This window comes from Vigna umbellata, chromosome 4, assembly GCF_029865625.1.
Source record: "Vigna umbellata cultivar VRB3 chromosome 4, Vumbellata_1.0, whole genome shotgun sequence".
In the NCBI taxonomy this organism is placed as follows: domain Eukaryota; kingdom Viridiplantae; phylum Streptophyta; class Magnoliopsida; order Fabales; family Fabaceae; genus Vigna; species Vigna umbellata.
The window spans coordinates 37,497,993-37,569,739 of NC_142168.1; the positions used below are offsets into that span (position 1 = coordinate 37,497,993).

The 71,747-nt window shown below is 32.0% G+C and overlaps 5 protein-coding genes across 8 annotated transcripts; 4 read left to right on the forward strand and 1 right to left on the reverse strand.

Moving 5' to 3' along the window:
- Positions 1-16,321: 16,321 nt before the first annotated feature.
- LOC124832576 (polypyrimidine tract-binding protein homolog 1-like) lies at positions 16,322-23,340 on the forward strand. Its single transcript, XM_047306817.2, has 10 exons — positions 16,322-16,498; positions 17,006-17,206; positions 20,591-20,653; positions 20,984-21,057; positions 21,179-21,274; positions 22,095-22,152; positions 22,233-22,319; positions 22,435-22,516; positions 22,796-22,908; positions 23,074-23,340. Exons 1-10 carry the CDS (start codon positions 16,322-16,324, stop codon positions 23,338-23,340), a joined length of 1,218 nt encoding a protein of 405 aa, XP_047162773.1.
- A 6,134-nt stretch (positions 23,341-29,474) lies between these two features.
- LOC124839397 (uncharacterized) lies at positions 29,475-32,545 on the reverse strand. Of its 4 annotated transcripts, none has more exons than XM_088112050.1 (8): positions 32,221-32,545; positions 32,083-32,146; positions 31,681-31,941; positions 30,371-30,445; positions 30,161-30,226; positions 29,928-30,025; positions 29,721-29,848; positions 29,475-29,606 (listed from the first exon to the last, which is right to left on the reverse strand). In XM_088112050.1, exons 1-5 carry the CDS (start codon positions 32,343-32,345, stop codon positions 30,167-30,169), a joined length of 585 nt encoding a protein of 194 aa, XP_087968176.1. In that variant the 5' UTR covers positions 32,346-32,545; the 3' UTR covers positions 29,475-29,606; positions 29,721-29,848; positions 29,928-30,025; positions 30,161-30,166. The 4 variants fall into 4 exon arrangements, with proteins under 4 accessions (XP_087968176.1, XP_087968175.1, XP_087968174.1 ...); XM_088112049.1 differs by having other exon boundaries at positions 30,161-30,269; positions 32,221-32,544; XM_088112048.1 differs by having other exon boundaries at positions 29,958-30,025; positions 30,161-30,269; positions 32,221-32,543.
- Positions 32,546-33,001: 456 nt separating this feature from the next.
- LOC148200080 (uncharacterized) lies at positions 33,002-43,560 on the forward strand. The gene is made up of 9 exons (XM_088112838.1): positions 33,002-33,124; positions 33,206-33,341; positions 33,518-33,717; positions 33,786-35,042; positions 40,247-40,351; positions 40,679-41,210; positions 42,374-42,441; positions 42,839-42,908; positions 42,992-43,560. The coding sequence occupies exons 1-9, from the start codon at positions 33,002-33,004 to the stop codon at positions 43,558-43,560; spliced, it is 3,060 nt and encodes a 1,019-aa protein (XP_087968964.1).
- A 1,098-nt stretch (positions 43,561-44,658) lies between these two features.
- On the forward strand, positions 44,659-50,915 carry LOC148200081 (uncharacterized). Its single transcript, XM_088112839.1, has 5 exons — positions 44,659-44,781; positions 44,863-44,998; positions 45,164-45,363; positions 45,434-46,721; positions 50,827-50,915. The coding sequence occupies exons 1-5, from the start codon at positions 44,659-44,661 to the stop codon at positions 50,913-50,915; spliced, it is 1,836 nt and encodes a 611-aa protein (XP_087968965.1).
- Positions 50,916-51,353: 438 nt separating this feature from the next.
- LOC148200082 (uncharacterized) lies at positions 51,354-58,433 on the forward strand. Its single transcript, XM_088112841.1, has 9 exons — positions 51,354-51,490; positions 51,584-52,533; positions 52,843-53,222; positions 53,397-53,437; positions 53,531-54,128; positions 54,246-54,595; positions 54,920-55,016; positions 55,584-55,887; positions 58,345-58,433. Exons 1-9 carry the CDS (start codon positions 51,354-51,356, stop codon positions 58,431-58,433), a joined length of 2,946 nt encoding a protein of 981 aa, XP_087968967.1.
- Positions 58,434-71,747: the final 13,314 nt, after the last annotated feature.

The window sequence follows — 71,747 nt, forward strand, 5'->3', positions numbered from 1 at the left end:
CTCGAAAACTGAATTTTAATTTTCTTCTTTAATAATTTTTGCAAAAGTATATTTAATAATTTTCGAAAACCCTTTAATACTCGATTTTAAAAAATTGATGAGAGGTTAATAGACTTTTGAAATCTACTTAAATGATTTTCAAAAATCAAGATATATTCACCTTTAACATATTTTTAAAATTTTGCTTTTAATTTAAAATTAATAAATAATTAATTTATTTTAATATTATTTCATATATTATACTATATCAACTCAAATTTTACATTATTATTATTATTATATTTATATTTATTTTTAGTTTTATTATTACTATTATAATTTTCAAAATAATTATTAAAATAGTAACATATATTAAATTATATTCAAATAAATTAAATATTTTCTATATTTTATAATAAAATTAATTTAAGAAATTTGTTAAATTGAAAGATGTTATATTAATATATTAAAATAAGTTAATTATTATTAAAATTTAAATAAAAATTTAAAATATGTTAAAATTCAAAAACCGTCTAACATTTTTTTAATTTTTTTTAAATTAAAATTGATAAATAACTAATTTATTTTATTATTTTAATATGATTTAATATTTTATAATATATTAAATAACATTTCATATTATTAATATTCATATATTATTATTACTTTTAGTTTTATTATTTTTATTATTAATTTAATAATAATTATAAAAATAATAATATAATAAAATTTTAAAAATTAATAAATAAAATTTGAAAAGTATATTAAATAAATCTTTTTAAATTTAAAATAAATAAATCATCAATTTATCTTATCATTTAATAAAGTTTAATATAATAAAATATATTAAAACAAAGTTTATATTTTATTATTATTTTAATATACATTATTTTGTTATTAATATATTATTTTATTATGTTAAAATAATTAATTAATTTATTTTGATATTGTAGTCTATTTTTTAAAAAAATTAACTGTTCAACATATTTTTTTAAGTTCTGTTTTTTTATCTTAAAATGTAATAAATAATTAATTTATTATAATATTTTAATATAATTTTTTAGTTTAACAAACTTTTGAAATTAGTTTTATTATAAAATTTAAAAAATTTTTAGTTTATTTTGATAAAATTTAATATATTTTATAATTTTTATAATTATTATTAAATTAATAATAAAAATAATAAAACTAAAAGTAATAATAGTAAATTAATAATAACAATATGAAATGTTATTTAATCTATTATAAAATATTAAATCATAATAAAATAATAAAATAAATTAGTTATTTATTAATTTTAACTTAAAAAAAATTAAAAAAATGTTAGACGGTTTTTTAAGTTTAACATATTTTTAATTTTTTATTTAAATTTTAATTAATAATTAACTTATTTTAATATATTAAAATAAAAAATTTTCAATTTAACAAATTTCTTAAATTAATTTTATTATAAAATTTAGAAAATATTTAATTTATTTGAATATAATTTAATATATGTTACTATTTTAATAATTATTTTGAAAATTATAATAGTAATAATAAAACTAAATATAAATATAATAATAATAATGTAAAATTTGATTTAATATAGTATAACATATTAAATAATATTAAAATAAATTAATTATTTATTAATTAAAAGCAAAATTTTAAAAATATATTAAAAGTGAATATATCCTTCAATGGTTTTTGAAAACCATTCACTAGTGCAGAAAGGGCTTTAGACGTATGTTATTTTGGCATTTTAACATTAGATCCAGATCCGACGTGTTTGTGGGTGATGTTAATCAGACGTCGAACGGGATATATCAGACGTCTATATAGACGTCTGATCTATATAGACGTCGGATGTGGGTATACCAGACGTCTATATAGACGTCAGATGTATAGATATCCAAAACGTCTACATAGACGTCGGATGTATAGATATATGACGTCTATATCACTGGAACGTTTTGTCCACTATAATTCATTGGACGTCTGTTTGTGCACTGATAGACGTCTATAGACGTCAGACATGGCATTAATAGACGTCTACTGGTGTTTTTTTTTTAAAATTAATTTATTTTTACAATAAAACCACACCTAAAAAAGAGAAAATTGTCCCAGAACAGTATATTATAATATATATTATATGTGTTTCAACTAAAGAAAGTTCTACTTAATCTAAAAAACAATCCAATACCAAAATTATCAAAATATAAACTTAAACTAAACCTAATAATGTTCAACAACAAATATAAGTGTTCCGAACTCCATCTTTGCAGAAGATAAGTTGTCCACTCTTGCCTCAGAGAGAAAACGCGAGGAAGACGATGAACAGTGAGAGTTACTCTTCGCGGGTTCCTGTAGACGTCGGGTGCAAGGGGGTCCGACGTCTCGAATAGTATAGACGTCGGGGCCCTCACTAATATGACATCTTTCTGATTTGAAAATTAATATTCGCGGGGAATCTAGACGTCGATTAGGAAGGTGTCTGACGTCTTGGTTAACTTTTCACCTATCTTGTCAGTCATATAGACGTTCGTTACAGGGGGCCGACGTCTATAATAGTATAAACGTCGGTGGTGGCGGGATCAGACGTCTAAATGGCAAAGAAAATTAACTTCTCGCCTATCTGTCACGCATGTAGACGTCTGTTTGTAAGAGACGTCTAGATGCCCACTTATTTACGAAAATGCCACTGGTCAATAATTTACGTTGACTATTTGGTGAACCGACGTCTACGGGGTGACGTTAAAGGCCAATTATGCACTAGTGATTTAAGTAGATTTCGAAAACCTTTTAACCTCTCACTAATTTTTGAAAATCGAGTCTTAAACGGTTTTCGAAAACCGTTGAATATATTTTCACAAAAATCAGAATTCGGTTTCCAACGTAAAAATCAGAATTTGGTTTCCAAGAAACCGAATTCTCCAAGAAACCGAATTCTAACATATTTTTTAGTAAATTTTTTTGAAATAAGAAGTCAGAATTCAGCTTCCTAGAAACCGAATTCTGAACTTTTACAAAATAGTGCTATCTATGTAAACATAAGCTAGAGTATAAATTAAAACTAAAAATATGTTATAAAAGAAAAAAAATCTAGCGTTGGGTTAATGGTCATTTAACACAAATGATGTGTCAATTTATTTTTCATTAATGTTTTAAAAAGGTCATAATTTTACTAATGTATTTTTGTTATTCATCTTTTTTAGATGTCCTCATACTTTTATTATTCACAAATTTTTTTAACACTGAATGTAAAAATTTATATTATTTTAATGTAAAAGCAGACAAATTAAACTTTTATATATATATATATATATATATATATATATATATATATTTATTGTGAATATTAGGGACGAGAAAATAGATAAATTTGGTTCATTTTGGTTTGATCCATATTTGCTATTTAAAATGGATTAGGATGGGTCAATTCCTTCTTCTACCTTTGACATGTTAACGAGTTAACAAGTTAATTCATTTGATTTTTTCAACACTTCTAACTCCTAATTTCTCTCCATTTCACAACGTTTCAAGTTGTAAGAAGTGGAGGAAGAAGAATCTCCTCGTGTAAAGAAGATGGAAAAAGGGAAGTGAGACTAGTGACATGACAACCACGACACGACGATTATGTACCAGCAAAGGGTAAAAACATTACTCACGTTTTGTCGCATTTTGCTTTCTCGTATCTGTTGAGGTTGTGTGTGAGTGGTATCGCTGTTGAGACTATTATAACTCTACTAATATCCAACTTACATAGAGAAAAATAACTAAGTGATAACAGTCGAAAAAGGTTTCACTTGGTAGACTATATGATATGAAAGATGATCATACTTAGAGAATGTACTTGATGAATTATATGAGTTACATGTGATACAAGTCCTAAAGAAGAAAAGGGATAGTAAGTATGACAAATGTAGAATCTCACGAGTTTATTCAATACATTAGTTTTTCGAAAGTAACATATAAATGTATTCATTTATTTGAGCCATGTAGGCTAAAATGTGATTGAGGTTTTATAATAGAGTAATAGGTTGATGTTGGATAATTGATTTTATTAAATGTGAACCATTTGAGTATTTAGGTTGGTTTTTATAGAAACTATTTGTTGAATTAGTTATTAAGTGATGCTAATAGGAGAAAAAAAGGAGGAAAACTATTTTAAGGATATATTAAAGATTTGTTTGGATAATTTTCATTATGTTATTATTATTTTTATATTATGTTTTTTCTTTTAAATGCTTATCATTTCGATCGTATATTAATACGGGAAAGGAAAGATGGTATTAATACAAGAGTTGAGACCAGTCAATGAATGTTTAGAGTAGTGGTAAATTAAATAATGAAGTTAATTATTTTTTTAAACTTTATTAATCATAATTCTTATCTTTTAAAGTACTTTTGTTTTTTTAGAATGTATTTTTGAAATACAATATTAAGAATGTAATGATTTATGAAAATATAATATATATATATATATATATATATATATATATATATATATATATATATATATATATATGACTTAATACCTATTTTGGTTCCTCGAATGAGGGCGTTTATTCAAAGTGGTTCTACCTTTTTAAAAAAGTTTACAAAGGTCCCAATTTGTGTAAAAACAATTAAAGCTAGTCCTTTTTTCTTACAATGTTAAAATTTTAACGGTACAACTACCCGCTAGCCAAAACATAAAGAATTGTCTACTTCATCTCATTAGGTGGTACTCTAAGGTAAAATGACGTGTCAATTTTGAATTTAAAAAAAAAGTTGATGAGGTGGAAATGTTTTGACAGAGGGTTAAAAGAAAAGGGATTTAGGTTAGATTCAATTCGCGATTTGGGGTTGAAGAATCTGTTGAAAGTGGTGTTGAAATTGGGATCGTGGTGGTTCGTTGTGCAATTTCAAGAGTGTAATTGAGGTCCATGTTTTTCTTGGTATAATTTTGTGATTCCTATCTTGCCACAACCACTTTCCTCACCTCAGTGGTGGAGCACAAAGCAAACAGCCATGGCTAGGGGTTTTGAGACCCATGCGAGAGAAGAACCAACGAGAAACGAAATGCGAAAAACAAATTGGGGATTTCCCAATTTAGGGTTTTTCCAATTTTAGATAAAGATTTTTGATTGAGGTTCCTCCACGATGACACCAAAAAAGAAGGACACTATAAAATTGGGGATTTTCCTTAGGGTTCCAAAATTGGGGCTTTTCAAAATTAGGGTTTCTTAAAAAATGTAATCAGAATTTCACATATTACAAAAGAAAATACTTTATTGGGTTTTAATTTTCTTTTTTTAATCAAACTATAATCAATGCATAGAAATTGATTACAAATATACAATTTGTAATCAATTAAAGAACCCCGAATATGATTCATGCTATCTCGCTCTTGAAAAAAAGTCATTTCTATATCGCCACAACCATTTTCTTCATCTTAGGGACCAACTTCACAAACCATAACTCCTTTTCTTTTAACCCTCTATCAAAACATTTGCACCTCATCAACTTATTTTTTTTAAAATTCAAATTGACACATCATTTTACTTCAGAGTGTCACGTAATGAGAAAAGTGAACAACTCATTATGTTTTGGTCAAGGAACAGCTGCACCATTAGATTTAAGCAAAAAGAACTAACTTGAACCGTTTTTACACAAATTGTGACCTTTGTAAACTTTTTTATAAAAGTAGAACCACTTTAAACAAATGTCCTCAATTATGGGACCAAAATAGGTATTAAACACACACACACATATATATATATATATAAATATAACATTTGGATGTTATCATTATTGTTATTTTAAAACTTGTAATTTTAAAAGGAATTTATCATTAAATTAATTCTTATGAGCCATGATATATTCTATATGTTTGAATTATATTTAATTCTTTTTAAAATTTCACATTCAATATTAAAGCTACAACAAACAGTCATTTTTATATTTTTAATGTAATTTTAGGAGTCATACGAGTGTCCAAACATATAATTATAAGGATGATTCATTTTTTTCATAGTATATTCTTTCTGATCTATTTTATATGATGACTTATGTACGACCCATGAAAAATATTTACAATTTTATTACTAGTAAAAATATATTTCTTTGTGAATGGAAAATATAATAAGTTTATAATATAAAATGTAGAAAGTTAAATAAGAAATTTTGGTAGCTTAATTGGTAGAAAATTTTGGTGATGGATTCAAACTCTTTTCTACCTTTTTGTAAAAAAAAAAACGAAAAAGTAAAATAAAATTTAAAATATTGATAATGGAGAAAGCATTCAGATTTGAAGGTATTATTGAGGAATCCATTATGTAAGTGGTGATTAAGAAATTAATATAATAAAATAATATTAAAATAATAAATAATATTAAAAAAATTGACGAATAGTAAAAATTTTGGACTATAAATAGCCATGAGGGGGAGGCTATTTTGCACAAAGAGAGGAAGAATAAGTAAGAAACCTTGAGAAATAGAGAAGAAAGAGTTAGGAAGAAATTTTTAGTTGCAAGAAGAGTAGAGCCTCTGGAGGGTTTTCAGGGAAAACAAAGTCGGAGCAAGAGAAGTCTGGAATAGAGGTGGGGAGCTAACATTTCTAAGCTTTTATATTATGATTTAATATTGTTTTATTACTATTCATGTCTTGAAATTCTTTGTGAATACTGTTAGTGCTTACTGTATATCTATCTATAGTGAATTTCGGTGTTAATATTATATGCTATTGTTTTGAATCTGTAAATAAGAAATTTGTTAAAAACTAGTTGAGGAATACTTTGGCTAAGGAAAGACTTGGTTCTTAAGTTGTCCATTGTGATGCATCTCTCTTTCTTGGAAGTCTATTCGACAAGTTTTTAACTTAAATCTTGTTGAACAGATTATGTACTGTTAAACTATTGTGCAGTATATCTTGTTGGAATGAATTCATGTTATTGTGGTAGATACGAAATTATGAATTTTAATTGTGATGGTAGGATAGAGGAATCTTAAAAACCGGAATTGGTATATCTCTGATCATAGAGCAGCCCTGGTCCAATTCAGTAAGTTGTGACTAGTCATATGTACTGACGTTTATGGTGAGTTTGATTCGTCAAACATTTGATTCTTCTCCGGTGACCATTTATGGTGATATTTTAGTATTGTTAATTTATTTTGTGATATATTCAGTTTGTATGATTTCTGTGATGATTGTAATTTATTATATTGGATTTGAATTTATGCATCTGAACATGATATGAGTATTATGCGGAGATTTCGTAATGGTATAATATGAGTTGAGGAATGTGAGCATGGTATGAGTCTCACGGAGAGATTCTGTAATGCCATGGTATGTGTGTATATGTTGATGTTGAGGGTCATGAAGTTGGAGGTTATCCTGATACTCTAATAATCATCTAGTCTCAAGTAGAGAAGGATGAATTATGTGGTGAGAGGGGCAAGAGGTCCTGGTCTATGTGCCGGTTTTGGACATAGTGTTGAGGACTAACCTTGTGGATGGTATGGAGGGCAGAAGGTCCTGGTCTATGTGCGGTTTTGGACATAGTGTTGAGGACTAAGAAGGCATCACAAGTGCGGAACCTCTCGTTGATCGCTCATCAACATATCGTCGGGATAAGTGTTTATTGGGTATTGTGGAATGAGTTTCTATTGGATATTGTGGAAGGAGTGTCTATTGAGTGTATCAAAGTAATGGATGAGTATCTATGATGCGATTGTTGTATGATGGTATGAGTGTGTCTGACAAAATTATTATATGATGTTTGTTGAGTGCATCAAAGTAAATACGCATGTTTTATAAATGATTGATTGCATGTTAGCTCACCTTACTTCCATATTTTCTTAACTGTTTATAACTAAATTAAAACAAACCCAGATAATGAGTTCACCATCCATGTTATTGTTTTTAGAGTATCTTTGTCTCTATATTTTTTTAGTGTGTAGTTTCTGAGGTATATTCTTCACAAACACTTTCTAATCACTATCATACTTTTCTCTGAATCCAAAGCACATTTCTCTCTCCTTTCCTCAAACACTTTACTTATTCACTTAATTCCATGGCTTCTTCCTTCAGAATTCACGAAACAGTGCCTACTTCGAAGGTGGTGCACTTTCGAAACCTTCTTGAACAGTGGTCTCATGAGGATCTCGTAGAGTTCTGTAGTCCTTTTGGTAAAGTGGTTAATCTTTTGTGCAATATTGGCCCCAATAAGAGCCAGAGTTTTTCTAGGTTTGTAAGTTCTTTCACTCTTTCATATTTAAGTATGTTTTTTGTTCTCTTTTCTACTCATGAATGCATGTTCTATTATTATTTGAGTGAGACAAACCTAAGATATACTTTATACTTGTCTTGTGGTATTTAACTTAAATTCACACAAGTATTTGAAGAGGTAGAAAGATCATATAAAAGCTATAGAAAGTGTTGAATGATGTGTAAGAAATGATTGATATTGTGGTATTTGTATATATACTTATATGAATCCAATTAACATCGGTGTGATGACATTAAGTAATGTTGCTTCTTAGGTCTTTATAGAAAAAGATTCAACTAGAGATTAGATTATGAAGATTTATGGAAACAATTTAGAATAGAATGTAATGATCCTTCTAGTTTTTCATTTTGTAGAATATGAATGAACTTAAATGATGATTATATTCATAATAACTCTGACGGCAATGAAATGATATAGTCCCTTCATAACTCTCATTTACTCACATTAATTGCTCTCACTCTCCCTCGTCGCACCAAGCTCCCTTTTTGCCCTAAGATTGATGAGCTTTGAAGAAAAAGAAATTGATAAAGAAAAACGAAGAGAAAATAGAAATGAAGGTTCGAAGGTTGAAGAACATAAATTAAACATGAATTTGATTCCAATCAAATTTGAGACCATGTCTTTACACCAAACACACTGTACACAAAACACTACCACTAGACCAATTCATTTACACTCATTATGTGACCATTTAAATTGTTTCAATTTAGGTTTAATTGCTTCCTTTGTCCCCAGTTTGGTTGAATTGTGTCAAATTCATCCTCATTTTTAAAAAAGTTTCATTGTCGTCCTCACGTGGTATAAAAGTGTCAATTGAATCCAAACATAGAAAAAATTTGTGTCAAAGTAGTCATTTTTCCTATATCTCTGTGTCTTCCTTTCATATGTCACTTCTCTGGAGTTATGAAAAGCCTTAAATTGGATAAGGTAAAATGAATATTTGTACTTGATTGTATGAAAGGAAGACACAGATATATAGGAAAAATGACTACTTTGACACAAATTTTTTCTATGTTTGGATTCAATTGACACTTTTACACCACGTGAGGACGACAATGAAACTTTTACACCACGTGAGGATGACAATGAAACTTTTTTAAAAATGAGGATGAATTTGACACAATTCAACCAAACTGGGGACAAATGAAGCAATTAAACCTTCAATTTATTATATTTCACTTATTTCACATTTTACCCATTTTATTACCTCAAACAATTAATATTTCTTATCAACACTCAATTTTGTAATGAAATTTATTGCCCACATATAAAATAAAAAAAGATAAAAAAAATACTATTCATTTTACTATTTACATTCACTATTTAACTATTTCACATTAACTTTTTCTATTCAATTTTTTTAATTATGTTTTATTTTACCTAATTTCTCCACTCACTTTTTATATTAATTCTTTCACTTATTTTCCACACTAATTTTTTCTATTAACTTTTAATTATATTTTATTTAACCTAATTTCTCCACACACTTTTTATATTAATTCTTTCACTTATCTTTTACACTAACTTTTCCAATTAACTATTTTTAATTATATTTTATTTCTCCTAATTTCTCCACTCACTTTTTATGTTAATTCTTTCACTTATTTTTCACACTAACTTTTTCTAATTTTTCCACTCACTTTTTTAAATTATATTTTATTCAACACTTTCTCTAATCATAACTTTGCAAAAATCCACATTCTCTTCATTCTATTTTGGTTTAATGTCTCAATAGGTCCCTATTTTTGTTCAGAATTTGAAATAGGTCCCTTTATTTTTTGGCGTCTCAATTGGGTCCTTATTTTTGTTAATTTGATGCAAATAAATCCTTTCCGTCAATTTCATCAAACGGCGTTAATGAATGTGTGACGTGGCCTTACACGTGTCAATACTGTCCTCAGGCCACGTCACACATTCATTAACACCGTTTGATGAAATTGACGGAAAGGATTTATTTGCATCAAATTAACAAAAATAAGGACCCAATTGAGACGCCAAAAAATAAAGGGACCTATTTCAAATTCTTAACAAAAATAGGAACCTATTGAGACATTAAACCTTCTATTTTACACACACGTTTATTCTTTCCCACACTATCACTCTTCAAGAATACACATTTCTTTTTCTCCACACCTTCACTATTTTCTATTATCTCCCTAATTTTATCACTTCTACCATATTATCATCATTCTCCAATTTCCTTTTTCATACCAAACCATCATGAAACACCCACATTACTCTACACAATCATATCACCATTTTCATTTCCTAAACGTTCATCTTCAATTATATCTTAGTTGGGCTATCCTTATTTCCTTCATCCAGGTTCATATTGGTTCACTTTCTTTCTTTAGTTTGAATTATGGTTTTAGGGTTGTTTTATTTGAGTTTTGCATTCTCATATTAGTTTTCCTATCTTTGATTCTATATTACTTATAAACTTTTTTCTAGTTTTAAATTAAAAATATAATTGATTATCATGTCATGTCTTGAATTTGTTTGATAATTAAAGTTTTCATAATAATTCAAAATTATAATTGATTGTCATATCAGATTTGGCTGATAATTAAATTTTTTTGTAATATTAAAAACATTGATTGTCATGTTAAGTCTCAACTTTAATTGATAATTGAATTTTTCATAATAATTTTAAAAAATGTTATTGATTATCATGTCAGGTCTCCAATTTGCTTGATACTCAAATAAAAAATGAAAAATAGTTTTATAGTGTAACATCCCAAAATTTTCACACTTATAATATTAATTTATATAGTGTAACATTACATTTACGGTAACATCCCGTAATCTTACACTTAAAAATTCCTAGTTGATATATGTTTATACATGTTTTAAACTCAGATTTTAACTACAAAAATATAACTTGAGTCCTTCTACTTTATTCTTCTATCTCTCCCTTCCTTGGCACTGAGTGAGACGACATTCCTTCATCTGCTCCCGTATAACGAATTATACGGTCATCGCACATACCCAAACACAAACACAAACAAGTAGGGTGAGCTAACATGCAACCAATCATTTATGAAACATGCATATTTACTTTGATCCACTCAACAAACCTCATATAATAATTATGTCAGACACACTCATACCATAATACAACAATCACATCATAGATACTCATCCATTACTTTGATATACTCGATATACACTCATTCCACAGTACCCAATGGACACTTATTCCGCAATACCCAATACACACTTATCTCGACGATTTGTTGATGAGCGATCAACGGGAGGTTCCACACTTGTGATGCCATTCTTAGTCCCCTCACTATGTCCAAAACCGGCACATAGACCAGGACATCCTGCCCTCTATACCATCCACAAGGTTAGTCCCCTCACTATGTCCAAAACCGGCACATAGACCAGGACCTCCTGCCCCTCTCACCACATAATTCATCCTTCTCTACTTGAGACTGGATGATTATTAGAGTATCAGGATAACCTCCAACTTCATGACCCTCAACATCAACATATACACACATACCATGGCATTACAGAATCTCTCCGCGAAACTCATACCATGCTCACATTCCTCAACTCATATTATACCATTACGAAATCTCCCCATAATACTCATATCATGTTCAGATGCATAAATTCAAATCCAATATAATAAATTACAATCATCACAAAAATCATACAAAATGAATATATCACAAAATAAATTAACAATACTAAAATATCACCATAAATGGTCACCGGAGAAGAATCAAATGTTTGACGAATCAAACTCACCATAAACGCCAGTACATATGACTAGTCACAACTTACTGGATTAGAACATGGCTGCTCTATGATAAGGGATGTACCAACTCCGGTTTTTAAGATTCCTCTATCCTACCATCACTACAACATATCCTGAAATTTCCGGCAGATATTTACCGAAGGACATTGTTCCACCGGTACTGTTATTTTACCGAAGGATATTCCGAAGGATTTGGGCCGCCGGTAAAAGCAATCATATGGTCGAAGGATTTACTCAGCCGTTCAGGAAATCAAATTAAACATTTTGGAGGGTGATTCTCCCTCTTCGAGTGACATAAGCCAGAGCACTTAGAAACCTTTAGAAGCGTTTAGAACCCTTCTTCTCCGCAACCCTAGTGTGCACATCTCTTCCTTCACAGAGGGTCGGCTAGTGAGAGTGCTTCTTCGTTCAGTGCGTGTGACCTATCGGAGTCCTGCTACCGTTGTGGATGGTCGTCCATTCCGCCATCATTCTCGGCCAGTGGTAAGTGTTCCCATCCTTCCCCGTCTTTTGGCCCTCGGTAATTACCGAAGGCTTTTGGCCCTCGGTAATTACCGAGGGCCAAAAGCCGTCGGTAATTGTTATCGACAAGGGATTTACCGACGGCTCGTTGGCCGTCGGTAAGCCGTCGGTAAATGTCCTTTTCCGACGGCTTTTGGCTGTTTCCGAGGGATTTCGGCCTTCGGTAATGCCCTTTTTTTTTGTAGTGCATCATAATTATAATTCATAATTCCATATCTACCACAATAACATGAATCCATCAGACATTTTCATTCCAACGAGATATATTGCACAATAATTTAACAGTACTCAATATGTACAACAAGATTTAAGTTAAAAACATATCGAGTAGACTTCCAGGAAAGAGAGGTGTGTCACAATGGACAACTTAAGTACCAAGTCTTTCCTTAGCCAAAGTGTTCCTCAACTAGTTTTTAACAAATTTCTTATTTACAGATTCAAAACAACAACATATAATATTAACACTGAAATTCACTATAAATAGATATACAGTAAGCACTAACAGTATTCACATAGAATTTCAAGACATGAATAGTAATAAAACAATATTAAATCATAATATAAAAACTTAGAAAGGTTAGCTCCCCTACCTCTCTATTCCAGACTTAATCTTTTGCTCCGAATTTGTTTTCTCCGAAAACCCTCCAGAGGCTCTACTCTTCTTGCAACTAAAAATTTCTTCCTAACTCTTTCTTCTCTATTTCTCAAGGTTTCTCACTTGATTCTTCCTCTCTTTGTGCAAAATAGTCTCCCTCTTCATGGCTATTTATAGTCCAAAATGTTTACTATTAATCAATTTTTTAATATTATTTATTATTTTAATATTATTTTATTATATTAATTTCTTAATCACCACTTACATAATGGATTCCTTAATAATGCCTTCAAATTTGAATGCTTTCTCCATTATCAATATTTTAAATTTTATTTTACTTTTTCGTTTTTTTTACAAAAAGGTGGAAAAGAGTTTGAACCCATCATCAAAATTTTCTACCAATTAAGCTACTAAAATTTCTTATTTAACTTTCCACATTTTATATTATAAACTTATTATATTTTCCATTCACAAAGAAATTTATTACTACTAGTAATAAAATTGTTACTATTAAGGTAAATATTTTTCATGGGTCTTACATATAATATTTTTGTAAATAAATATAAGTACTTGTGTGATCGTTCTCTTCATTTTAGTATTTAATACTTTAATTTTCTTTTCTTTTCTCAATCATGCAAAAATTACTAAAGAAATATAAAATTTTCAAAATAAAAAATAGTTTTATCTTTTACTTACTTGTGTCTATTTGGTTGTTCACGTTATGTGACTTTGTTTTTTTAATAATTCAAAAAGTACAAAACAAAATCATAAAATTCTTAAAAAATAAAAAATATTAAAATTCACAAATAAAATTTTCTACCAAAACTAGTAATCTTTGATTCTCCATCATGAGTGGAGATACATAGGAGCAAGGTTAGTCCTTGTAAAGTTCACTTCCCTAAAATCCAAATTATTTTCTAAAACAAAAAAAAAAATCATTTTCAATGAAGTGTTTTAAAAGAACTCGTATCCTCGATTTCGCACATGAGAATATGTAGGAACAATTTTAATCCTTTACGAGCTTCCTAAAAATAAAAAATATTTTTGTTTCTTTAGTGTTGTCTTGCACTGTTATTTTTTTTGAAAGAAATGATATTTTAAAACCCACATCAACTTTATACCTTTATACATTTAATTAAAGGTACTGCTATTTTGGCAGACGTTGTAGGGTGCTAATACTTTACTTACGGATAACCGACTTTCGGACTCAGAATCTTGATTTGAAGACCATGACTTATCATTTTATGGTTTTTCTGTAGTTTTTCATAATAAAATATGGTGACGACTCCCAAACTAGCTTTCAAACTTTCATTTATTTTCATTTACAATGGTCTCACCATCCTTATCACAATCCCGATTATGACATTTATCACCACATAGGACTTGTACACGAGACTTTTACCCCACCACAACAAGCTCTGGCTAAAAAAACACATGGTATTTGCACAAAATATTTTTTATTTTATTAATAGATAACATTCCAATCACACCTTCAATGATCTCTACTCCTATAGTCTTAAACTTGTCGTGCTATATAAGTTCTCCATGCACTTTATTGACCTATCTAAACTTTGCACTGAGTTATTTGAGCTCTCCATGCATTTTTACCTCGCTATCCGGACTTTCTGTCAAGCTATTTCAGTTCTTTAAGCACCTTATCACGCTATCTAAACTTTCTACCTATCGAGTTATTCAGATATCTTGCATACTTGAAGACATAATATACGTGTCTTAAACAAGTTCGAGACTTGAAACATAATTTGCCACACTAAAAAAAACAAACGATATGATATTCGTTGTGAAAAACTAAATCCGTCATTTTTTAAAGAAGAAAGAACGAAATATAATTAAATATAATTAAAGTTGATGAGAAAATGAAAACACATAATAGTAAAAATATGAAGAAAAATATAATTAATCTTATATTAAATGTACATTTATGATAATTATATATTATATTTAATATGATAGAATATGTATTAAATGTAATATTTATGATACTGTAAAATTAATAGAAAAAAGAATATTTTATTATTATGCGCTATAGGTTTAAAATCTCTCATCTTATAAAATCATTTTTTTTAAGAAATTATTTAACAACGAGTATTTTTTATTTTTTCCAAGTCAATTACCAATTCCTTTATGCTTGTGAAAATTGGATAAATTATATAAGACAAAAATTATAAAATGAAAACTCATTATAAAATCATTTTTTGTAAGATTGTTTAACTACCAATGTTTCTGATTTTTTTCAGTTGGGCTACCATAGGATGACAGAGAGAAAATATTGGAGTGAGGTAGATGAAAGAGAAAAGATTGAGAGGAACAAGGGAGGTGACTAAGGATTTGAGGGATTTTTTTTTTTAATTTTAAGAATGAAAATTATTAAAATACCCTTAACCTTAAAAGTTAGAATTCATTATCTATAAGGGTATTTTTGTCTACTAAAATCCGGTACACATTGCTAAAATGTACCAAACTGAAAAACAGACGTGCGCGCGTTAGCAAACCCTATATATATATATATATATATATATATATATATATATATATATATATATATATATATATATATATAATCAAACTTTCATCAATTATAAAATATAATATATAATAAATTTGTCCACTAACCATAAAACCTATATTGGTTTTCAATGGAAAGTTTTAAATCCACAAATACAAATAAATACAAATAAATGTTTTTCAAAAGAAACTTATATATATCATGTATTAAATAAATTCCCTAATATCAAAATTTAATAAAAAAAATTTAATATACATAAATTTTCTCAGTCATATGACTTTATTTAAATAATGCATACAATTTAATCTACCTATGCTATGATTGGATCGAAAGTTTAACGTATAAGAATAATTAAATATCTTTAATTAAATAGTAAAAATTTATATATAATTCACTAATTAATTTCCTGAAACACTAATTAAGTAAAAAGATTAAATTAATAAGCATTTATGATTTTTCTTAACCGTTATGACTAAATTAAAACAAACTCACATGATTAATGAGTTCACTGTCCAGTCATTGTTTGTAGGATATCTTTGTCTCTATCTTTCTTCAGTGTATTGTTTCTAACATATATTCTTCACAAACACTTTCTAGTCACTCTCAAACTTTTCTCTGAATCCAAAACACATTTCTCTCTCCTTTCATCAAACACTTTGCTCATTCACTCTAATTTCATGGCTTCCTCCCTTAGAATTAACGAAACAGTGTCTGCTTCGAAGGTGGTACACTTTCGAAACCTTCCTGAACAGTGCTCTCATGAAGATCTCATAGAGTTGTGTAGTCCTTTTGGTAAAGTTGTTAATCTTCTGTGCAATGTTGGCCCCAATAAGAACCAGGGTTTCGCTGAGTTTGTAAGTTCTTTCACCCTTTCATATTGAAGTATGTTTTATGTTCTCTTTTCTACTCATGAATGCATGTTCTATTATTATTTTCAGTGAGACAAACATAAGATATACTTATTTAACTTAAATTAACACAAGTATTTGAAGAGGCAGATCGATCAGATAAAAGCTATAGAAAGTTGAATGGTGTGTAATGAATGTTTGATATTATGGTATATATATATATATATAGTGATATGAATCCAATTAACATCGGTGTGTGACATTTAGTAATGTTGCTTCCTAGGTCTTTATAGAAGAAGATTCAACTAGATATTAGATTATGAGATTTATGGAAACAATTTAGGATAGAATGTAATGACCCTTTTAGTTTTTCATTTTGTAGAATATGAATGAAGTTAAATGGATGAATATAATCATAATAATTATAATAAATGACAGATACTTTCTAATTTGTCCTGTTGATTTTTGAACTCAGGGTTCTCTTCTCACATGTTAAGTTTAAATGTTTAACAGGCAAATATAAATGAAGCCATTTCAATGGTTTCAAATTATGCTTTGTCTCCAGATCGTGTTCAACTTCATGGCAAAAATATTTATGTCCAGTATTCTGATAGACCAGAAATTATTGTTACCAGATTCGCAAAAGGAAATATCCTTCTGGTAACCATGGAAAATGTGAAAGCTGGAGATGTAAGCATTGATAACATGCGTTTGGTAAGTCATATAGTTGTCCATTGAGTTCGATTTGGGAAAAGTTAAATGTTAAAAGTATTGATTAGAGATAAAATGGTTAAGAAGTAAATTTTAACTTAATTTTATAGAAACTAATTTATAATAAATTTTAAATTTACACTTTTAATCTTAACTAAATCTTATAAAACCATCATGTAAGGTGGAGTTTGTACTACCTATATAATATAAACTTGTCTTAGATATGGAATCTCCAATAAATACATATATAGTTTGTCTTTAAATATATGCAAGAACCATTTCGATGGTAAGCTCTTGCCAGTTAAGGAAGACAAAATATATCCTTTTCATGATTTATATAACAAACATTTGAAGCTTTGGAAAGTCTTGAATCAAGAAAATTTTATTTTTGGTAAAAGATTATATGAATTTGATTTCACCTCTTTGGAGGACATGCATAAAGTGCTATCCATTAGTTCTTCAAACCTTAATCCAATTACATTGCATTTATTTGATTGATTTCATGATTTCAACTAGTTGATGGTTAAGATAACTAGGATCAATGATCATCTGGAAAAGGATGACAAAAAATTGGTTTTAAGGTATGCTTATAAATAAGAAGTGGATACAAGAACCAACAATAGTCAAGAAAGGGAATTCAAATATTCTTTCAAGATACATTCACTAAGAAAAAAAAATATTTTTGGATGGAGTGAAGAATTGAGACAAGAACTAATAAGATTGAAATAACTAATATAGATAACCATATTAAGATTGAACTTCAACTATCTTCTTCAACCAGACTACGTACCACTGATTCAATATAAAATAATGCAGTTATCTAGTGTCATTAAAAGTGAATGGCTAAATCTAAATCAATTCCAAGGAATTTAGAAATATAAGGATTTCAATCATTTCCTCAACTACTAATGAATGAACCCTTGATTTAAGTGCATGACTTAACTCAAGCATTCAATTTCATTCCCAACATTCAAACACATTACATCATTTGAGTGGACCTTAGATTTAAGTAGTTTTCCAAATCAATATAAATTAGTTAAATAAGATGAGTAATCAGTTCATCAATCTTCAAGCATAAATCAAACCATTAACACTAAATAAATGAATAATTATATATATATATATATATATATATATATATATATATATAAATAAATCAGCACTAGTAGAGAGAATTAGAAAAGACTGCATTAAACATGAATACAAGAGATTTTAGCCACTCATGATGATGACTCTAGTTATGAACATATGGAATTATTTTTCACTCTCATAACTCTATCAAAATGTTACCAAGGAAATAGAGAAAATTGAGCAAAAATGGTCTAAGAGAGAGCTCCCTAAAACATAGCAACATTATGTTGTTAGAGAAATAAAAGTTGATGCTCAATTCTAGCCTTCAGTACTCAACTCAACTGTAGAGGTTTCCTTCTATGCAAGATTTTCTTGTGACATCCTTTATTTTAGTGTTCAACTTTTGAGGTATTCTCTTTAGGAATGTTTTCTTTAGGCTCAACTCTTCGTCTTAGTGCTCAAGCTCTGCAAATTGGACCAATTTAGCTATGCAAATTGGACCAATTTAGGTTTTTCCATGGCTCAATGCCTTGCTTTGTTTCTTAATGCCTCTACAAAAATTTACATTTTCATAAAAAAATCATTAAAATCACACTTAACTAATTATCAGTACCACATTATTTATCTTTAAGCTAAGGGGGTCTAATTTACTTAAGAATACATCAAATTTATACATTTTAAGTGTAAAAAAATATATCAAATCAGTTAAGTTCTCCACTTATAATGTATTGAATAAGATAAAAGGATGACAATGGTTAAACAACTTTATGAGGATTGGTGTGTAGTCAAGTAAAATCAACTTATTCAATGAATCAAGATTGAATGTTTAAGGAAGATAATGACTTTTTGGGTACATGTGGGAAATGAAAGCTAATGCAAAAGGCTTGCCATTTCATTCTAAGATTTGAAAGTGTATCTTTCCCATATGCCTCAACAATTTCTTCATTTATAAGTTTGAGTTTGGTTTTGATAGTTTTGTCCCAATAAGATAAGACTCTTGTACTATTGCTTGTGCAAATATTATTAATACACCACACAATATTTCAATATGAACTTCATGTTTGAGTAGGCTTAAACTAGTGCATTTAATTTCTGGTTGTTCACCAATGAATTCAAATTTTTTTACATATCACGATTGAGTTTAAATCTACTTAAATAAGTATTAGATCACTCTATGTTCCTACTGCTTAAAAATGTTACTCCGATTTTGAACTATTGTCTTACATTAACAACTTATTGACAAATAATTTTTTCTTTTGCTTGTTTGGAAAGAGGAAAATTGCTCTTTAGGTTAGATTCAATTAACTTCAAATTTTTTAGTAGCCAAATCAAGAACTTTCTATAGGCTAATCAACAATTTTCTGTTCTTTACAACTTCGTTGATTCATTAAATGGGACAATTTTAAAGTTTACTCATTGACATTCTTCCTCATTTTTACCATTTCAAACTCTATTAAAAGTCAAAACCCTTGGCCTTTTCATCACCTACATATATTTCATGCAGTTCATTTCTTATTTTCTAAGATATTTCCAAATACATAATGTTAGTAGAAATCTCATACAACAAATTAGACATGAAATAACTATCCCCTTCTTCATAGTCACTCTTCATGTTATTTGATTTGAACTATCATTAACTCTAAATAATGAAATTTACTCATCTTGAATTACATACATTTATGTTTGTATATTAGAAAATTCTCTAATTTTGTACTTTAGGAGTATGTGTAAGGGGAGATATTTTGGAGGATTACTAGTTCATAGTTTTCAAATAGAGTATGAAGGAAATTGAGAAATATTTATGATGTAGTAAATAGATATTATTTTTATGTTCGAGTTCTATATAATATATTTATTAATTACCAACTAAATACAAAAAAAGGAAAAAAATCTTATTGAAAAATATATATTTAATTATTTTCTCTATAAATTGAAGAACAAGAAAGAGAACATTTCTCCTAAAATCATTTGATTACTTACAAATGTTGAATCCCTCATTTCAATTCTTTTTAGATCCATAGCCTATAAAAACTCTAGATACCATCCAAGTTTCCTTCCTTGAATTTTCCTCAAATGAAATTCGAAAGTACAACTATTAGAATGTAACATTGCCATAAATCCCGAGGCTCTTAATCATAATTTTTTAACCAGAATAATTCCATATAATTTTGAATTCACTTTAGACAGATAATTGCTAAGGCAATGGCAGATGGTCAACTTTTGCGATTTCTTGTTCTATAACCTCTTATTATTTATTTTAATGTATGTTTGCTAATTGGGGTTAGCATATTCTTTTTTTTTTCACTTTTTCTTCAGGTCTTCTCTGAATATGGTTTCGTACAAAAAATCTCAACATTTGAAAAGAACGCAGGTTTCCAGGTTAGTTGAATTAGTAATATATGAGCTTCTTGTGTCATTGTTAAGATATAATACTAAGAGATTTGTAGAAACTACTTGATATTAGAAAATTCAACCGCAAGTATTAAGTATATAAAAATTTGTTAAGCAATATAGAGTTCATAAAATTTATTATACTAAGATTTTGAATTGGAAATGATATTAAAATTTTATATAGATTTGATAAGAAGCTCATTATTATTAAATATTTCCGATAAATTTTGTATGGAAAATCCTATCTCATTATTCAGATAAATACTGTGTAATTAATATCCCATCATTGTATATATATTCACTGTTATTTTTGGGCAGGCTTTGATTCAGTTTGCTGATATTGAATCTGCTTCTTCTGCTAAGGAAGCACTGGACGGAAAAAAAATACCTAGGCATGCAGAGTTTTTACCTTTCCTCTTTAATTTGATCTTCTCATTCATCGATCCGTAATTAATTTTGGTGATTAATTCTAAATAAATCTTAATTTTGCTTATTTATGCCTCTTGCATCCAGGTCCTTGCTGCCAGACCGTATTAGTGATGGTAACTTTCGCATTGCATACTCAGGCCATCGAGATCTTAATATTAAGTTCCAATCTAATCGTAGCAGGTAATGATGGACATCAAAGATAAATGATCATATCTTAATTTTGTTATCTTTAATTTCTTTGTAAAAAATTATATATATATATATATATATATATATATATATATATATTCACTAAAGATAAAATTAATTTATAAAATATATAAATGAATCTTCATCTAATAAATTTGTTAAATTTGTTATATGAAGATAAATTAGGTTTAAATTGATTTCTTAATATATAGTATAACTTTGTATTTTGAATGGAATCTTGTTTCAAGAAGCACGGAGTAAAATTAGTTATTATTGTAAAATTACTTTTCTCTTGTGGAAACTATAGAAAAGAGTTAATATACGGACTATTTAGATGTCCTTAATAGAATTTATAATCTCCTTTTAATATCTATTTATGGAAGGTATTTGAATTTGAAAAATGCACAACTACATTTTATAATTTTCTTTTTCTTCTAATCTGTGGTTGATTATGCCATAATCCCAAATGGCCATGTTTTGGGTGATACTTTCCTTATTAAGTTTGTTTTACAAAATCAAGCTATTTAAGGAAGAAGAAATAAGAAAAAGGATCTAATTATGCAATTTTAAGTTAATGTGCAAATGGTTTTCTGGAATATCCTTTCTATGGGAAATTGTAATTAATTAACTGTTGCTTTATAGAATATGTAATTGCATGAATGAGCTTCTTTTGCACAGTAAGAAGAATATAGATATATATACACATTCAATTACTACTTTCTTTTTAGGCATTCTATATTTGCATGTTCGCATTAAAAGCTCATAATTTTACACGATTTTATTAGATACTTTTTGTGTTATGATTTTGCAGGGACTACACAAATGCTACTCTTCCTGTTAACCAGGCTACTATTGCAAGGGCATTGCAGGTATTTTCTTACTACTTTTCTTTGATGAATTTATGTTCTTGTTTATCATATGTTATGTGCTAATGATTTATGATGTTCAGCCAATACCTCGAACTGCTGACAACCATGTTCTTTTAGTTTCATTCGAGAATATGGTCCATGATGTCACTTTAGATGTTCTTCATGGGGTGAGTTTCTGTTCCTCAATTTCATTCAACTTTTTATCTTTATACTAAAGCAGTTGGTATATATATATATATATATATATATATATATATATATATATATGTATGTATGTTGCAGGTGTTCTCTGAAATTGGAACTGTGCACAAAATTTATATATTTAAAAAGAACGGTCGAACTCACGCACTGATTCAGTACCATGGTATCAATCCTAATTGACTCAAGCACTTCACATTATGGACTTATTTTTAGTATGTATATTTCAAATTTCACAAAAGTATTCCCTTATTTTCTTTCTTATACGGATAGTTTTTACCAGTTTTTTCAAATTCTTGGGATATTATTTTGTTTTATGAAGTTAATTATTATTATTATTATATTGGATAAAGTAATTAAACATTATAGATTTTATTTTAACATAGAATTTAGGGAAATTCTCCTTTTATTGAGACATCATCTTTTGGTTTTACTGGTGATGCAGATGTGGCAACAGCAAAAGCTGCAAAAAATATTCTTGAGGGTCACTGTATATATGGTGGTGGCTCTTGTAAGATTCATTTGGCATACTCTCGTCACACTGATATCAATGTAAAGGTACGAGTTAGTAGTCTTCATGAGGGAAAACGTTATTCTTACAAATAATACCTTTTTCTTTATCAGAATTGATTCTGTTGTTCTTCACACTTGACAGATATTTCTTTTTAATGTGTTGACTTAATTTTAAAGTTTTTAATTATTATTTTTGTTTCATGAATTTAGCCTTTTGGTGACAAAAGTAGAGACTATTCAAAGGCTGAACAGACGAATCCTCATGCAATGAACCCTAATGCTTATCCCTACTGTTACATGTGTGCACCTGCTACTTTTCCTGATGAAGCTTATGGCTATGGTGTCGGACAAAGCAATCCTATGGTTTACACTACAGGTTACTTACAAATCACTCCACATGGAGTTCCTGCTTTCTCACCTCAAATGCAACCTTTTTTAGGGTTTTTGCCTATACAACCTTATTATTATGGTTACTAGTTTTATACATCGTCGGCACTTCACATACCCTATGTTTAATAATTCTAGTCACATATTGATTGTAATTTCAATTTCTAATCACTATACTATAGTATAATACTTTCATGCATTTTCTCATATTACTCAATCTTTTCCGGTATTTAACTATTTTATCTTTGTTGCTAATTTATATTTCTTTTATTCGACAAATAATCACTTTACTCAACATATATTTAGTTTTTTGAAAGAATAAAAAAACTATATATGCTAGTCATTAAATATGATGTTATAAATATATATAATAGAATGGTAAATATGATATTATAAATTATAACAAACACAGTTGTCCCCAAAAAGATAATTGTTTTCAGAGAGATAATTTTCTTATTAACTTCTGGGAGTGACCAAAACCTTGTCATGTAAGTCCAATCCATCCATTACTCAACAACTACTTGTAACTGACTATTGCTTCCTGCACTCCCCTGTTTTCTTCCTACGCCCATAGTCTTTGAAATACCAATTATATCCTGATGGAAATAAATGAAGATAGAGTGTGTTTGGTTTGTTGGATTGTCTTTCGTCCAGTTCATTAATGACAAGTATTTTTAATGGGTCAGTTAAAAGAAAGGTTTGTGTACCAACATAGATAACAAAATCATATTATTTTGTTTTACTTTTTCCTCTTGGTGAGTGGTATATTTTGGTCTCCTTTTTTTATTACAATCTCCCCAAAACTATACATAGATAGATAAAAGCTTCTAAATGTTACACTTTTGTCTCCAAAATTACAAAAAATATCGTAATTTTGAAATTGTTCATACTTCTGTTTATATCACAATATATTAAGTCATATTAAACCGACGTAACTTTAATTTATATCACAATAATAGTAGTAATAATATAATAACAACCATTTTTTAAGTTGATAATTGATATTTTAAATGTAAAATATGAATAATTAAATATTTGTATACAGTTGATATATTTTATAGTAACGTTAATTTGGTACCGAAACGTCAGACTTAATATATTTTTGTAATATCTAATGCAAAGTTTAAATTAATAATTGATTTTTTTGTTTAAGTAAAATTTGATACTCTTATTGTTAACATTTCTGTTTTTTTTATCACAACTATAATTATTGTTTTATGTCACTTTTAGTTTATTTGAGTACATAAACTCTCTTTTTATACATTCAATTACAATCTCTTCAAATTAAGCAAACGAGATAGAACAGTTTTTTAGTATAAATTCTACGAAGTTTATTTATATTATATAATCATAAAGTTGTTATAAGGAGAAATTTCATTTGAGAAGATAATACATAAAATACTAAGCACTTACTATTTATTTGTGCTTGTTTCATCAGACTTACGTGCATATAGAAGCTTAATTTAATAAACTTTTTAACAAAAAAAAGCTTTTAACCTTGTCATTCTGACATTAGTGATATCCAACGCTAAAAGTATGTGATATCATTTTTAGTAAATAATTTGTCAAATTTAACGTGAGTGCATCATATATCTGACGTCAATTTCATTTTTCTCTTTGCACGAGCTTCCACCAAGATCCCCCAGGTCTAGTGTGATTTTTCTTTAATTTTCATTCACATTAATTTATTTATTTTGCTTCCATCTATAACATTTTTCTTGTTTCTACCGATTGGTTTTCGAGTAGCATTTCCTAGTGCGTTCTAAAGTATGTTCTCAAGACTTCAGTGTTATTTAATGGTGACGACTTTAAGATTGATGTTTTCTCATCTTTTTTTTGTTTTAAGGTTTTGTAGAGTGTTCATAGTTGAGCTCTTGCTCATATATTCAATATCTGGTGGTGAAAACTTCAAAAGATCATAACTTTTGTTATGGACCTTTGATAGAAACACTCCAAAACTGAAAGTTGTTGGAAATGGGATGATGGACGCCATGACCAATTCCTAAAGGGGCTAAAGTTTCTTAAATTTTAGAAAATTCATCGTTTAAGGTATGACTTTTGTTTTCATATTAATTTTCACCAATTTTTTCACACTTTAATGCTTTATTTGAGAGGCTCAAAGTACTTAGAAAATTCTGTATTTTTTGTAATGTATATTGTATTGTATATTGATTTTTCAAGATTTAGTGAAAGAAAATATTGGTGAAATTTTTTAAAAAGACAAACCCCAAATTTGCTTCTATTGTCTTTATAACATGTGACATTAATGTATGCTATAAATTGAATAGACATTAATAGAAGTCTCGTAAAAGACAATAAATGTCAATTTAACATCACCTTTGACATGGAAGTTTCAAAATCTTAAAATAACATATATTACAAGCTTTTTTTTTTTGTGGAGGCTTGCACTTTTTAGCTCATCCTTATGTTAAAGCCTTTGAAGATCATGTATGATTGTATGTTGATTTTATGGAAACCAAAAAAACAAAATAAAATATGCAATTAACTTACCATTCCGTGGAATTTTTCATTGACAAGGCACATAAAACAGAGACACCAAACCGTGTCTCACGAGAGGTTATTTGGTCGTTATTGTATTCCTTTATAAAAACAAAATCTTGTCAAATGAAATTACAATCAGATAACATCTATATAATAACAATAATAATAATTGTTTCGGTTGTTGGGACTGAGCTATCAAATACCTCTATATTTTGTCTTCTTGCCGTCAGGTCTCGCTCTAATTTTTGTTGTCTACTCCAATCGTCCGGGGGAACCTGTCAAAGATTCTCCATGCCAAAGTTAGTATGAGAACAGTGATAAATGTGCAGTAAATGCAACCTATCTACCATTGACCTTTGACCTGTATTTATAATTTTTGCTATGGACTTGGGATTAGTGAAAAGTTAATCACGGTCCAAATTCAACCCAATAACTTTAATGGTTACTTACCTTAATCCTAATCTTTGTTGATCGACTTCTTCGACCAACATCTTGAAATCGGCCGTCCATGAGGCCTTTGTTATTCATCCGAATGATGAGTGGTCGGATTGTGTAATTGGGTAGTGTTTATGCAAACTGGAATGTCCAGTCAGCTATAAGGTCAGAAACGAGTTGGTCAAGGTTATTGAGAAGTCAGACATATAACAAATTCAGTCAAAGCATTAAAGAGGTCAACAAAGGTAAAAGATATGAGAGCTATAAGGAGAAGAAGAAGTCAAATCTGATTGAAAGAAGCAAACCCGATGTGAGATGATGTACATAGAAAGCAGAATAAAGGAAGGAAGAATTTAAGTTTATGGGAGAGTTTGTTGGGATAAGCTTAAATTTTAAGATTTTATTAATAATTTTGTTTAAGTCTTATTTTATTAGTTTTGGGTCTACTAATATTTAGTTTTGGGTACATGAAGAAAGATATTGCACAAATTAAAAAACTAATATCTACACATATTATAAAATAATTATTAACAGAGTAAAGGTTGAGATATTATGCAGTGAAGGGATATTGTAGACATGGTTGTTTATGGCAGACAATAAGAATGGTGATATCATCAAAAGCATTTAACAATATTGGTTAAGCACCCATTGTTAATAAGAGTGGACAACATTATTGATACTCTTATTCTTACATATAAGTAGTCATCATGATACAAAAGCAGACCTAATTGTAACCATAATGACGAAATTGGTACTTTGCAGTATATGCCTTTCATAGATACTAACAACATGGACCCCAATACAATTACAATTCTTCATCTTTTCCTACCAATAGCACAAGGAAAATTGATTGACCTCACACAAATTTGAAGTCATGGAACTTGGAAAAACAACCACTAGGTGTCTATGAACGATTGAAAGTAGAGAGAAAAAACTAACTTGGATTTCCAATGTAAGTGACATAACTATCCACCATCCTACTATCCCATTTTCTGGGCCAGTAGCTCTGCACTGTTATTCTAAATTGAAAAATGATACTTGAACAATCATTTTTGACAACATTTAGACACGCGCACACGTGTCAAAATCTGAGTGGTCCAGTTGGAAAAATTAAATGAAAATGGACCACTCAGATTTTGACACGTATGCGCGTGTCTAAATGTTGTCAAAAATGGTTGTTCAAGTGTCATTTTCCTTCTAAATTCATAACTACGATTGAGATGGTGGAGGAGTAAAAATAACTTACATATAAGAGAATCTACAGGGACAAAGAGTAGCAAGTAGCTTACATGACAAGTTTTCGTCATTTCTCTCGATTTGATATGTTGTTTTGGGCTATAAATTAGTACGAGTAGAAAAAGAAAAAGGAAATGGAAACATGAAAACAAATAAAACTGCTGATAAAAGTGCAGTTGAAACTCACCTTGAAAAATGAAGGTATGATATGTGGCTTTTTGTTTTCAACAGTAGAATATAAATAGTTTTGCATTCTGGAAAAAGCAATTTGTGTCAAGTTTGTAATTTACATATGTAATGTATCAATAGTTGAGAAGCATAAGTAGAAATCTCATTTTATATTTAACAAAATCTATCGTTTTATATTTAATAGAATTTCAAAATTTTTAATTAGTATAATTATATAACATGAAACGCACAATAAATTTTTGTTTTATTTTATTACTATACTTAAAATATATTTTTAATAATACTATTCACTACAAAAATTTATAATTTTAGTAGAGGTTATTTTTTATGTTACCGGGATTAAAACCCCCAAAAAATACATTTTTGCGGTTACAAAAATCATTGGAAAAATCAGCGTTACAAAATTATTGACGGTTTTCTACAAAATCGTTACTATTTTCATGGATTTCTAAAACCGTCAAAATTAACCGAGGTTATGTGAAACCGTTCCTATTTCCAGAAATTTTGAAAAACTGACGATAATTACCAGGAGTTTTTTGAAACTACCGGAAAATCATTGAGTAAGAAAAGCTAAAATCTTTCCTTGATCTTGAATAAGGAAAGCTAAAATCTTTGAACTCTATTTTCGCTTTTTTATATATATATGTTTATAAAAAAATCATTAAAGACGAATAAAAAGAAATAGAGTAACATAATTTATAAATAAATTACCCATCCTGTGATTTCAAATCAACAGACTTTTTAATCAACTCAGGAATTAAGTAAACCTGCTCTAATGAAAATATTGAGTATTATTCTATAGATATCCAATAGAATTATCTTTCTATTAGAAAAAGAAAAGAAAAATTAAGAATATTCAAACAAAGAATAATAACTTTGTTATTTCATTTTATTTCACTTTGAATTAATGTAGAAGAAAATCGAAAAAAAAGATCTTCAACAACCACAAAAAATAGATTTATTGATTTGGCACTAATTGAATTATTAAAATATAAAATCTACTTTATGAATTATTAAAAACCCTTTTCTCATTCCGATTCGAATGAATCTTTAGTTTCTAATCCAAAACTAATAATATGAAATGTTAAGAAACCCATTTTACACTATTACTATAAAAATTGAATATAAAAAAAGTTACATACCCAAACTTTGCAAAATTTTCTATCGAATTTTTATTACATAGAAACAATCAAATGAAAAAAGACGAAAAAAATTTAGTACTAAATTTTTACACTGATTGTGAAATTTCATTGCTCAAGGATAGCTATATTAATTCAGTATACTCAAAAGACACTGTTGGTACAAAATGAACGATCTAATAAGGATTATATTTCAATAAATTTTGCCTTACTGATCTTGTCTTTTATGGACTCGACCCCTCCTTTTTAACTGTACAAGAATATGTGGAGTTCAAGATGTCTGGAAACATTACCAGTATCCAATACTGGATTATTCATAGCATTACTATACCCTTCCTATTCATTGGTTATTTGTCAGTACAGGTCTAGCTTATGATGTATTTGGAAGTCCCCGCCCAAACGACGTTTTGATCCTTTGGAACAACTTGATGAATTTAGTAGATCTTTTTAGGAGGCTCCAATGACTATAGATAGGACCTATCCAATTTTTACAGTACGATGGCTAGCTGTTCACGGACTAGCGGTACCCACTGTTTCTTTTTTGGGATCAATATCAGCAATGCAGTTCATCCAACGATAAACCTAATTTGAATTATAGAGCTATGACACAATCAAACCCAAATGAACAAAATGTGGAATTGAATCGTACCAGTCTCTACTGGGGGTTATTACTTATTTTTGTACTTGCTGTTTTATTTTCAAATTATTTCTTCAATTAATTAGAATTAATAGATAGAATTAATAGAAAAAATAGGAATAGTAAATAATATATATATATATATTAAGAATTCTTTTATCCCATTCGGAAGGATATCATTTCATAATTATCTGCCAGTACCCAACAACTAAATGCCCCTACAAAACAAAAACATGACATTCAACAACATTGGTTAATTGGATAGTTTAATGAACACATTATTCAAATAGAAATGACATTAATTAACTTTAATTTGTTACTAATTCTCTTACCTGGATGGTGCAGTGATATAGTACGCAATTCCCCAAACAGGTACAGACTGACCACCCCCATATTCCGATTCCTTCCATTTTCCCAATAGATCTACAAAGAAGTTTCCACTATACTTACGATGGAGCAGCTGAACAAGTTGAACAATAGATTGTTAAAACAGTAAATCCAAGAACATTAACTCCAATCTATCATACAAAAACAATTACCTGAGAGATGAAGTAGAGCAATAACAATACCTTCAAATTCAGCTCCACGTCCACTATTAATAGTGGTGGGCCTAAATGCCTTCCATCTAATGTTTTCACTGAAAAATGACAACAAAAATCCTTTTAATTATTTGATAAAATGTTAAATATCCAGTTTGCAGTTGCTAGAACACAACAAAAACACCATAGAATAAAAGTTGGAAATATCACATTGACGAAGAGTAAAAATTTACCAGATATTAGTTGCTATGAATAGGGAAATTCCAGACCCCAGACCATATCCTTTTGGAGTAGCTCGTCTAGACAAATCACAATAGCTAAATGTGTAGGAGTTAGTATGACCTATACTTTCAGAGCATGATAACTGATTAAAATACGCATTAGGTACAATTAGGAAGAAATAGGCCAAGACTTTGGACGTGTACAGAGTTAAGAGAACAAACCTCCTTGAACCTGACAATATTGGGATGCCTCAATGATCTGTGATTTATAATTTTCCTTCGTACATTTTCATCTATCTGTTAAGAAAAAAACATGATTAAGCTTAATGTAATGCAGGGAAAACGACATGCATGCAACACAATCCCTTTCAAACTTTATTTAACTCTACTGAATAACTTAGATTGACACAAACTCTAGATAAGCTTCATCATAGGTGGGAATGCTGTTGTACTTGTGGCTTGTCAAACAAACAAGTGTCGAGGGTTTAAGGCAGCTATAACATTAGTTAAGAAAGTCTGCTATCAAGCACACTGTAGCATTTGCACTTTCAATTCAACCATTGCAGCCAATATTTTCAAGATTTACAGGACAATTGAAAAAAAAATACATATAAAAACAAGAATTCATAGAAAAAATCACAGTGAAGGGTAGAAAAAGTGTCAAAATTTATCTACATACAATCGAAATTCTAATTATCTTCTTCAAGTTTATTAAAAACCAATTATTCTCATTATCTTATTCTTCGAGCATGGAAGAAGGATTCATATAGATTTTTTACTACTAAACCACAACCATGCTTAACCATACATTCTTCTCTCAAATGTTTTCCAAAGTGTTTGTGCTATCTTGACGAGTTAATATGAATAGGTTACTAGCTTAAGTTAAATTGTGAAAAAAAGTGTTTTATTTAGGTGGACCATATATCTTGTACGTTTTTACTTCTTCTTGATGAAAATAGTATGAGTATTGATAGTTTGGTTTAGTTTGTTTCTTCTATTAAAAAATTACTCAAACTAAATATAAAAAATTAATGTAGTTTAAGGTTTGATTTTGGTTTAATATAAAATTCGAATCAAATTGACCAAATCTTTTGTGGCTTGTTTTCAATAGATTTGTATGGTTTTTTATTATTTAGAATAGCTGCAATAATTGTTTTTTTTTATCATACTTTGATAATTATAATATATTGTAAGGATAATATAATCAAACCCTAAAATGATTTTTAATAAACATTCTTATGTGTATTTGTTAGCTATTAACTTTAAATATCACACTAAGCGTCAAGGTTCAATTCTAATAATAATAAACAACTACACCTCGTAATTTCTTGATCCACCAAAGCCTCCAAGTCAGATGTAAAGATAATTTACAATAATAGCAGATGTAAAAATCAACTACACTCAATTACAATTCTTTTGCAATGTATAGATTAAAACATACTTTTCATATTTAGAGTTCAGTTTTGCTTTCAGACTAAAAGACATTAGCAATTTAATCAGTAAAGCATTCTATAAATCAGTTAATTGCATACCAAATAACCCCTGAAAGCAGCTTGTGCCTTTGTTGCTGCTTCCTCCAGCCTCATTTTCTCTGGATCCAGTGCATCCTCTTCATTAGTAGATCCTACTGAGTCTATTTCTTGATTGTCAGGTAAAACATTTTCTGCTTCTTTGTTTTCCACCTCCTGGACTTCATCGCGATTGGGAATAGCATCGGAGGTTGGTTCTAAGGTCAAACCCGTTTCTGGCACCTTGGAGGTAACTATTACTCCTTCTTTTTTATTAATAAGCTTCTAAATGAAATTACAGTAAACCAGAGTCAGGTATTTTATTACAGAAGGGAAAGTCCATATGACATACTATCACTGTCGTTGAGAAAAATAAGTTTAAGATATACTTTCAACATTATCGCACTCTCACATACAAAATCTCACTTGTTTCAATCGCAAGCAACAGCAGGTCAAAACATCGCCCAATTCTTCCGGCAGGTACAAGTTTCTGATTACGAAGCGAAATGAAATTGGCGCAATCGCTACAGAAGAAAATAGGTGGAGATGGAACAGTGTGAATACCTGAGATTAAAAGGAATATCTGTAAATGCAGAAGTGGAAGAAGAAGTAGATCCCGGATCTATGGAAGACAGGACGATACTTGCGGCGACTTCTTGATAGTGATCCTTAAGGAAGCGAAGAAGCATTGAGTTCACGGCGGGGGAGATGCCGCCACCTTCCGATGAAAATGGCCCCCAGAAAGCAACGCCCACCAACGCAACGCTCGCTTCCACCAACGACGAAAATGGCAACTGATAGAATATTTTCTAGGGTTTGGGAAGAGGGATGGGAAGTGAAGAAGGAAATGTATGAGCACGGGTTTGCAGAAATTAAATCAAAAAAAATTTTACTCAGGAGCGGTTTATTCACATACCGAAATTCTTTTAAAAAAATTAAAAAAAAATTTACGGAGGTTTTGAAACCCCCAAAAGTTAAACTCTACTAAAATTTGATATATTTGTAATGATTTATAATAATAAAATTAAAATTCTATGATTTTTTGCTCTAAAAAAATAATGATTTAATTACTAATTTAATGTAAAACAAAATATTTGATGTCTAAATACAACAAAAGTTAAACAATACTAAAATGGAAGATAATAACGATTAAATAATAACTTTAAAAATTAATTCATTAAAGTTAAAAATTAAATAATTATTTTAAAATTAAATAATTAGAAGTAAATATTAAAAATGATCCTGTATTAAGTTGTTATATTTAGCGAATTTGTTAATGAATATAAAAGAAGGTTATTAGTAATTTTGTTTCAAATTAATTTCCGATTATTACAAAACAATTATAATGGTGAATGTTGAGACATTGGTTTCAGAGGGAGACATGAACGAGATGTTCAACCTTATGAAAAGGACTTTCTATTCAAACAAAGAAATCTTTCTTTGCGAACTTATCAACAATGCTTGTAATGTAAGTCATTTCTTAAAATTTTATTTTATATTTGTACATTTCTTTTTTGAAATTGTTATTAATCAATGTATAGCTTCATAGGCTTTAGATAAAAGTCGATTTGAGAGGCTTGCGGACATAAGCAATTTACATGATGAGTTGTTTATTAGATTGGTCCCTCACAAGGAAAACAAAACACTTTTGGTCATCGATAATGGTATTGGCATGACCAAGGATGGTATGTTGGTGACATATTCCATTTTCATTCGCATTGCATGTTAATTAATTGTAATTTTGTGTGTGATTGCTTCTACTCTACTTTAAATTTGATCTATTTTCATTCGCATGTTCATTTGAATTACATATTGTTTAATTGTAATTTTGCATGTTGATTAATTACATGTTCTATTTTAGATTTGATCCATAATTTGGGTGTTGGCTTCTACTCTACTTTTTTGGTTGCTGAAAAGGTTAATATCACCTCTAAGTATAATGACCTCGGACAATATATGTGGGAATCTCAACCCGATGGTTCATTTATTGTTACCAAGGATACTAATGCCCAACATGTCCCAAGGGGAACCAAAATCACTCTTTTCCTTAAGGATGATCAGGTACATAAAAATACTTATCTCTATTTTTCATGTTATTTCCTTTGTTCACTCATTTTTTTCTTTATTAGTTGGAGTACTTGGAAGAGACCACCATCAAGAATCTTGTTAACAAACATTGCCAACTCATTACCCATCCCATTTACCTTTGGAGTGAGAACACTAAAGATAATTGGCAAGTCATTAACTTTTGGCATAAACAAGAGATGGAGAACATGTTTGTGGCAAAAAAGTGTCATAATCACTTACCTGATGATCTGACATTCTCGATTCTTGTCAAACTTCCTTTGAAATCTCTTAAGAGATTTGGAAGCCTATGTAAATCATGGGCCCTCTTGTTTGAAAATTCACTTTTCGTAGATCTCTTTCATATTAATTTCATATCTAATCATAATTCCTTCTATGATGATACATCTATCATTCTATGTCTCAAAGAAATTGACACGGATATTAATCATAAACACTCCTTCTTTTTACTTTCTGGTGAGAGGTTTCAAAACATGGACAAATTAAACTGGCCAAATCCACTAGAGGGTCGTTTTCCTGAATTGATTATTTTGGGTTCTTCTAGTGTTAATGGAATTCTTTGCTTTTTCATCCATGAGAATTACTCTGGGTATTTATGGAATCTAGCTACTGGTGAATTAAAGGTCATTCCTCATAGTCCAGTTCAGTATTTACCATTTGACGCCCATATTAGCATAGAATATTTGGGCTTTGGTTATGATTGCATTCGAGATGATTATAAGGTGATTAGAAGTGTGAAACCTTCTGATGCAGAATACCTTGGTTATCCTGAATGGGATTACACACACTTATTTGAGATTTATAGCATAAGAAGTAACTCTTGGAGGAAACTTAAAATTGATATCACCCCTGCAGAAGACTATGGAATTGATGGAAAGTTTTACTTTGATGGTATGTGTCATTGGTTATGTCGAATTGATGGTGATCGGTCCTGGGATCCATGCTTGGTGTCATTTGACATGAGGAATGAGACATATTATACAACTCCCACACCTTTAGACATACCTATAGACATATGTGATAATTTTAATATAGATTATGTGCGGTGGTACTTGTTTCTCTTAAATGGGTCAATTGCTTTGATGTCAACTTATGGATATAACACTACATTTTATATATCAATTTTGACTGAACTTGGTAAGAAAGAAACATGGAATAAACTCACCACTCTTGGATCCTCACCTTGTATTACAAGACCTATTGGAGCAAAGAATATGGGTAATATACTCTTTCAAACACACGATGGTGCACTAGTTTGGTATGACTTAAGTATCCACAAAATTATAAAGATTGATCTCAAAGTACCCGATTATCTCTTGTGTATGATAATTTATAAGAAAACCCTTCAACAAATGGAAGGAACGAAGAATTAACTTTATTTTAAGTGACTTATGAATTGTTATTAAACATTTTTCTTGTATATGTCCAATGATTTTGAATTATAATTAAATATATTATAAATTGTCAAACCCTTCGGTAATAATTATATTTTGAGGGTTTGATCTCTTTTTCTTAAAATCTTATTTTGGTTCTATTTCAAATTTAAATGTGATTTATTATATGAAATAAAGAGAATTTGGTTTATAGATCTGTCTAGAATAAAGAAGCATATATGTATGTCTTAAAATATATTAGTATAATAATCAATTACTTATCTTATTTTATATTCTTATTTAAAAAAAATTCAAAACTGTTGTACTGTTAATATATTGTTATGCAATTTTGTAAAAATGAATTAGTATGTGATGAAAGTATAAAATTATCATTGATATGGTAACTTATTTGTGTTTCCATATATATAATCAAGTATTAGATCAAAGTAAGACGAGTCCATGTGTGAAAGCATTGACTTGAATTATTATTTAGATCTCATATTGATTTATAAAATATGGTTTAAAATATGTTATCTGAAATATTTCAATTGAGAGATGCGCCCTTTATAAGTTATAAATGAATTATATATTTATTAAAATTCATTTCATCTTTTAGACTCTTTGAAAGCTTCAGGTCATCATCATATGATCAATTTTAATTTTCATTAGGGATTTTGTCTTTCTATAAAAAAAATTAAAAAAAATACAAATAAATCATGTCTCTGTAAGAAAATAAAGAAAACAAGACTCTCCAAATGGTAGAAAAGTAAGAAAAACATAAATGATACTTTGAATATTCACTTCAAGTTGTTTAACACGTTGATTTTTAAAGAACTAAAACCATAAAATTCGTAATAATATATACAATCACTACATGCTAATTTTTTTTTAGAAAAAGATATTGAAATCTTGAAACACCCATTTTTCTTTGTTTATTGAAGTAAAATAATTTTATAATTGTACTATTTTATGTATTTAAAGTTATTTGTCCTAGAAACCAAAAATTATTATTAAAAATAATGAAAATAATCAATTTCTTTTTTCTTTTACAAATATTACTTGATAATTTTTGTTACTAAGAAGACACAAATCTATAATCTATTCCTTTATCTTCCATTTTATCTTCCATTTTATCTTCGAGTAAATTGTATTATTTCTTATGACAAATTTGGTTGATTTTAATTAATAATAGATATTCAAATATAGTTTTGTTTTAAAATAATGTAACTATACAAGAAAATTTATCTTCCGATATTAAATGTGAATCAATTTGATACAATAATCGGTTTTTATTGATTTAACATATTAATACAGTAAAGTAAAACATACAATACACTTCAACAATTAAATCCCTTTCAATATTTTATTAATTACTATTGAAAGAAACACAAACAAATGGAAGCAAATAAGTGGAAATTAAAAATCTTCTGGAGTCACCACTACTTTCACCATTCAACTTGTTCAATTTCTTTTTAATGCTTTTAAGAGTTAGATTAATTCTTTTTAAGGTTTCCCGATAGGGCTTCAATTTTACTTTACTCCTAAATAAGCTCCTGTTTTATTATCTCACTAGACTAAAAAACTCTAGTCTTTCAAACTTCCTCTAAAAGTGGATTTATGGTCATGTTTAATCCAAGATTTTAATTAATTTATAAAAAAAATTATAATAATACGAGTCTTTAAAATATCCTAAACTGAAAATTAATCCCTGGATATTTTAAATTAAGGCATAAGTCAAATTGTGTTTTTGCAAATCTATTGTCCAACTTATTCAACTTGGTCGACTCTTTATCATTTAAAATTTAAAGATAAGTTGGTCGCTAGTTTAATCGATTATGCACAACACAAGTTAAATCAAGTAAACAACATTAAGTATGTCATAATTAAAAGATTAATCAAGCAACAAGGTCAGAGCAGTAAAATCACAAATTTGGAGCAATAATCTCGTAGAACAATGCAATCTTCTTGATTATCAACCCAAGAAAATTAAGCTTTCCATTAAATAAGAATTGCAAACAGAGAAGAACATAAATTGAAATTGATTCATTGATTACGGAAAACGAAACAGCACCACAAAAACAAAACATCACCACGAAAATGAAACAGCAGAGGTAAAACGAAAGACGAAAATGCACTATAGGAACGAAAGTGGAATTTTGTAATACATTAATCACACAAAATCAAATTTTAATCTAAAATATTTTACTATAATTTGCATCAAAATAAAAAAGACTATCAACAATATTTTTCTCCCTATTTTTCTTAATATTTATATTTAATATTATATATTATTAATTTCATTTTAAATTATAAACAGTTTCAACTTATATTTCTTTATTATAATTAGTGGACATATCACATGCTAACTTGCCTAACTAATTGTAAACATATCTCATGTGCAAAGCATGGAAGACATGTGTTATGGAGGGAACAGTAGAGTTAGGAATTTCAAGTACATAGTGTCTACTTATATATGTTGTTTTCAGTCAGGACAATAAACACTATTATTGTTGTAATTAATTTTTTATTATTTTTAATTAGTGATGTGAAATTAATTTATTATTTTTTTTTGAAGTTATTAAATTATAGTTTTCATATAATATTGAAGGTTTTTCTTTGGGTGAAAATTATATGATTGAGGCATGCGGAACTATTTAGGTTGTTTTATGATTCAGTTTTCATATTTGTCAATAGATTTGAATTAATACAGAGTCGATATAAAAAAGTCACTCCATCCATAGCCCTTACAACTTTATAAAGCACACAATTTCTGTATAGAATAAGCCTAATATAGGCTACTAAGAGCCTTAAAACTATAAAACCTATAAATTGTCTAAAACAAGTTATTAAAACTGTTAATAATAGGTAAAACTAAGTACGAACTGCCTAAACTAGCTGAAGAAAGATTACAAGACTAATAAAAATTAGGTAAATATAATTTTTCAAGTTAGACTTAGACTAATTTCAGGTTACATCTTCAACTTAGTCTAGCTTCTTTGGCATGTTACCCATGTGATGTGCATTCAAAGTTAGTTGTTCTCATTCAAGGTTTTTCAAGCAAGCTTCCTTTATCAATATTTATAACTGGATTGAATGCTCCATTGCATACACTTTCACAGTAGCAAAAATCATCCAAATTGGACTATCCTCACGCGAACAATACAAATAAGCTAAGAAAAGAATTGTATTAACCACTACCATGTAATGTTGAGCATCCTTTTCTGAAAATGAAAACAAAATGAATTCATCATTAGCCTTCAAGATGATAATATTATATGAATTCTCATGAAAATACCAAAGATTTAGTTACATCCTTTCATTTTCGCACTAAAAGACAGATTTAAAGAAGTTAGAGTGAAACAAGTACAAGATTTTATGAACATCCAGCCATAACAAAACTGATTACCTCCAAAAACTTACAAAAATTGATAGAAATAAACTGGTTTTAAAAATGATTATCACACAATGTTAACACCTTGCCATTAATTTATACAAGAGTGGTAATAACACAGCATTTGATGCACTCATAACACACTATTTATTATTAGTTAAATTTATTAAAAATTACAAAATCATGAGTCAGACTGATCAAACAAGAAAACATACTCAAAATCTAGTAACTTTTGGTGAATTTCATCCAATAAGTGTATCAGAAAAAAAAGTGTAGTTAGTGAATTTATTCCAATGGTACAGTGAGTCTAAATGAGTGTCAAAGAAAAAAGTGCATAAAACAATAACTTCATTGCAACTTGTGAAGATGAGAATTAACTCCAAAATGTGTTAAATTGTCTTTCAAATATGAATATAGGTGAGTAAAAGGTACATAAACTAGCATCTCATTTCCTTCACCTTTGATCAAGTTGAAATTTTTTAATTTTACAATTAATAGAGTTTAGGGTTTAGGATTTAAAGTAATCTCTGTCTAGCAGGCACCAGATGCAGGTTGCATGTATAACTCATACACTATAGAACTAATTTTGTTGCTTCGGAGAAACATACTAAGTTGAAATGTATGCTTAATACCAGTTCATCAAACGTACTTCGATGAACACTATAGGTTAATGCCAAAACTACCAAGATTCAACCTTGTTTTGTTGCTTACTTAGGTCGTAATTAACTTTAACACTATCCTTCAAACCTATCTGTAATAGATTAAGAAATTGTTGTTGAACATAAAAAAACCAGTATTATGTGAAAGTCACATCCTCGACAGCCTTAGCTCGGCAATATCGAAGCGCGGCAGCTCGAGGGTTGGGTTGTTAATCCTAAAATTTTATTAGATGCACAGACTCCAAGAACCAACCAGTAAGGTGGTAAGTGATGTAGAATTTTGAGTTATTTGCTGCACTTGCTGACATTAAACATTTGAAGTTGCTTGACTTTTTTTTATCAACCTCTAATTATTAATTCACTGAATATTACACATGACCAAAGAACCCATCCAACCATGTTGTTACAATAGTAGAAGAGGTTTGAAGGAAATATTTGTCATAGGAGTTGAAAAATTTATTCAAATAACTTGACAATATAAATAATATGTTCAAGATGAAAGGATTAGATTATGCATCAAGTACGAATTTACTAAAATTTTGAAACATGAGATGGTTAATATTAGAATTAATTTATTTTCCTTTCATATATGCATTTATGTTGATATATTTATATTTTGTTTTTATATTTATATTCCATTTTTATATTATTTTAAACAACTATATATATCAATTGTACTCTCTCCTTGTGATCGAATAAGATACACAATTTTTATCATTTCTTTTCTTCTAACATGGTATCATAAGATAATTAATTCTTAATCACGTTCTTCTTCCGCAACCAGTTCTGTTACTACCAAGATCTCCATCTTTTACCTTTCGTTCTTGGCTTTCCTACAATTTTTTCTCCTTCTATGGCTACTCTCTCTGATACTCTCGCATCGTTATGTTTTATGTTTTGACTTTGCTTTCTAGGGTTTTCAATGAGAAACAATTGGGTGCTTTCATCACTTGTAACCTTGGATTTGATTTTTGAGGAATCTGAAAGAGTTTTTGAGGATTCGGGTTCTGCCATTTTTGTCCAATTTGGGGGTGTAAAATTCAATGGCTTCTGCAATTGTTCTTTTTTCTAATAATTCTCAGGTGCAGTCACATTCCTCAACTCTAGGACTTTCTCAAGAGAAAATTCATGGTCTATTGACACTTCTTCCTCAATCTAATCCCACAATCACACGTTCTATTGGTCTAGTGAGTTCTAATAATGTTTCCACTTCTTTTCAAAATCAAGGTAATATCTATTCCCGATGGATTCTAGACACATGTGCTACTGATCATATATCTAGATCTTTGTCTCATTTTATTTCTTATCATAGAATCTCACCAATTATAGTATCTCTACCCAATAAGAACTCTTCATTTGCTCATTTTTCTGGCACAGTTTCTCTTGACCCACATCTTACTTTACATAATGTCTTGTTTGTTCCTAATTTTTCAGTCAATCTTATTTCGGTCACAAAATTAACTAAATCTCTCTCTTGTAAAATTACCATTTCTGAATTTTCATGTGAAATACAGGACAAGTCAACCCTGAAAATGATTGGGAAAGCTGAAGAAAGAGATGACTTGTATGTCATGATAGTTCCTGCATTTGCACCCCTTGGTTTACCAACTACTATTACTCCTGAGAATTTTATTGCTTGTTCTACAATAAGCCCTAACTATATAGATATTTGGCACTCTAGACTCGGGCATCCTTCTTCTTCTTGTTATATCAAACTACGTATCATGTATGCCACTTTACCTGATACAAAATACACTCATTGTGATACTTGCCACTATTCTAAGCAAAGAAAATTGTCTTTTCAATTAAGTACTACTGTTTCAAAAGCTCCTTTTGATTTAGTTCATGTTGATATACGGGGGCCCTATTGTACTTCTTCTGTTGATGGTTTCAAATATTTTTTAACTATAATGGATGATAGGTCTAGATTCACATGGATTAAATTGATGGCAAGTAAGTCAGATACAAGATTACAACTTATTGGCTTTGTTTCTTATATCAAAACACAATTTGGCATTGATGTAAAAGCTATCAGATCAGATAATGGTAATGAGTTTGCAATGACAACTTTTTATAGACAAAAAGGGATACAACATCAATTATCTTGTGTTGAAACACCTCAACAAAATGGAGTTGTTGAGAGAAAACATCAACACATTCTCAATGTTGCTAGATCTTTAATGTTTCAATCTCATTTGCCCATAATTTTTTGGTCTTTTTCTGTTCGTTATGCTATGCAACTCATTAATCTTTTACCTTCCAAAGTTTTGGCATATTTTTCTCCATCTCAACTGTTACACAATGTTAAACCTAACATTACTTACATGTTTTTGGTTCACTTTGCTATGCTTCAACTCTTTAAGCTCATAGAACAAAATTTCAACCTCGTGTAAGAAAATTTGTTTTACTTGGTTTTAAAACCGCAGTGAAAGGCTACCTTTTGTTAGATTTTAACTTAAGGGAAATTTTTTTATCAAGGAATGTAGTATTTTATGAAAACATATTTCCTTTTCTTACTAGTGACAAACACTCACCTATTGATACACAACATTCCTTGGACTTTGTCACCAAAATCATTTCCTCTCCATCACCTCTTTTCTCAGAAGTTACTCATCAACCCTCTTTACCACCTACATCTCCTCCTCCTCAACCTGTTTCTGTTGAACCTGCCACTACTACTCTCCAAAGGAAATCAACCAGGCCAACACATAAATCATCTTATCTACAGGACTATCATTGAACCATGTTATCTACTTCTTTCGCCACTCAATCATCCACAGGTACTTTATATCCTATCTCTTCATATCTCTCATATGATGCATTATCATCTCTTCATAAATCATATGTCCTTAATCTTTCCCAAGTTAGTGAACCTAAAACCTATAACCAAGCCATCAAACATGATTGTTGGAGAAATGCCATGGATCAAGAAATTGCAGCTTTAGAAAATACCAAAACTTGGATTTTGACTGATCTACCTTATGGAAAGCAACCTATCGGATGTAAATGGGTATACAAAATAAAGAGGCATGCTGATGAACGATACAAGGCAAGGTTAGTAGCCAAAGGCTACACACAACAATAAGGTTTAGATTACTTTGAGACTTTTTCATCTGTTGTCAAACTCACAACAGTAAGATTGGTTCTGGCTTTAGCAGCTTCTAAACATTGGTATTTACATCAACTAGATGTAAATAATGCTTTTTTAGATGGGGATCTAGATGAAGAGGTATACATGTCTCTTCCTCTTGGCTACAAAACAGAAAAACCAGGGCAAGTTTGCAAGTTGTTGAAGTCTTTATATGAACTCAAGTAGGCCTCTAGACAATGGAATTACAAGTTGACAACTACTTTACTTTCTTTGGGCTACATACAATTAAAATCAGATTATTCACTTTTTGTCAAAAGTGATTATGCTCATATCACCATCGTACTTGTTTATGTAGACGATATAGTCTTGGCAGGTGATGACATCTAGGAAATCCAAACTGTGAAGGCTCTATTGAATGCAAAGTTCAAGATTAAAGACCTAGGCCAACTCAAGTATTTTTTGGGCTTAGAAATTGCAAGATCTCAACAGGGCATTAATTTGTCAGAAAGGAAGTATGCTCTAGAGTTACTAGAAGATGCAGGATTGTTGGAATGTTAACTTGTTTCTACTCCCATACAACCAGGCACAAAATTTTCCAAGACAGAAGGGAAACCCTATTCAGATGTGCATGCCTATAGAAGACTTCATGGCAGGTTATTATATATAACCAACACGAGACTAGATTTATCTTTTGCTGTTAGTACTCTCAGTCAATTTCTTTCTAATCCTTTGGAAGAACACTATGCAATAGTAATGAGGATCCTGAGATATATCAAGAACAATCCAGGACAAGGGTTATTCTTTCCCTCCAACACAAAACATGCTCTTAAGGCTTTTAGTGATTCTGATTGGGCTGCTTGCCCTGACGCTAGAAGGTCTGTGACTGGTTTTAATGTGTTATATGATGCATCCTTAATCAGCGGGAAATCCAAGAAGAAAGGTACTATATCTAGATCATCAACCGAAGCAGAATATAGAGCCTTAGGTTCCACAACATGTGAAATTCAATGGCTTCTGTATTTGCTCCATGATTTGAAACAACCTCTACCACAACCAGTTCCTCTGTTTTGTGACAATCAATCTGCTATACAAATTGCACATAATCCAACCATGCATGAAAGGACAAAGCATATTGAAATTGATTGTCATCGCATAAGGGATAAAGTTCAAGCTGGTGTAATTAAGCTCCTGCCCATATCTACTTTAGCCCAACTTGTAGACATTCATACTAAAGCTTTGCATCCGGCACAATTTCAATCTTTGTTGTCCAAGCTGAGCATTAAGGATATATATGCTGCAGCTTGAGAGGGATATTGGATTTAATTTATTTTCCTTTCATATATGTGCATTTATGTTCATATATTTATATTCTGTTTTTATATTTATATTCCATTTTTATATTGTTTTAAACGACTATATATATCAATTGTACTCTTTCCTTATGATCGAATAAGATACACAATTTTCATCCTTTCTTTTCTTCTAACAGTTAAAGTTCACTTATACTAAAAGGAATTATCCCTAATTATAAGATTTGGATATTTCGTGTTGAAGAAATTCTCTACGTTGATGTGATTGTGACAGTCCTTTAGTTCAAGCACTTTTGTATATACCTCTAAGATGGACTAGTTTATGTATATTGAAGAAATGATGAATAATACTCTTAGTCGACATGTTTCATATGAAGCATACCATAATTTCTTAGAAGAGTATTCAAATGAAGTTACTAAGAGGTTTAGCAATCTATTGGCGGAGACAATAGTTGTCCTTCTAAAACTATGGTACACTACTAATTTATTTAACAAAGAAAAAAAATAAGAGAAAGTGTGAAGTTTTTAAATGTGAACAATATTTTTAATATCTTTCATTTTTTTAAAAAATTCACTGTCTTAAGTGAAGAATTATATTGAATAAAATATTACTAAAATATACTAATACATTCAAATAAATTTAATTAATAGAATTTCAAAATATTTTAATTAGTATAATTATATAACATGAAACGCACAATAAATTTTTGTTTTATTTTTATTAATAACTTAAAATATATTTTTAATAATATTATTTATAATAATGAAATTAAAATTCTTCTATTTTATGCTCTAAAAAGATAATGACTTAATTAGTAATTTATTGTAAAAGAAAATATTTCATGTTTAAATAATTCAACAAAAATTAAACAATACTAAAATGGAAGATAATTAGGATTAAATAATAACTTTAAAAATTAATTCAATAAAGTTTAAAATTAAATAATTATTTTAAAATTAATTAATTAGAAGTAAATATTAAAGATGATACCGTATTAAGTGGTTATACTTAGCGAATGTGTTAATGAATATAAAAGAAGGTTATTAGTAATTTTGTTTCAAATTAATTTTTGATCATTACAAAACAATTGCAATGGAGAATGTTCAGACATTAGTTTCGGAGGGAGACATGAGCGAGATATTCAACCTTATGAAAAGAACTTTCTATTCCAACAAAGAAATCTTCCTTTGCGAACTTATCAACAATGCTTGTAATGTATGTTGTTTCTTAAAATTTGATTTTATATTTGTACATTTCTTTTTTGAAATTGTTATTAATCAATGTATGCCTTTATAGGCTTTGGATAAAAGTCGATTTGAGAGGCTCACGGGCATGAACAATTTACATGATGAATTGTTTATTAGATTGGTCCCTCAAAAGGAAAACAAAACACTTTTGGTCATCGATAATGGTATTGGCATGACCAAGGATGGTATGTTGGTGACAATGTTCCATTTTCGTTCGCATTTCATGTTGATTAATTGTAATTTTGTGTGTGTTGGCTTCCACTCTACGTTAGATTTGATCTATTTTCATTCGCATTACATGTTGTTTAATTGTAGTTTTTTGTGTTGATTAAGTGCATGTTCTATTTTAGATTTGATCCATAATTTGGATGTTGGCTTCTACTCTTCTTTTTTGGTTGCTGAAAAGGTTAATATCACCTCTAAGTATAATGACCTCAGACAATATATTTGGGAATCTCAACCCGATGGCTCATTTATTGTTACCAAGGATATTAATGCCCAACATGTCCCAAGGGGAACCAAAATCACTCTTTTCCTAAAGGATGATCAGGTAAACAAATTAACTTATCCCTATTTTTCATGTTATTTCCTTTGTTCACTTAATTTTTTTTCTTTATTAGTTGGAGTACTTGGAAGAGGCCACCATCAAGAATCTTGTTAACAAACATTGCCAACTCATTACCCATCCCATTTACCTTTGGAGTGAGAACACCAAAGATCATTGGCAAGTCATTAACTTTTGGCATAAACAAGAGATGGAGAACACGTCTGTGGCCCAAAAGTGTCATAATCACTTACCTGATGATCTGACATTCTTGATTCTTGTCAAACTTCCTTTGAAATCTCTTAAGAGATTTGGAAGCCTATGTAAATCATGGGCCCTCTTGTTTGAAAATTCACTTTTCGTAGATCTCTTTCATACTAATTTCATATCTAATCATAATTCCTTCTATGATGATACATCTATCATTCTATGTCTCAAAGAAATTGACACAGAAACTAATCATAAGCCCTCCTTCTTTTTACTTTCTGGTGAGAGGTTTCAAAACGTCGACAAATTAAACTGGCCAAATCCACTAAAGGGTTGTTTTCCTGAATTGAATTTTTTGGGTTCTTCTAGTGTTAATGGAATTCTTTGCTTTTTCATCCATCAGAACCACTCTGTATATTTATGGAATCCAACTACTGGTGAATTAAAGGTCATTCCTCATAGTCCAGTTGAGTATGTACCACTTGATGCCTGTGTTAGAGTGAGATGTTTGGGTTTTGGTTATGATGGCATTCAAGATGATTATAAGGTGATTAGAAGTGTGCAACCTGAAGAAGTTATACCGGAATATGGTTACACTAAATGGGATTACACACACTTATTTGAGATTTATAGCATAAGAAGTAACTCTTGGAGAAAACTTAAAATTGATATCACTCCTGCAGTGTATGGAATTGAGTATGGAATTGATGGTAAATTTTACTTTGACGGAATGTGTCATTGGTTATGTCGAACTGATGGTGATCGCTCCTGGGATCCATGCTTGGTGTCATTTGACATGAGGAATGAGACATATTATACAACTCCCACACCTTTAGACATACCTTTAGACATATGTGATAATTTTAATAGAGGTTATATGCGGTGGTACTTGTTTCTCTTAAATGGGTCAATTGCTTTGATGTCGACTTATGGATATAACACTACATTTTATATATCAATTTTGACTGAACTTGGTAAGAAAGAAACATGGACTAAACTCTTCACTCTTGGATCCTCACCTTGCATTACAAGACCTATTGGAGCAAGGAATATGGGTTATATACTCTTTCAAACACACGACGGTGCACTAGTTTGGTACGACTTAAGTACCCACAAAATTACAAAGGTTGATCTCAAAATACCCAATCATGTTTTGTGTATGATAATTTATAAGAAAAATCTTCAACAAATTGAAGAAATAAGCAATTAACTTTGTTTTTGTTTTAAGTGAGTTATGTTATTAAACTTTGTTTCTGTATATGTCCAACAATTTTGAATTATAATTAAATATATTATAAATCCTCAAACCCTTTGATAATAATTATATTATGAAGGTTTGATTTCTTTTTCTTACCATCTTATTTTTTTGTTCTATTTCAAACTTTTTAAAGAACTAAATCCATAAAATTCGTAATAGATATTCAAATTTAATTTTGTTTTAAAATAATCCCATTCAATATTTTATTAATTACGCTTTAAAGAAACACAAACAATCGAAGCAAATAAGTGGAAATTAAAAATCTTCTGGAGTCACCACTACTTTTAACATTGAACTTGTTCAATTTCTTTTTTATGCTTTTAAGGTTTCCATGTTATGGCGTCAATTTGACTTATTATCCATACGTGAGTCTCAACTCACTCTTAAATAAGCTCTTGTTTTATTATCTCACTAAATAAGTGGACTAAAAAACTCTATTCTCTCATCTCTAAATGTGATTAAAATCATGGTCAAAGTACGTTTAATCTTATTATAGACTTTAGTTAATTTATAAAAAATATATCTTATACTGAAAATTAATCCCTCGATATTTTAAATTAAGTATAATTTGGTTCTTAAGTTTTACTATTTATGAATGAAGAATGCAAGCTAAATAAGCAAACTATATATATGTCGGGATGGGAACAAGTGTAAAATGCTTGAAAATCACTTCTTAGGATCCAGTGGTTGAAATTCAGAATTAAAATTTCTTGGCATGTATCAATTGAAATTCAAGACTCAGTTTGAGGTCTTTGGGTTCTTAATCAGAATCCCTAAAAATGCAAACTGATAATTGGATTCACCCAATTAAAAACCAAGAATATTAATTCTAAGCAGCATCCAAAACACCTAAGTTGCAAGTTTAGTGGTTTTTGGTTTGAGTTTTGATGAATTATTTTCAATGAGTTGCTGTTTTGAGGAAGTTAATAGTTGCTGAGTTTTTGGTTAGTCATTAGGTTAGTGTAGTGGTCAATTTTAGAAGAGAAAGTGGTGAGTGGTTTGGCAGGTGAAAATTTGAAAAAATTGATTTTATTTGTAAATCTGATGACGGACTAATCTTGTGTGGTAGCTTAGGTGGATAAGCTGTTTCACCACTACAGGTGAAATTTTAGTGTAGATGTCGCTTGTCTGTCTTTTGAAATGATCACTTGATTGGTGTGAGTAGAAAAAAAGGTTATGTGAAGCATGTACTAGGAGTGTGAGTCCTGACATGATATATTTTAGTTTTTGTTCCTATTAGTTTCTTTTGAAGAACTTGTAGTTCAGGTGCACATATTCTTAGATTAGAGCATCTAGTTTATAAACAAAGAACAATGTAAATTAATTTATTTATATTAAAAGGGTTTAGTTTAAGGTAGTATTTGTTAGAAATTAGTGAAATAAAATCTCAGTTTATTTTAGATTCGTTTACTTTATGTTGTTTCTTCCAAAATCTCTCTCAGGCACATAAGAACGGAGGAATGTCGGGACACTTGTTATTGAGGTCGTTGATGATGTCGTGGTCGACCACAGTGGATCTAATTCGGTGACTAATTTGGTCTGCTGAAATTTTTTTATTCAATTTAAAAAAGAAAATTGTATCGGCATCTTTAACAGTGTGTAAAACCCTATATAATTAGCAAATATAATTCTGTGTTAAATCTGTGATCAAGGCTTATCTTAGTAAAATCCTCTTCAAATCTGCTTATAATCTCTCTGCTGTGCACTGATATCGAGCCACATCATTCTCTGAAACACGCACCACTGCACACACTCAGTGCATTAAAAACGCACCAATCTGTGCATGCACGCACGCCACGTGTCGCAGGAGAAGCTTCCAAAGCAGGGATTGGTGTGCAGGTGGCAGGCGGGGAGACGCTCGCCTGTTTTGACGTGGAATCCACCAAAATTCTGAGTTTTGAGAAACTCTCTCTCACTTGCACGCACACTTCGTCTTCCTCAGAAATCAAACCCTTCATCTTCTCCAACTTCTCTCTAGAACCAGACCACCTTCTCTCTACGATAACTCCTTACCTTCTTCTCCGATCCCATTTCCAGCACCGTAGAAACGTCCACTGCAGTAAGAGCTATCCACTGGACCGAACAGTTTCAAGAACTGGAACTGGTAAGTCCCTTTCCGTAGCTCGTCTCTAGGGTTCTGGAAAAATAGGGTTTTTTTAGTTGCATGCAAACTTGTATCCTGAGTGTTCTGTAATCTGTGGTTAGATTTTGTTCTGGAAGAGTCAAGGACCTAGGCAAAACGTAGTTGGACGAAGCCATTTTCCTCTAGGACAAGCTTGAATTCCAATCCGGGTAAGGGAAGCTTATATGTTTAATTTGTACTCGTTTGTTGTGAAATCTGGATTTGCATGTGTGAAAAATATGAAGTTGAGCTGTTATGAATGGTTACTGATATCTGATATGAATTCTGGTTTGGATGGATCTGTCATGAACGAACACTGCTTGTATGAATTATATTTGATGTTGGATTTGATTTAAATGCATGTTGATTTGATTATGTATGAATGGAGTATGGTTATTGTGTGGTTGGAATGATTAAAATGTCGAAATCTGTATGATGAGAATGTTTGAGGTGAATTAAATCTGGAAATGAAAGTATAAAGTTTATAAATCTGAAATCTGGAAAATTCTGTTAAGCTTGCGAAAATCTGAAATTTTAGATCATTCCCTTTGCCAAATGACGCTCGTCACGGTACGGTATTAGACCAGTTCGGTTTTCATTAAAATAACTTAGATTGGAATTCTTTCATTTGGAAAGAATTCTGCTCGAGAACGAGCGTCCCCATTTTTGTGAATGAGCGTTCGTTTCAGCTCAGTATAGATAAATATTTGAAACTTTATAAATACGTGACGTTCGGCCTTAAGTCGAGCGTTCGTCTTTAATGTCGTTCGACCTTGTGTCGAACGTTTGTTTTACAGAGCGTTCGTCATTATATTGAACGTTCGTCCCCAATTGGCGCTCGGTCTTATACCGAAGCGTTCGTCCTAGATAGCGCTTGGTTTATACCAAGCGTTCGTTCTGATTTGTGCTCGGTCATTGACCCAGCGTTCGTCCAAGGAGGGTTCGGTTTTATAACTGAACGCTCGTCCTTATCATTGAATTCTGAGCGAACGTAACTGGCGTTCGTCCAAATTGTTAATTAACGTTCGTTCGTTGACTGGCAGTGTTGTTTTCTGAAATCAAATCCTAATTGGTTGTGTATCTAAATAATTTCTTACTGACTGTATCCTTTGGATTCTACCTGGAGTCTTTATACTTAAAATTTTTCTAAGTATCATCCATATCTTCTAAGATCAGTACCTTCAAATTTTTAAGTGTTGAAACGTATTAAGTGGACAAATGGCTCGTTTCTTTTGTTCAGAAACGAGGATGTAGGAGTACTGTAACATGTTAGTCCCTATTGATTGAGTGATGAACATTCGTGAATTTAAGAGAGTGGAACATAGAATGAAAATGTGAATATGAGAAATGTTTAATGTGGACGAATGATATTTTGAACGAATTATTGGAATTGGATTTTTACGAGCGTTCCAAGGAGGAACGTCTCAGATATGATTGATTATTGAAGTTTTGTAAAGTATGACTGTGGGCATGCTAATGCTGGCATGGTCCATCCTGATATTCCGTGATACTCATCTTCACGTAGAAGGGAGTACTCATGTGTGGGAATGGCAGGAGGCTCTATTCCTTAGGGGTACTTTGGATAGAGTTAACCTCGGGTGGCAGCTGTCGAGTGCAATACAGTTACCACACCACTCGGGTGCAAGGACGCCTGTAGCTACACGGTTCATACAGTCCGGACGGTCTGTCTTTTATATACGTATTTATATGATTGTGGATTGATAAGCGTACATGTTGTTTGAATGGATTGAATGGTAAATGTATGTGATTATTGTATAAATTAAATATTATAAGCTTACCCTTGTATTTCCTTTGTGTTGTCTACTGTCCATGTACCTCCGTCTTGTCAAATGCAATGATCATCCGTTGTGGATGTGAGCAGATGATGGTACGTCCCTTGAACAAGTGCTGGAAGAAGAGAACTTGGATGAAGCTAACCTGGTGGAGGTTGAAGTAAAGGCCGAGCCTTAGAGCGCTCGTTAGAATAGTACTGTGCGTGTTAGTATAGTATGAACGTTCGGCCAATTATTTTGTAAGGCCGTTCGTCTTAATCATCTCTGATTGTATTTTGTCGTACGTTAGTGAATTTATCTAAGAACGTTTACTCTTGGTTTCATTCGTATGCGTCATACGCGTTCCCTGTACTGATGCCTTTCGGCTTTTATTTCTGAATTAATGTAAAGACTGTTTACTGTTTACTGTTAATCGTAATTAATTCTGAATTATGGTAATTACTATATTTTGGGATGTTACATTAGTGGTATCAGAGCAGTTTTGTTCTTTTAAGGACAAGTAGGGTTATGAGTGCACTATGTTTTCGTTGTGTGCTTGTTATGTGTTTAATGAGTTATTGAAGTATTTAACTCTTGAACAATTCTAACGCTCGTTTTCTGATGAACCAGAGAACGAATGGCTCCTAGATTGCCTCCCCCTCCTCAACCGAATGACCCTGATACTTCCAACAACTCTAGATTGTTGGAGAGCGTCATTGAGAGACTCCAACAACAGAATACCACCCTCCTAGAGCAAAACGCCACTCTGATGCAGCAAAACCAAGCTGCTATGCAAGGCTTGGAGGCCTCGCGTGTCAATTCTGAAAACACGCAAAGGCAATTGATGGAGATCTTGGCTGCCACTAGAGGTGCGCCTGGAGCTTCTTCTTCTAACGCTGCCCCACCTACTGCAGAATGGAGTTTGGAGAGCTTTCTTCAGCATCATCCTTCCAAGTTTAATGGAAAATGCCTTCCTGATGAGGCAGATCATTGGCTGCGGGACATTGAGAAGATTTATAATGCAAAGAGGTGCCATGACGACAACAGATTGGCGTTTACTGAGTACTTGTTGACTGGTGAGGCCAGCCACTGGTGGACGAGTGTGAAGGCTATCCTGACCGACACTCATGCTCCTATCACATGGGAGGTTTTCAGAAACAAATTTTATGAAGAGTATTTCCCAGACAGCGTTCGCTATGCTAAGGAAGTAGAGTTTCTTCAGTTGGTGCAAGGGGGAAAATCTGTATCAGAGTACACCAATGCTTTCAAACAGTTGTTGAGATTTAATACTATGGCCACTAGTGAAGAGTGGCAGTGTAGAAAATTTGAGAATGGATTAAGGAGCGACTTGAAGGTGTTGATATCAAGTTTATGCATTCGGTCATTTCCTGCCATGGTGGAAAGGGCCAAAGTACTGGAGAAGAATATGGCAGAAGTGGAACGACAAAAGAAGCAGCCACAGGTGACTAGAGGACCGATTGTATCCAGGGGTACTGCCAACATGAGAAGTACTCCTTACGCTCGTCCAAGTCAGTCAAATGCAAGTGGATCACGAGCGTTGATCACTGCCGGGCAGCCAGGAAACGTTACTTGTTTCCAGTGTGGAGGACCACACTATCGTTCGTCTTGCCCTCAACTCACGGGAGGAAAATTCTGCAATCGATGCAGAAGAAGTGGGCACTTGGAGAGTGAGTGCAACATGGGTGGACGAGCTGTGTTGAGGCCACCGAATGCTGGCAGAAATCAGGCTAGAGGAGGACGAGCCCAAGCAGCTGGACGCGTGTATGCGATTACTGGTGCAGAGGCAGCCAATTCAGGTAAACTCATCATCAGCACCTGCCTTGTGTTTGGTACCTCTTGTTGCGTGTTGTTTGATTCGGGAGCAACGCATTCCTTCATCTCGAAGGCGTGCGTTTGCAAACTGGGATTAGAAGTGAGGGAGATGTCTTTTGATCTGGTGGTGTCAACACCAGCAGCGGGAGAGGTTAGGACGTCCACTATGTGCGTCCGGTGTCCTGTTGAAGTAGAAGGGCGTAAGTACAAGGTTAACCTCATCTGCCTACCTCTACAAGGTTTGGAGGTGATTCTAGGAATGGATTGGTTGGCTACCAATCACATTCTCATAGATTGTGGGAAGAAAGAGTTGGTGTTTCCGGATGAAGAGAGTGAAGAGTTAAATGTGACGCTCGGCCAATTAAAGGAGGATATAATGGAAGGTGCGAGCTGCTTCTTGATCATGACGCATGAAGATCAAGAGTTTGGAGAATTGAGGCGTGAACGAACGTTCATTATGGAGGAGTTTTCAGACGTTTTTCCGGAAGAAATTCCAGGGTTGCCTCCTGTGCGTGAGGTGGAATTCACCATAGACCTGGTGACCACGGCAGCCCCTATATCTGTTCAACCTTACCGAATGGCGCCTGCAGAATTGGTTGAACTTAAGAAGCAGATTGAAGAGCTCTTGGACAAACAATTTATCAGACCGAGCGTGTCACCATGGGGAGCGCCTGTGCTCTTGGTGAAAAAGAAGGATGGTAGCTCTCGTTTGTGCATAGATTACAGACAATTGAACAAGCTGACCATCAAAAACAAGTACCCCTTGCCAAGGATAGACGACCTGCTGGATCAATTGCATGGGGCCACTGTGTTCTCGAAAATTGACTTGCGGTCTGGATATCATCAGATTAGAGTAAAGGAGGATGACATTCAGAAGACTGCTTTTAGGTCTCGTTATGGACACTACGAGTATGTAGTGATGCCGTTCGGTGTAACGAACGCTCCAGCCATCTTCATGGATTACATGAACCGCATATTTAGACCTTACTTGGACAAGTTTGTGGTCGTTTTTATAGATGATATACTCATCTACTCTAAGACCAATGATGAACATGAAGAACACTTGAGGGCAGTGCTGAGCATATTGAGGGAGAAGGAGTTGTATGCTAAACTGTCCAAGTGTGAATTCTGGATGGAGGAGGTGCAGTTTCTTGGACATATTGTGTCCGCTGGAGGGATCTCGGTAGATCCAGCAAAGGTACGTGCAGTTATGGAATGGGAACGTCCGCGTTCAGTCACGGAGGTGAGAAGTTTCGTTGGTCTTGCGGGCTACTATAGGCGTTTCATTGAAGGGTTTTCCAAGATAGTAGCACCGCTGACACAGCTTACAAGGAAGGACCAGCCTTTTGTTTGGACTGACTTGTGTGAGGAACGTTTCCAGGAGTTGAAAGTGAAGTTGACGAGCGCTCCTGTACTGGTCATTCCGGACACGTCCAAGCCCTTTGAAGTTTACTGTGATGCATCTCATCAAGGGTTGGGCTGTGTGCTTATGCAGGAGAAACGGGCAGTAGCGTACGCATCTCGCCAATTGAAAAGTCATGAGAGGAACTACCCCACACACGACCTGGAACTGGCAGCGGTTGTGTTCGCATTGAAGATTTGGAGGCATTATCTATACGGACCCACATTCCAAGTCTTCAGTGACCACAAGAGCCTCAAGTATTTATTTGATCAAAAGGAATTGAACATGAGGCAGAGGCGTTGGTTGGAATTTCTGAAAGACTATGAGTTTGAATTGTTGTATCATCCTGGGAAGGCCAATGTGGTGGCGGACGCACTAAGCAGGAAGGTAGTGCATGTCTCGGTTATGATGGTGAAAGAGTTAAGCTTAGTGGAGAGCTTTAGGGATTTAAGGTTGCAGTTTGAGTTAGAACCGAACAGCATCAAGTGCTGCAACCTTAGAATATCAAGTAATGTGTTTGATCGAATCTGGAAGAAGCAGCGTGAGGATGAAGATCTGGTGAAGATATTAAACGCGCTTGTTTCAAATAAAGATAAGGACTTCAACACAGGAACGGACGGCATGCTGCGTTACAAGGGTAGGACGTGCGTTCCTAACGATGGCGAGCTGAAGCGGATTATTTTGGAGGAAGCTCATCACAGTCGTCTTAGCATGCACCCTGGCATGACTAAGATGTATCAAGACCTACGAAAATCGTTTTGGTGGCCTGGAATGAAGAGTGATGTAGCACGATTTGTAGCGTCTTGCTTAACTTGCCAGCGTGCTAAGGCCGAACACCAACGACCAGGTGGTTTGCTTCAACCACTGGAAATTCCTGAATGGAAGTGGGACAGCATTTCCATGGACTTCGTGACTCATCTACCACGAACGGTGAGGAATCATGATTCAATCTGGGTGATCGTGGACAGATTAACGAAGAGCGCACACTTCTTGGCCGTGAACCTGAAGATGGCAATGACTAATTTGGCCAAGTTGTATATTAATGAGATTGTTCGTCTGCATGGAGTACCTTCAAGCATAGTTTCTGACCGAGACACGAGATTCACATCTCGTTTTTGGCAATCCTTACAAGGTGAATTGGGAAGCAAGCTACAGATGAGTTCAGCATATCATCCACAAACGGACGGCCAATCCGAACGTACTATACAGACGCTAGAAGACCTACTGAGGACGTGCGTCCTAGATCACTTAGGCGCATGGGATGAGGTACTGCCTCTTGTGGAATTCACGTATAACAACAGCTTTCAAGCTAGCATTGGGATGGCGCCGTTTGAAGCTCTCTATGGGAGGAAGTGCAGAACGCCACTTTGCTGGTTCCAAGAGGGAGAGAACGTGCTCACTGGACCTGAACTCATCCAGCAAACAACCGAGAAGGTTAAGTTGATCCAAGATAGATTAAAGACGTCTTCGAGCAGGCAGAAATCCTATGCGGATAGAAGAAGAAGACCATTGGAATTCGCTGCAGGTGATCACGTATTTTTGAGACTGAATCCGATCACTGGAGTAGGCAGAGTTGTTCGTCCAAAGAAGCTGTCTCCCAAGTTCATAGGGCCGTATCAAATATTGAAGAAGATTGGACCAGTGGCCTATGAACTCGCATTGCCTCCTCAGCTATCAAATCTGCATCCAGTCTTCCATGTGTCTCAGCTTAGGAGATACATAGCTAATCCTTCTCATGTCTTGGAGCTGGAAGACATTCAACTGCGTCCAGACCGAACGTTGGAGCTACAACCAGTCCGCATTGAAGATGAACGCACCAAGCTACATAAAGGAAAAGACATTCGTTTGGTGAAGATAGTGTGGGACGCTAAGACTGGAGATTCGACGTGGGAAGTGGAGAGTGCAATGAAGGATTTGTATCCGCACTTATTTGCTTGTAATTTCTGAATTTTCGAGGACGAAAATTTTTGTAGTTAGGGAGAATGTAAAACCCTATATAATTAGCAAATATAATTCTGTGTTAAATCTGTGATCAAGGCTTATCTTAGTAAAATCCTCTTCAAATCTGCTTATAATCTCTCTGCTGTGCACTGATATCGAGCCACATCATTCTCTGAAACACGCACCACTGCACACACTCAGTGCATTAAAAACGCACCAATCTGTGCATGCACGCACGCCACGTGTCGCAGGAGAAGCTTCCAAAGCAGGGATTGGTGTGCAGGTGGCAGGCGGGGAGACGCTCGCCTGTTTTGACGTGGAATCCACCAAAATTCTGAGTTTTGAGAAACTCTCTCTCACTTGCACGCACACTTCGTCTTCCTCAGAAATCAAACCCTTCATCTTCTCCAACTTCTCTCTAGAACCAGACCACCTTCTCTCTACGATAACTCCTTACCTTCTTCTCCGATCCCATTTCCAGCACCGTAGAAACGTCCACTGCAGTAAGAGCTATCCACTGGACCGAACAGTTTCAAGAACTGGAACTGGTAAGTCCCTTTCCGTAGCTCGTCTCTAGGGTTCTGGAAAAATAGGGTTTTTTTAGTTGCATGCAAACTTGTATCCTGAGTGTTCTGTAATCTGTGGTTAGATTTTGTTCTGGAAGAGTCAAGGACCTAGGCAAAACGTAGTTGGACGAAGCCATTTTCCTCTAGGACAAGCTTGAATTCCAATCCGGGTAAGGGAAGCTTATATGTTTAATTTGTACTCGTTTGTTGTGAAATCTGGATTTGCATGTGTGAAAAATATGAAGTTGAGCTGTTATGAATGGTTACTGATATCTGATATGAATTCTGGTTTGGATGGATCTGTCATGAACGAACACTGCTTGTATGAATTATATTTGATGTTGGATTTGATTTAAATGCATGTTGATTTGATTATGTATGAATGGAGTATGGTTATTGTGTGGTTGGAATGATTAAAATGTCGAAATCTGTATGATGAGAATGTTTGAGGTGAATTAAATCTGGAAATGAAAGTATAAAGTTTATAAATCTGAAATCTGGAAAATTCTGTTAAGCTTGCGAAAATCTGAAATTTTAGATCATTCCCTTTGCCAAATGACGCTCGTCACGGTACGGTATTAGACCGTTCGGTTTTCATTAAAATAACTTAGATTGGAATTCTTTCATTTGGAAAGAATTCTGCTCGAGAACGAGCGTCCCCATTTTGTGAATGAGCGTTCGTTTCAGCTCAGTATAGATAAATATTTGAAACTTTATAAATACGTGACGTTCGGCCTTAAGTCGAGCGTTCGTCTTTAATGTCGTTCGACCTTGTGTCGAACGTTTGTTTTACAGAGCGTTCGTCATTATATTGAACGTTCGTCCCCAATTGGCGCTCGGTCTTATACCGAAGCGTTCGTCCTAGATAGCGCTCTGGTTTATACCAAGCGTTCGTTCTGATTTGTAGCTCGGTCATTGACCCAGCGTTCGTTCCAAGGAGGGTTCGGTTTTATAACTGAACGCTCGTCCTTATCATTGAATTCTGATGCGAACGTAACTGGCGTTCGTCCAAATTGTTAATTAACGTTCGTTCGTTGACTGGCAGTGTTGTCTTCTGAAATTCAAATCCTAATTGGTTGTGTATCTAAATAATTTCTTACTGACTGTATCCTTTGGATTCTACCTGGAGTCTTTATACTTAAAATTTTCTAAGTATCATCCATATCTTCTAAGATCAGTACCTTCAAATTTTTAAGTGTTGAAACGTATTAAGTGGACAAATGGCTCGTTTCTTTTGTTCAGAAACGAGGATGTAGGAGTACTGTAACATGTTAGTCCCTATTGATTGAGTGATGAACATTCGTGAATTTAAGAGAGTGGAACATAGAATGAAAATGTGAATATGAGAAATGTTTAATGTGGACGAATGATATTTTGAACGAATTATTGGAATTGGATTTTTACGAGCGTTCCAAGGAGGAACGTCTCAGATATGATTGATTATTGAAGTTTTGTAAAGTATGACTGTGGGCATGCTAATGCTGGCATGGTCCATCCTGATATTCCGTGATACTCATCTTCACGTAGAAGGGAGTACTCATGTGTGGGAATGGCAGGAGGCTCTATTCCTTAGGGGTACTTTGGATAGAGTTAACCTCGGGTGGCAGCTGTCGAGTGCAATACAGTTACCACACCACTCGGGTGCAAGGACGCCTGTAGCTACACGGTTCATACAGTCCGGACGGTCTGTCTTTTATATACTGTATTTATATGATTGTGGATTGATAAGCGTACATGTTGTTTGAATGGATTGAATGGTAAATGTATGTGATTATTGTATAAATTAAATATTATAAGCTTACCCTTGTATTTCCATTTGTGTTGTCTACTGTCCATGTACCTCCGTCTTGTCAAATGCAATGATCATCCGTTGTGGATGTGAGCAGATGATGGTACGTCCCTTGAACAAGTGCTGGAAGAAGAGAACTTGGATGAAGCTAACCTGGTGGAGGTTGAAGTAAAGGCCGAGCCTTAGAGCGCTCGTTAGAATAGTACTGTGCGTGTTAGTATAGTATGAACGTTCGGCCAATTATTTTGTAAGGCCGTTCGTCTTAATCATCTCTGATTGTATTTTGTCGTACGTTAGTGAATTTATCTAAGAACGTTTACTCTTGGTTTCATTCGTATGCGTCATACGCGTTCCCTGTACTGATGCCTTTCGGCTTTTATTTCTGAATTAATGTAAAGACTGTTTACTGTTTACTGTTAATCGTAATTAATTCTGAATTATGGTAATTACTATATTTTGGGATGTTACACAGTGAAACTATAGAAAAAAAAAAATTCATCTAGCTCTTATTTGATTTCTTTGTTTGCTTTTCTTTGAATGTAATAAATAAAATAATGAATGAAATAATTTATTGTTTTTAGTTTTTTCTAAACTTATTTATTAATTTATGATATTCTGTGATGCAAGGCTAAGTCTGATTCAAAATTTTCATTCATTCATAGCACATTTTTAGGTGTCAAAAAACATATAAAGAAAACAGTGTGAAAACACTGTATGCTAGCTTAAAAAGATTTATAAGAACATTGTGTTCATAAAACAGACTAGAAAAGTGCATGAATTTGTATAAAACATTGATTGAAATTTCTTAATTCATATTATTCTCTTAAAATATCCAACAAGGTGACAATCCTAAAGTATTTTTATGTTCATTTAAATATTATTGTTATATATTATTATTACAAGAAAGAAAATTAATGAAAGCATATAGAAAACTAATCCAATACCACAATAACATTACATAATCATTCAAATACAACATCAAATAGTTTTTTTATGATGTAATAACCCAAACACAAACTGAAATAACCACATAATGCACTGAAATTTTTAAGACTCACATACAACATAATAAATCACTCACATTCAACATAATATATGGAATACTCACGTACAAATTATTACACAAACCAGAAAGGTTGAGTAAAATCACATTTACTCCATTTATAACAGTTGATGAATTGGGGAGGATTGTTTGTGTTCAAACATAACCTTATTTCTATGAGATGTTGACTTCCATCATGTGTTTTTGAACATGATAGTTGTGGGGTAACACCAAGAACACTCCATATGGCCCAGATGAAACTACTTGGATAATACAAACCATTTCGAAAGATACCACCAATTTGAAGTATTGTTAGAAGATGACTTCTTCTGTAAATATCCAATGCAAGCTCAAAGAAATCAAAAGAGTTCATATTAGAACATGTCCCATGCTTTTCCCATTCATAAGACCAAAAGTCAGAGTCATCTCCAAAATAATTTGGCCAGTCTCTTTCTAGCTCACTTTGTATTGTTGTGATCTAATAATAAAATAAATAATAATTAGTGTAATCTTTCCAATACTATATCAAAATTATACTATATTCATAAGTTTAAATGAAAAATTTACCTGAGAAAGATTTAATAGATTAACTGGATTACAAGAACTTGGAGGTGAGACGAAATTGTTTGACGGCCACAAGCCATGTATTGTGAACGTTGCTTTTGCTTTTGTTGTGATGCAGTTATTGATGGAACAGAATCCTGCTGGCCAAATCTCTGCCATCATCCAATAGTCAAATGCTCTACTAGAACCATGAAACAAGAAAAACACAATGAAAACAAAAAGAAATTTTTTCATTATGAAGGAATATTTTATGGAGAATGAGTGAATATTTTATGGACAATGAAGAGAATGAGTGAGCCGTTGATGTCTATTTATAGTTTATTTATGTTGTGAAAGCTAATTCAACAAAGTTGGCAAATAAACTTTATTAGTTTTTGTAATACACTAATCACACAAAATCAAATTTTAATCTAAAATATTTTACTATAATTTTCATCAAAATAAAAAAGACTACAACAATATTTTTCTTCCTATTTCATTAGTGACTTTCTTAATATTTAAATTTGATATTATATATTGTTAATTTCAATTTAAATTATAAACAATTTCAAATGTTATTTTATTATAAATAGTTATTGGACATATAACCCATGCTAAGTAGCCTAACTAATTGTAAACATATCTCATGTGCAAAGCATGGAAGACATGTGTTATGGAGGGAAAGTAGAGTTAGGAATTTCAAGTGCCTAGTGTCTACTTATATGTTCTTTTCAGTAAGGACAATAAACACTATTGTTGTAATAATTTTTTATTATTTTTAATTAGTGATGGGAAATTAATTTATTATTTATTTAATTTTTTGAAGTTATTAAATTATAGTTTTCATATAATACTGAAGGTTTTTCTTTGGGTGAAAATTATATGATTGAGGCATGCGGAACTATTTAGGTTGTTTTATGATTCAGTTTTCATATTTGTCAATAGATTTGAATTAATACAGAGTCGATATAAAAAAGTCATTCCATCCATCAATGGAAAATTATTATTCAAGTTTCATTTATTAACCTGTATTGTATTATATTTTATATTCTATTGTATTTTATTTATTTTATTATTTTGCTTACTCACAAAAATATATTTTTTTTAGGATTTCTCTTCATTTTTCGTCTAATTTTTTTCTATCACGTCTCCATACAGCGATTATAAAATGTTTACATGTTGTATTCATCCCTTCTTACATTACCATTTATTTTATATATTAGAAAGAGAAACAGAGAAAGAGGGAGTAAAGTATTTAAAAGTAAAAATATTTTTAATAATTTTTTAATATCTCTGATTTTTTTCCCTTCAAACTTCATTATGTTAAGTGAATAATTGTATTGACTAAAATATATTGATACCTTAAGATAAACTATAAAAAAAAACTGCCGTACCATAAGCATGGTTTAATTTAACGTAAGCCACCTATAAATTTTATAATCCATGTCCAACCATTGAACAATGATAAACTATGTCAAATAAAACAACAGGAGTATTTATTTATAAAGTCATGGAGCCACAACAGTTATACGAGTCAAGCAAACCCAAAACAAAACACCTAGTAGGGTTATAATTGCATATAGGAGAAGTAAGAAAAATTATCCATACACCTAAATATTTTATATTCATTTGACATTATTCTTACTTATCTTTTACTTTCTTTTTTTAAAAAAAACATATATAAAAAATTACACTTTCATAACCATTTTATCTTTATACGTTACATTAAATAAATGTAAAAGTATGTTGTAGTACCATTACTGAGAATAAAAATCAGGATTATGCATATCAATGGCTTGCACAAGGAGAATATCTAATTCCAAGATTATGCTACCTAACTTACACCGCAAAAAATTTCTTAGCATAAGTACAGTTGCACCATGACCATTTCCAGCACTTGTTTTCTTAACAAGAATTTACACTTTTAAAAGTTAATTTTGGCTGAGTCTATGGATTTGACCTAGGTTATCTCTATACTTCATTAGTGGAGAAATCTGGTTTTGTTCTGTTTTTACGTGACCAAATTCAGTTTAACAATAATTGATTATTTTTGTCAGATGTGCAATATATTTCAACCAATGATTCATTCTCAATCAATAAATTCATATTTCAATCATTTCACGCACAAACAGAGTAAAGATCAGCCAACTGTTTTTCCATTTTATTGTGCAAAAAACTATAAAATATTTTTTTTGTCATCATAAAAAACTGATATGTGAGATATGTGTTAGCAAAAATCAAAGATGAAGTTTTGATGATGAACAAATCTGCACAAGTCAAGATCCATAAAGACAAATTGAAGATCTCTGTATTTTATAAAGCTTTTATAATAATCAAAGTTGATGTAATAGTGCTCAAATAAGTATTAGGGTTGATTCTTGTAATTTATATTTGATTTATTTACTGTTAAGAATCATCCACAAGCTGTTTTAATCGATTAAACCCAGTGTTAATCGATTAAAACGAGGCTGACACTGAAAACCCAATTACCCCTGTAATAATCGATTAAGACTATTAATAATCGATTAGTTAATCAATTATTCCTGAGAATAATCGATTAAAACTAGCCGTTGGGGGTTTCAGATTTAAAAAACTAGCCTTTGGGGGTTTCAGATTTGAAAAACTAGCCGTTATACTCATTATTAATCGATTAATATTTATGTTAATCGATTAAATGCGTTAGATGGCCCGTTTTCGAAGAATGGAAGAGTATTTGGCTGAGCCTATAAAATAGCTCACTCTTGATCTCAAAAACAACTCTTCCCTTGTGCTCTAGTACTCATAAATCATTGAGACTTGTGTGCTCTTATTCGGCTTGTGAAACTCTTGTCTGTGGAGCTGGTGAAGTGCTGCTACGGTGACAAAGGAAATAGCCGGTTCATCCTTGGTGTGTCTAAGGAGGTGTTCGGAAGAGAATCATCCTTCGTGAAGTATTCGGAGGAGGTGTTCATCCTTTGTGAAGACTCAAAGGAGGTGTAGGTTCATCTCTTGTGGTATCAAGAGAGGTGGTTTCTAAACTTTTACAAATTGTGTTTCTTTGTGATTGTAATTTGTAATTGTTTTGTGTTAGTGAAAAAGGTTTATCTTGTTTGAGATAAGCGACTGGACGTAGGATTGGTAAGATCCGAACCAGGATAAAATCATCTGTGCAAATTTCTCTCAACCTTACTCTCTTTACTTTATTATTCTTATTATTTGCTTAGTAAGTTTAATTAAGTAGAAATTTACAAGGTACACATTTATATTAAAATCCCTCTTGGTTTGTTATCCCACGCTAACCATTCCGCTACAGCCGCTCTGACAATTGGCATTAGAGCTCGATTTGATAGTTATTCAATGGCAGGATCATATCAAACTTTTGCAGAGGGGCCTTCTATCAATAGACCACCTCTATTTACAGGTGAAAATTATGCATTCTGAAAGGTTAGAATGCAAATATTTATTGAGTCTATTGATTGTGATATTTGAGAAGTTATTGCATGTGGTCCGTCTGTTCCTACTGACAATATGCAGAAACCAAAGCCTCGTGTTCAGTGGACTGCTAAAGAAAAGAAAAGGTTTCAAAATGATGTAAAGGCTTGTAACATTATTTCATCTGCTTTAACCGTTGACGAGTTTTACAGGATCTCTGTTTATAAGACCGCTCAAGAGATGTGGGAAGTGCTGAGAGTGACCCATGAAGGTACATATGATGTAAAGAGAGCGAGAAAGAATACCTTAATCCAAGAATACAAAATGTTTTGAATGAAGTAAGGAGAAACAATTTCAAACGTTCAGAAACGCTTCACCAACATTGTTAATCATCTTATTGGACTAGGTAAGTCTTTCGAAAATGATGAACTTAATATCAAAATTTTGAAATCTTTAGACAGGTCGTGGCAACCAAAAGTGACTACAATTTCGGAGTCATAAAACCTCAACACAATGACTATGGCGACACTATTTGGAAAGCTGAGAGAGCATGAGCTTGACCTTGGAAGACTAGATGGAGAAGAAGCAAAAACTAAGAAAAAGATGCTAGCTTTTAAATCTGAGGTCGAAAGGAGCAAAAGTAGGATAGAAGAGGAAGACTCAAATGATGAAGAAAATTTGAGTCTTGTGATCAAAAGACTCAACAGGTTCATGAAATCAAAAGGCAAAGGAAGATTTAGATATGAAAGGAAAAAAAATCAAGGATCTTCCTCAAGCTATAGATGCTATGACTGCAGAGAAAAGGGACACCTAAAAGATGACTGCCTAAAATCAAAAGAAGGGTGAAGAAAATAAAGAAAAGAAAAACTTCAAGAAAAAGAAGGCCTACATCGCATGGGACGATGACAATGAAACAATTTTTGATTTGTGTGAATCTGATGAAGAAGCAAACATCTGTTTGATGGCAAACAACGACATCGCTAGCCAGGTAAGTACATCTAGCTATTTTGATAATTATAGTCAAGATGGTGAAGATGAACTGCATGATACATATGCTCCTTTAATCATAGAATCTGAAAAATTAGATAAAGCTCATAAGAAATTGAAAAAGGATTTTAAAGAATTAAAATTCAATTTTGAAAATATTCTTGAAGAAAATAAAGAGTTAAAATTAAATGCTAAAAAACTTTCTAAAGAAAATAAAAATTTAAAACATATTTTGAAAATATTCTTGAAGAGAATAAAAATTTGAAAATAAAATTTTATTTTATGAAAAAAGATAAATATATTAGTAGTAATGAATGTGCATCCTGTGTGAATCATAAGAAACTACTAAATAACACAACCTTAGGAGAATGTAGTAAGAAAAATGAAAATAAGGTTGTTAAAAATAAGTGTGTTCCTAAAATTAAAAATAAACATAATAATAAAACCCCGTAAAACATGGGTAGAAAAAGGAACAACTTATAGGAACACAAACTTTGTATCATGCTTTTATTGTATGAAAAAGGGTCATACTTCAAATAAATGTAAAATTAAGCATTATGGTGTTCCAAGTGGTAGATACGTTTGGGTTGTAAAATGATTTCATTTTTCTAAATCTAACCCAAAGGACCCATACAAGTAGTTGGGTACCTATTGTTTAATATTTAGAATTTCTTTAAAACAAAATTTAAGAAAATTTTATTCCAAGGCCGATGAAACTATTTTTTTTTGGATATCTTCTAATATACAAAGCATATATAGTTTTCAATCAGAAAACATTTGAAATAGAAGAATGTGTGCATGTTCTCTTTGATGATATTGTAGACCTTGAGGCAAAACCTCTTGAGTCAGTTGAATTAGATGCAGGCAATGATGAAGATTTGTAGAAGACAACAAATGAAGCGAAGAATGATGACAATCCTCAAGATGAAGATCTAAACAAATGTGGAAACAACCTAGAGGATTATCATTACGAAGTTGGAGGCATATCTAAAGGGGTAAACATTAGAAGAGATCCTAAGAATTTTTAGAAATATCTTAGGATTGAATTTTTAAATGCGTTTCAGTTTTGCATTTTTGAAAAACTAGCCATATTTTTGTATGCTTTAAAATTCCTATCTTATATAGTTCAATGTATGTTTAAACAATGTTTTACAAGTTCTTTATCCTAAAATTATTTACTTTAAATATCCTATTGTGTATTGAATGAATCTTTAAATTTGAAATACTTTTAGCTCATATGCATACATGCTTTTATTAAGGGGGAGTATTAACATCAAACACAACTTTTTAATTATGATCAAAAAGGGGGAGAAAATGTTTAGAGCTTATTTGCTTATTTGTGTTTATTCACTAATGCACTTTTTCTTCCATAAGTTGTGTTTTATCCAGATTATTACTAAAAGCTTTAAATCAAAGGAGTTTTTGATCATCATCAAAAAGGGGGAGAATGTTAGCAAAAATCAAAGATGAAGTTTTGATGATGAACAGATTTGCACAAGTCAAGATCCATAAAGACAAATTGAAGATCTCTGTATTTTATAAAGCTTTTATAATAATCAAAGTTGATGTAATAGTGCTCAAATAAGTATTAGGGTTGATTCTTGTAATTTATATTTGATTTATTTACTGTTAAGAATCATCCACAAGCTGTTTTAATCGATTAAACCCAATGTTAATCGATTAAAACGAGGCTGGCACTGAAAACCCAATTACCCCTGTAATAATTGATTAAGGCTATTAATAATCGATTAGTTAATCGATTATTCCTGAGAATAATCGATTAAAACTAGCCGTTGGGGGTTTCAGATTTAAAAAACTAGTCGTTGGGGGTTTCATATTTGAAAAACTAGTCGTTGTACTCATTATTAATCGATTAATATTTATGTTAATCGATTAAATGCGTTAGATGGCCCGTTTTCGAAGAATGGAAGAGTATTTGGCTGAGCCTATAAAATAGCTCACTCTTGATCTCAAAAACAACTCTTCCCTTGTGCTCTACACTACAAGAAAAGCGCGAATTACCGAGGGTATTTTTCCGAAGGCCTGTCTACCGTCGGTAAAAGTGATTTACCGAGGGGAAAAAAGTGAAGCACCGACGGCCTAGACGAAATGACATTTCCGACGGTCAAAAAGACCTTAGCGAGGGTTTGGAACCTTCGGTAAGAGCGTCGAGCAATTAAAATCAATTATTGGGGTTCGTCCCCAATTTTGTCAAACAAAGCCCTCCTTCCCCTCTGCCGATAAGAGCTGCGATTTCAGCCCTCCCTCCCCATCGACCTTCCCATTCACTCCGTCTGCATTCCCTTTCGCTTGCTTTCGTTCATTCTCTCCCTATCCCTCTCCCTGTCCGGTGGCATTGTGTGCGTACGGTTCGTCGTGTCGCTGTGGGTCGTGTCGTTGTGGGTCTTGCGGGTGGGGTGGTGGTTCGTGGTCGTGGGCGTCAGGCTTGTGCGGCGAGTGGGGTGGTGATTCGTGGTGATTAGCGTCAGGAGGTCGTTGCAGTGAAGCCCAAGGTTGGCTGTTGGGTTGAGAGCTCGCGGTGTGGCTTGGCTTCCATTGAATTGGGTGTTCTGGAGTGCGAGGTAAGTTCTCTGTTTTAGAACGCTACTTGAATAAATTGATTGTCTTGTTCTTCCCTAGTTGTGTGCAATGTGTCCATGTAATTGGTTGTTGCCCTGTTCTTACCAATATGCATTAACTTGTTTGCATTGTTGATATTTCTGTAAGGATGCTGTACTTGACTTGACCACAACAAAACTAAAATGATGGGTGATTGGAGGGAACTCTTCTTTTCTGAAAGGATGATTTCTCTCTGAAGTTTGAACCTTTAGGATTCTTGTCTGAACATTGGGTTTGGAAAGTGAATAATTGAGCAATGTTGACAACGTAGGTTGCCCTGGTCAGATTGTTCAGACCACTGTTCCAGTTGCTATAAGGACCAAATTCAGTTGCTTAGTTGCTAGGAACCAATGTCTTTTTGCTAATTGAGTTATTTCCAACGTGCCTTAATTGTTTTAGGACCTAAGTTAGTAATTTTAGTTAATGTAAGGCCTTTGTACAATAGTTCAGTTCCTTTAATTGGAAGGGTGAGTTTAGGGATGAGGAAGTGAGGGAGAAAGGGAACAAAGAGTGTTAATTTGTAGAGGAAAAAAACTAAACAGAGAGGAAGAGCAGAGAGTCAAAGATAGACACAAAGGATGAAAAAAAAACATAAATAAAATAAATTATTAAAGAAAAAAGAGAGAGAGTGGGGGGACGTGCCCCTCTTGCCTTTGACACAACAATCATGCATGTGTAAGCATGGAAGGTGCAGTGGACTTGTCTTCACTTGTTTACAAAAATTTTTTGTTTACGCTAAGGCCCCTTCTCTAACAAGTCATTATTAGCAAGGTTAATTGAACCAAAGGTCTCAGCCACGCTACCACTATTAATTTGTTTACTTTTGCCACTGTTGTTGGCAAAAGCAGGTTGTTAGATTGGTTCAAGATAGAGAAAAAAATGGAGTAAATGATCCGTATCAACACTGATTGAGCCACTAAAGGGTTAAACTAGGACATGTGTGTAAATTGAGGTAAGCAAGTCTAACACAAGATGGCAAATGGCAAGTGACTAAGGGAATCTGCAAACTTTATCTGGAAATTTAACTTTGTTGATTCTAGGCTTTTACTTAATCCAACCAAGTCTACTTGCAATGTAAAATTAAAATCAGACTTCACAACATCCACTTATACCAAAAATGAACTCAGAATGGATTTTTGAGATGTGAAAACGCACACAAGTTGCTCTAAGGCCAATTAATCAATTCCAGCAACTTTATATTATGAAATTAGATTTGTTTAAGCTGGGAATTGGTACAGAAAAAACATAGATCATAATATGACCTCCTAACAGCCCATTATGCAGGAAAATTAGCAACCTCACACCCCAAACTGAGTTTTAGTGAAACAAAGGACCAAACAACAATGCAAACAACTTTGAAATAAGTATTAACACTGAATCAAGCTGGAAAATATCAACTAGGTGAAATTAAACTCGAATTAGTGATTTAAAGCAAAGCTAGCATGGTGATAAGTTGAAAATTGTGCAATCATATGGTTTAAGCCGTAAAGCTGTGGAAATGCACTTCATAGCTTATTTGATGTGCTTTCCTTGATGCAAAAGTATCCACAACTGATTTGGAATAGCAAGGGTTGATTTTGGGTTTATGCTTTCGAAACCATCACTTTTTGAGTTAAAATAGAAGTGGAGTAGTGATTTTGAGTTGTAGGATGTTTATAACTCATTTTAGAGTTTAAAGACAATTAAAATCATCAAATAAAGTTACTTGAACCAGTGAATTCACATTGCAAGATGTTTTCAAACTGTTTGTGTTTAAACATCTTTAAATTTTGAGTATGTAGAACCTAAAAAGCTAGGATCAATCAGTCATAAAAGAGATCAATAACTGCTCAATAACTGCTCCTGGAAACTTTCACAGCCCATGGAAAACTCCCCACTCTGCCTGTGTTCTTCTCTGCTTTAATTCTGTTTTCTTACGTGAATCCACAGATTACTCCACAGGTTGTGGGAACTTTCACAGCACAGTTGTTGAACTTTCTGTTTTGCAACTCCATTTAGAAGCAACATCCACATGTAACTCCACAGGTTGTGAGACTATTCACAGCTTGGTTGTTGAACTCTTTGGTTTCATCTTGGTATCTTGTACATCAATTCTTCCCAAATTGTGATTTTGGCACTTAGCAGTTGGGCGATCTGCTTTATATTTGCTTAATGTTTAAAGTGTTAAAATTCTGGTTGTAGCATTTAGACCATTGGTAGCCATCTATACTGTCATTTTGCTTATTTGAGCAATTTTTGAGTGGTATGTTTGAGTCAAATACCTGGTTTGCAACCTGTTTCAATTTCTGAATCAAAGTTTGGATGATTGAGTTGAATATATGAAGTAAAATTAGGTTTGGAATTGCCTTTGTGAGTAATTTGAAATCTGCATGAGTTATCTTATCAAATAAGTTCTTGATCATATATCAAACTTGCTGATGTAATTTGTAATTTGAATTCTGCATCTTGTAACCTCACTTACTTTGAATGTTTATTTTGGTGGTATGATGGTTTATTTTACTGCATAATTGGCAATAATAAGGGTTGGTTTTCGGTTTATGCTTTTTCTGTGCTATTGGAAAGCTTGAACAAGTTTAAATTGGTGTAAGAAAGTTGATATTACTGTTCATTTCTGTTCTATTTCATATGGTCTCCATAATTTAGAGTTTTGTTTGTGTAATTTTAATGTGTTGGGAGGTGTTGGCAGTAATCATTGTTCTTGCCGTAATGATAAGAAATGATATGAGTGAGATGTCCAGAACCAAATGCAGCTGCCTTATCTCCTGTTTTAGTGAGATGTCCACCAACCAAGTAGCTTTTGTATTGGTTGCTACACCAATCAATCACCCAGAATATATAAATATATATGCATCACATTCTGCAGCAGCCCAACGCCCTGTTTTTTTTTTTCGCCCTTCGAAAATTACCGAAGGCTTTTGGCCCTCGGTAATTACCGAAGGCTTTAGGCCCTCGGTAATTACCGAAGGCTTTTGGCCCTCGGTAATTATCGAAGGGCGAAAGCCCTCGGTAAATGTTAGCGACAAGGGATTTACCGAGGGCTCTTTGGCCGTCGATAAGCCTTCGGTAATTACCTTTTACCGACGGTTTTGGGCTGTTTTCGAGGGCTTCTGGCCTTCGGTAATGCCCTTCTTTTTTGTAGTGCTAGTACTCATAAATCATTGAGACTTGTGTGCTCTTATTCGGCTTGTGAAACTCTTGTCTGTGGAGCTGGTGAAGTGCTGCTACGGTGACAAAGGAAATAGCCGGTTCATCCTTGGTGTGTCTAAGGAGGTGTTCTGAAGAGAATCATCCTTCGTGAAGTATTCGTAGGAGGTGTTCATCCTTTGTGAAGACTCAAAGGAGGTGTAGGTTCATCTCTTGTGGTATCAAGAGAGGTGGTTTATAAACTTTTACAAATTGTGTTTCTTTGTGATTGTAATTTGTAATTGTTTTGTGTTAGTGAAAAAGGTTTATCTTGTTTGAGATAAGCGACTGGACGTAGGATTGGTAAGATCCGAACCAGGATAAAATCATCTTTGCAAATTTCTCTCAACCTTACTCTCTTTATTTGTCTTTATTATTTGCTTGGTAAGTTTAATTGAGTAGAAATTAAAAGGCACACGTTCGTATTAAAAACCCTCTTGGTTTGTTATTCCACGCTAACAATTCCGCTGCAGCAATTCTAACAATATGAGTTCAACTATACATAGTTATCCGTATCAACAATATTAATACAAAATGTTTAATTTGTTAAACCTTATAAAATTTAGATAGCAATTCCAAAATTTCTCTTATAAGTTGTATTAGGAAATCCTGGGTATCGAATCTAAGAAGATGGTGCTTGTTAAGCTATAACTTATATTACCCTTGTTAAGCTTTATATGCAACGACCGAACTAAGTGAAATGTAAAATGAGAATATAAACCTAGACTCAATGCAATGATGCAAATGTCAAATGTAAAAAATTGAGTCTAATTTGCTAAAATGATGCAAACTCACAAAGAAGCTAAGATATAGAATTATATGATGCAATGCACATATTTAAATACCAAAACTTGGGTTTTGACTGATCTACCTTATGGAAAACAACCTTTCAGATATAAATGGGTATACAAAATAAAGAGGCATGCTGATGAACGATACAAGGCAAGGTTAGTAGCCAAAGGCTACACACAACAATTACTTTGAGACTTTTTCATCTGTTGTCAAACTCACAACAGTAAGATTGGTTCTGGCTTTAGCAGCTTCTAAACATTGGTATTTACATTAACTAGATGTAAATAATGCTTTTTTACATGGGGATCTAGATGAAGAAGTATACATGTCTCTTCCTCTTGGCTACAAAACAGAAAAACCAGGGCAAGTTTGCAAGTTGTTGAAGTCTTTATATGGACTCAAGCAGGTCTCTAGACAATGGAATTTCAAGTTGACAACTACTTTACTTTCTTTGGGCTACATACAATTAAAATCAGATTATTCACTTTTTGTCAAAAGTGATTCTGCTAATATCACCATCTTACTTGTTTATGTAGATGATATAGTCTTGGCAGGTGATGACATCTAGGAAATCCAAACTGTGAAGGATCTATTGAATGCAAAGTTCAAGATTAAAGACCTAGGCCAACTCAAGTATTTTTTGGGCTTAGAAATTGCAAGATCTCAATAGGGCCTTAATTTGTCACAAAGGAAGTATGCTCTAGAGTTACTAGAAGATGCAGGATTGTTGGAATGTCAACTTGTTTCTACTCCCATACAACCAGGTACAAAATTTTTCAAGACAGAAGGGAAACCCTATTCAGATGTGCATGCCTATAAAAGACTTCATGGCAGGTTATTATATGTAACCAACACGAGACGAGTTTTTTCTTTTGTTGTTAGTACTCTCAGTCAATTTTTTTCCAATCCTTTGGAAGAACACT

What these genes read in the sequence shown, in the direction of transcription:
- LOC148200082 (XM_088112841.1), top strand. Translation starts at nt 51,354, where the DNA reads ATGGCTCCTAGATTGCCTCCCCCTCCTCAACCGAATGACCCTGATACT. An exon ending in CAAAACGCCACTCTGATGCA is followed by an intron (nt 51,491 to 51,583) that starts GCAAAACCAAGC and finishes GGCTGCCACTAG; the next exon opens with AGGTGCGCCTGGAGCTTCTT. An exon ending in ATTCAGAAGACTGCTTTTAG is followed by an intron (nt 53,438 to 53,530) that starts GTCTCGTTATGG and finishes CCGCATATTTAG; the next exon opens with ACCTTACTTGGACAAGTTTG.
- LOC124832576 (XM_047306817.2), top strand. Translation starts at nt 16,322, where the DNA reads ATGGCTTCCTCCCTTAGAATTAACGAAACAGTGTCTGCTTCGAAGGTG. An exon ending in GCATTGATAACATGCGTTTG is followed by an intron (nt 17,207 to 20,590) that starts GTAAGTCATATA and finishes CTTTTTCTTCAG; the next exon opens with GTCTTCTCTGAATATGGTTT. An exon ending in AAAAGAACGCAGGTTTCCAG is followed by an intron (nt 20,654 to 20,983) that starts GTTAGTTGAATT and finishes ATTTTTGGGCAG; the next exon opens with GCTTTGATTCAGTTTGCTGA.
- LOC124839397 (XM_088112049.1), bottom strand. Translation starts at nt 32,345, where the DNA reads ATGCTTCTTCGCTTCCTTAAGGATCACTATCAAGAAGTCGCCGCAAGT. An exon ending in GATATTCCTTTTAATCTCAG is followed by an intron (nt 32,147 to 32,220) that starts GTATTCACACTG and finishes CTTCGTAATCAG; the next exon opens with AAACTTGTACCTGCCGGAAG. An exon ending in CTGCTTTCAGGGGTTATTTG is followed by an intron (nt 30,446 to 31,680) that starts GTATGCAATTAA and finishes TTTTCTTAACAG; the next exon opens with ATAGATGAAAATGTACGAAG.
- LOC148200080 (XM_088112838.1), top strand. Translation starts at nt 33,002, where the DNA reads ATGGTGAATGTTGAGACATTGGTTTCAGAGGGAGACATGAACGAGATG. An exon ending in TTATCAACAATGCTTGTAAT is followed by an intron (nt 33,125 to 33,205) that starts GTAAGTCATTTC and finishes ATAGCTTCATAG; the next exon opens with GCTTTAGATAAAAGTCGATT. An exon ending in TTATAAAGATTGATCTCAAA is followed by an intron (nt 35,043 to 40,246) that starts GTACCCGATTAT and finishes AATAATTCTCAG; the next exon opens with GTGCAGTCACATTCCTCAAC.
- LOC148200081 (XM_088112839.1), top strand. Translation starts at nt 44,659, where the DNA reads ATGGAGAATGTTCAGACATTAGTTTCGGAGGGAGACATGAGCGAGATA. An exon ending in TTATCAACAATGCTTGTAAT is followed by an intron (nt 44,782 to 44,862) that starts GTATGTTGTTTC and finishes ATGCCTTTATAG; the next exon opens with GCTTTGGATAAAAGTCGATT. An exon ending in TTTTCCTAAAGGATGATCAG is followed by an intron (nt 45,364 to 45,433) that starts GTAAACAAATTA and finishes TTTCTTTATTAG; the next exon opens with TTGGAGTACTTGGAAGAGGC.